The sequence below is a fragment of the Neovison vison genome, chromosome 13, assembly GCF_020171115.1.
Source record: "Neovison vison isolate M4711 chromosome 13, ASM_NN_V1, whole genome shotgun sequence".
NCBI classification, from domain to species: Eukaryota; Metazoa; Chordata; class Mammalia; order Carnivora; family Mustelidae; genus Neogale; species Neogale vison.
This window is the reverse complement of record NC_058103.1, coordinates 104749846-104821542: the sequence shown is the minus strand read 5'-3', so window position 1 is coordinate 104821542 and position 71697 is coordinate 104749846. Positions and strand designations below refer to the sequence as shown.

At 45.7% G+C, this 71697-nt stretch overlaps 1 protein-coding gene across 17 annotated transcripts; it reads right to left on the bottom strand.

Annotated features, from left to right (window-relative positions):
* Positions 1 to 14084: 14084 nt before the first annotated feature.
* TPM1 (tropomyosin 1) lies at positions 14085 to 42081 on the bottom strand. Of its 17 annotated transcripts, none has more exons than XM_044232474.1 (10): positions 41824 to 42065; positions 40956 to 41081; positions 40630 to 40755; positions 28569 to 28702; positions 25960 to 26077; positions 24522 to 24592; positions 23690 to 23765; positions 23165 to 23227; positions 22807 to 22876; positions 14085 to 14962 (listed from the first exon to the last, which is right to left on the bottom strand). In XM_044232474.1, exons 1-10 carry the CDS (start codon positions 41935 to 41937, stop codon positions 14880 to 14882), a joined length of 981 nt encoding a protein of 326 aa, XP_044088409.1. In that variant the 5' UTR covers positions 41938 to 42065; the 3' UTR covers positions 14085 to 14879. The 17 variants fall into 17 exon arrangements, with proteins under 17 accessions (XP_044088409.1, XP_044088396.1, XP_044088395.1 ...); XM_044232464.1 differs by lacking the exons at positions 14085 to 14962; positions 40956 to 41081 and adding exons at positions 19766 to 19961; positions 21309 to 21387 and having other exon boundaries at positions 41824 to 42077; XM_044232461.1 differs by lacking the exons at positions 23690 to 23765; positions 40630 to 40755 and adding an exon at positions 24195 to 24270 and having other exon boundaries at positions 41824 to 42063.
* Positions 42082 to 71697: the final 29616 nt, after the last annotated feature.

Sequence of the window (71697 nt, the reverse complement as noted above, 5' to 3'; positions counted from 1 at the left end):
TCCTGCACATCTGCTCATTCTTCGGCTTTAGCTTGTACCCAAACTGGTCACAAGGCTCAGTTCCTTCCCTGTTTCCTATAAAAGACCACCAAGAGGTACTTTTGGTGAAATCTGGATCAGGGCTGGTCACCAGGAAGACCAAGGACAATCGGGAGCTTAGAACTTTCAGCCTCAACCCCCTTTCTCTGGAGAGGACAGGGGGCTAGGAATGGTGTTAATAAACAACCATGCCCACATGATGAAGCCTCCATAACAATCCCAACAATACTGGGTTGGGGGCTTCTGTGTGGCTGAGCACACCTACGTGCTGGGATGGTGGCTGACTCCACCTGCACAGGCATGGCAGGTCCTGGGCTCCGGACGCTTCCGGATCTTGTCCTACGTAGCTCTTCATCTGCCTGTTCACTCATTACCTTTACTCTTTGTAATAAACTGGTACAAACTTTGTAATAAACTGGTAAGACCTAACTGTTTCCCTGATTTCTGTGAGCCATTCTAGGGAATTATTGACGCCAAGGAGGGGATCATGGGAACTCTGACTACAAGCCGGTTGGTGAGAAGTACCTGTGACAGCCTTGACGTGTGATTGGCTCCTGAAGTGGGGGCAGTCTCTCTTGTGGGATTGAGCCCTGAACCTGTGGGATCTGATGCCAACTCAGGTACACAGTGTCAGGACTGAACTGAACCGCAGGACGCCGGGGACGGTGAGGTGTGAGCGTTGGGGAAATGCCTGAAGTGTGCAAAAGCCACACATCTGGTGTCAGAAGTGTTACGAGTATGGTAGTACTTTGATTTCATGATTCTGGCTAAATTCAAAGTTTCTTCACATCAGGAAAAGATTGAGGATTCTTTGTTTAAAGGTATTTCATAACCTCTAACACATTACACTACGAAAACAGGGAGATGGAAAAACTCACCAGTGCAGGCGGAATGGAAGCCTGCTGTTTTCCATTAACTCCCTTTAGTTCATGTCCTGAAGGTGGAGCTGACTTTTAAATTGCTCCCCGGCAATCCAGAGTGTGGCTCCAACACTCCCATGCTGCTACCGCTCTGTGAATTCTCACAGTACTCGGCTGAGACACTCTAAGGGAAGAAGGGAAAATGGAGCTTCAAGGCTCATACTGGTGAGAACAACAGAATCCCTCCAGCAAATCCAGGAAAATGTAGAATTCCAGAAAGCCACGGGAAATCACAACTTTCAGACTGGAATCAAACTTCATCAACTCTCCTAACTGGGAGGTGATGTCTAGCTTGAAAATCCTTGTTCTGCCAGCTCAACCCAAGTCCACTTTCCTTGAAGCTGAGCAGCTGCAAAACTGGCAGTTGGGGAGAGAGCACTTGTGGGGATGTGGGGGACAAAGTACAATCCCTTCTTTACGGAGAAGCTTGAGGGTGGGGTGGAAAGACAATGGAAGAAATACTAATTCTGGAATTCCTGTCCTTGTTTTGTTCCTGTCCTGTCCTCCCCACATTTTGCTCCCTGCCCCCCATCCCAGCCTCCTAACACATACACACACACACTCTCTCTCCTTACAGAATGGAAACCATTTAGCCACAGACATGATTTCCCAGGCATATTGCTGGGAGTACCTGGAGTAAATCACTTCCTTTTCTACCCCCGGGAAAGGTCTCCCTCTTGCTTGAATCACAATTCAGACAGTCTGCCTCCAGTGAGCTGATACTGAGATGAAGTATGGGGTGCATCAGCACCAATGGCCTGAGCTCCAAGAATTAGGAGCAGAGAAAAGATAAGATAAAGAGAGAGTGCCTCTGGGAAAACACAGTGCCTGCTTCAGACAAACCTGACTGCCAAAACTCAGAACATTTTCATTTCTCTAAACCAAAATAATTATTTTAAGCAGAAATATAAGAAATATTCTCAAATATGATTCTAGGGGCACCTGGGTGGCTCAGTCATTAAGTGTCTGCCTTCGGCTCAAGTCATGATCTCCGGGTCCTGGGATGGAGCCTCCATCAGGCTCCCTGCTCAGTGGAGAGCCTGCTTTTCCCTCTCCCTCTGCCCCTCCCCCTGCTTATTCTCTCTCTCTCTAAAATAAATAAATGAAATCTTTAAAAAAAATAGTTTTATTCATAAGATTTCTATTTGTACACTACTTTCCGGGAATCTAAAATGAGTGTCACTTCCTCACTAGATTATATCTAGTGATTTTGTAAAAACTATTGGAACAGGCTGATGGGGTAAGTAGATGAGCCTCCCTTTAGAGTAGACAATCAGCAAAAAGCCAGTAAAAAGCCGTAAAAAGCCAGACAGTAAATATTTGAGACGTTTGGACCATACGTCTCTGTTATGACTACTCAGCTCCGCAGCTGTAGCACAAAAGCAGCCCTAGACATCACATAAATGAATGGATGTGAGTGTTCCAATAAAACTTTATAAACAATGGGGCGCCTGGGTGGCTCAGTGGGTTAAGCCGCTGCCTTCGGCTCAGGTCATGATCTCAGGGTCCTGGGATCGAGTCCCGCATCGGGCTCTCTGCTCAGCAGGGGGCCTGCTTCCCTTCCTCTCTATCTGCCTGCTTCTCTGCCTACTTGTGATCTCTGTCTGTCAAATAAATGAATAAAATCTTTAAAAAAAAAAACTTTATAAACAATGAAGTGTGAGCCTCATATACTTTTTACATATCATCAACTATAATTCTTCTTTTGAATTTTTTCCAAGCATTAAAAAAATTGAAAACCAAGCTTAGCTCTCAGGTTGTACAAAAACAGGTGGTGGGTTGAATTTGGCTCATAGATAATAGTCTGTCTAGTGTACAAAATTTCCAGGACAAAGACACGCGAAGGTAAAGTTTTGGTTTTGGTTAATGTAATCCTTCCCTTGCGGTTCTGGTATTTCATTTTACTTTATTATTTATTTATAAATGAGTTTATTTATTTATTAGAGAGAGAGAGCACACATGCGCACACAAGCACACAGTTGGGGGGAAGGGCAGAGGTAGAAAGAGAATCTCAAACCGACTCCCTGCTGAGCGTGGAGCCCAGTGGGGCCCCATCTCACAACCTGGAGATCACAACCTGAGCCTAAACTAAGAGTAGGACCCTTAACCAACTGAGCCACCCAGGCACCCCTGGTTCTAGTATTTTATTTTATTTTAAAGATTTTATTTATTTATTTATTTTAGAGAGAGAGGATTGGGGGGAGGGGCAGAGGGAGAAAGCATCTCAAGCAGACTCCCTGCTGAGTGCAGAGTCTGCCGCGTCATGATCTCCTGACCCCAAGATTACGACCTGAACTGAAACCAAGAGATCAGTCATCTAACTGACTGCACCACCCAGGCACCCTGGTTCTGGTATTTTAAAACAAGACAAGTGGGTAAGGAAAATGAAAGTCAAAGGAATACGTTATTAATACAGGAATTCAAGAAGAATAGAGAAATATTTTGGAGGTCTCTCATTTGACACGTTGCAAAACAAGTACGGACTGTACCTTCAGACAGAATGGGTTTCACCTCTATCAAAGTCACACTCTTACTGACCTCTGTTATTTTCTAGGAACACACTAAGTGCAAAGACCATGAGAAAACAGCCCCTGCCTTTTGACAGGGGCAACTGCTCATCAGAGGTCCTTTCCATTTAGTAACAGTATCCAATCATTCACAGAACACCAACTTCATGCTAGGTCCTGGGTTAGGTGTCACACCTTCCAAGATAAGTAAATTCCGAAGAAGTTTATGGTAAGTGACTTTCTTCCCTGCTTTCATTTAGTTTTTATCTTATTTTTTTGAGGGAAAACCAAAGGCACAGAGGGTCTAGCTGGCTGTCTCACATGGACTGTCAAAGTGGGAAACCAGAGCATGACTAGTCCTGGCCTTAGCAGGGCTGGCACTAGGGTGAGGTGAGCGAAGCCTCAAGGGCACAGAGGTCAGGGAGGCCTCACACACAAGTACTACAGGACCTCGAGAGTGAGCACGTCCTTAAATTTTTCACCTGGTGCCTCACTTGCCTCATGCTAGTCCTGGCTGGTGCCTTAGATTGCCAAAGGCCAGCTGTGGTCCTGGAAGGGCTAGAATGGGTTTGGATGAACCTCATGTTCATATCCCCATCCTGAGATGCCCTAACTTCCTGGTGAGAAATTCCTTCTTTCTCATGGTGTAGTCTTGTGGAACTCCTTGTTGGCCTCACGCCCAGACGTAGGCTAATGTGAGGCCCTGAGCACAGTGTGGACATCGTGTCTAGACTGTGACTTCTGAGCTGAATGAGTTGTTTTCTGTTTCTTCTCACGACCCACAGGACATCTACAGTCTCTCTGAGTAATGCCCATGTTATGTTCTAGGGCCCACCTGAGAGCTTTGCTCTTCCAACCGTGGTCTACAGACCAGCGGCACTGGCATTGTCTGGAGCCAGTGAGAAATACAGACTCTCCAGCCTGCCTCAGACCACAGCCAGAATCTGCATTTGGACTAGGTTCCAGGTGATTCCCGTGCTCATTTAGATGTGGGAAGTGCTAATGTACACTTTCCCCACACCGTCCCACCAGAGTCCCCTCGGGCTTCACAGCCACAGGGGCCTGGGGAAGGGCCTTCATGGGAAATGTATAATTTGCTGAAAGTCTAGAAGGTGCAGGGCTGGCCCTCCCTTTCCCAGATGGGCTTGCTACCTGAAGAATCCTCGGCCCAGGGCTCCTTAGACACACTCCTATGGTCTCCAGTTGATGGCTGACGCCAAAAGAAAAAAATAGGCACTGACCTCAGAAAATGGTGACAGCATCACCCTTTGAATAAGCCCCTCTCCAGGGAAGCTCCTCCCCTTTAAAAGTTTGGGGTGGTGGAAGCAGGAGATTCAGGAAACTATTTCAAAGGGTGACGTTTCCCTACAAAGTCCCTTAGGCTAACACAGGGTGGTGGGGGAGGGTGGTGGCCCTCTCAGAGAAGAGACCTGTTTTATCTACCTTTCAGGATGCGCCAGGAGTGAAGAAAGGGCATCAGCGGTCCTACGATGATTGACAGCCTGTCATGGGGCCAGGACACATTTTACCTTTTATTTTTTAACATAACCATAAAGGACAGGCTTTCACAGAGGAGAAACTGAAATTCAGAGAGGTCAAGTAACTTGCCTCAAGTTCCCCAGTTGTTTGCTGGGAAGAACCAGGGACAGAACCAGGTTTTGTCAGTGGTGCAGATTCACAAAAACACATGAAACATAACACCTAAGATGTAACCATGGTTGACGTTTGTCCCACGCGGGTAGCGGTGGCGGCAGTGATGACGGCTCAGATGTGGGCGTGTGTGAGCATACATTGGGTGATGGTGGGATGGAGTCCTTGGGAGAGTCAAGGGCACAAGTGAGAAGTGAGAAGCTGGCAGAGCTTCTCTGTGGTGGACGGCGATGAGATATGCGGTCCTCCACTTACGACACCATTTACACATTTATAATTCGAAATAAAGCATCATTATAGAATAAGTGGAAGTAGACAGAAGATATACAGATGTTTCCGATGATGACTTCATCAGTGCTCTTTTTTGGGGGGGATATAAAATATTAAATTCGGTCTCCTTTTCTTTTGGGTGCTCTTCTTTTGCTGATGCACTCAGGACCCATCCCTGTAGGCCCCATCTTAACAGCAGCACTGAGGCCAAGAGATGCTCACCCAGCATCTCACCTGGCTCTTCTGGAGGTGGTGCTGACATCCTCCTCTTGGAAGACCGGCAGCGTGCCTCATTGTTAGAGAGGTGGGGACACAGCAAACCTGAGTGAGTCACTGCTCTGAGGATTTCTGGAGTGCCTGCTCTTCCCATTCCTGGACTCTGAGTCAAGAATGTAACTGAAGCCCCCAGACAATAGGGTGTGAAAGAAAAGATGTTCCCAAGTGTCAGATACCCGGGCCAACCAGACCCAAAAGCACAGAGCAGGTGCTTGGCGTTCGTTTCTGGTGCTGGCTGGGTTCCTGCGCCCTGCCCCACACCCCACACCTCTCTAGACAAAAGCCACAGCTAAGAAGCTTGCACCCCTGCCTCCTCCCACATATCTAGGAACTGCTCCAATGAGAACAGCCTGCTTCCTCTGGCCAACCCCTTCTTTCAAGGCTAAAGATATAGAAGGCAGGAACTGCGTCCCAAGAGGGGAAGGCATGAAGCAGGGCCTTAGACATGAAGGATTTCACCAGAGGAGGATGAGGGTATTTTATTGTCTGAAGAACACTTTCAAGTGCTCTTCTAGTGTCTGAGAATAAGATCAACAACAGGTGGGCTGGGTTTTCTGAGTGTTACTGAGAAGTCCCCAGGAAACCAAACCCTGGAGGCAGACCCCCATCATTTCTGGTGGAGACATAGGACCTAGGCACGCTTTTCTGGAAGAGGGGACTCCCTGAGCGCTGGTCACCGAGGGTCTACTCAGGCCCCTCCCCTCCCCACTGCAGAGGGGCTGTTCTGCTCCCAACACTGGATTTGAGTCCTGAAGGGCCATGAAACCTTGCCACCTTGTGACTTCAGTGGGGAGAACCCACTGAACTTTCTGGTCCTGTACCGGCCCGATGGGCATTCGAGGCAGCCTCACAGGTGAGTAGGGAAGGGACAAGGGCAGCCTTTCCTTTGAAGCCTGGGGAGAGTGGCTATAAGAGTGGGTTGCAAGGAGACGAGACTCAGGGGTGTTTCAGGGATGATAGCACAACAGAAGGTGTCCGTCATGGAGTTTTGTATCAGGCACTGTACTAACAACTTCCCAGGCACTATCTTCTTTAGTCATGACCTTAGTGCAGGTATTATTAGTTACCTCCCTGTTTTACAGAGAGAAAAGTTAAGTAGCTTCCTCAAAGTCACCCAACCACAGGAGGCCTTCCAATTCTGCTCTAACTTCCGCACCTGGGATTGTAACCACCGTTCTAGGCCGTCTCTTCTGAATTCACTTTCATTGCTGCTGTTCCCCTCCATCACTGTTCATTATCCCTAAGGAAGGGGCTTCCTAAAACTAAAGCAAGAATGGCCAAAGATGCACCTCTGAGCCCACACACCGTTAATCACTTTTATCAGTTCTGGGTCTAGACATGGGGTAAGAGCAGGGAACTGCTATGAGAGTATTGCTCAAAGTTCAAGTTTCTGTGTTTTTGTTGGCAGGAGGAGATTGGGGAGAAACCGAGATCACATTTCTCAAAAGTCTCTATTGCAACCAGTTTGGGAAGTGTTTGTTTTGTTTCTTTTTTAAGAACCCAAAGCCTGGAACCCAAATGGGCTGTCTAGTTCTGGCTTGGGCGTTATATTTAGGGTAGGCCTGTACCTAAAAAGAAAAAGATTTTTTTTTCTTTTTTACTGTATGTTTTTATGTCCCATCAGTCAGGAAATATCCAAATTATAATGAATTCCTTATCAGTTCTAGTTATGAAAGCAAAAAAAAAAATCAGAAACATTCCAAATGATCAAAACTAGAGTAACGAATTATGGCACATTAACCAGATGGAAGAGCATATAGTAATACCAGGAAGGCTAGTGTAGCACCACAGAAGGTAGATACCTATGCAAAATTTTTTGGATAAAAAATAATGAAGTTTTGAATAAAAAGACTTAAATATACACACAGGCAAAACATCAAAATAATTATTTTTAAAATGGTGGTGAGGTTATGAATGACTTTTTCTTTACTGATTTTCTCTATAGTGTTAATAACATGTGACAAATGAAACAAAGTGTATAATTATATGATGGCGTGCACCTTATGTATACGTCCTGGCTTATTTACTGTAGAACCTTGTATCCAAATATGGCAGAGCTTTTCAGTTGAACTTGCAAATCACTGCATGAAATTTACATGTTCCTTTAAATACATAATACACATTCACCGCTATTATACAAATTGGGATTAATTCTTTGGGCTAGAGTCTTTGTCACCCAAATTTAATTATGCCATATTGATCCCTAGCACTTGCCTTTTTGAGTAGGATCCAAAATTAGAAACGCACAAAAAGCGCCCCCAAACCCCAGCAGTTCCTACCAATGAAGTAGCGAAACTCAGTTTTCTCTCACACACCACCTTGTTTTTCATCTTTCCATGAAAGCTGGAAAATGAATTATCTGGAGTCACCCAGGGCCCCTAATCTATTAGGAAGGTTAAAGTCTGAAGGTTGAAGACCAGCAGATCAGGTCATTGTCTTCTCTAAGGGCCACAAAAGGAGTGCTGCGGAATCTTTCCACAGAAGAAGGGAGTGTTCATGGCATCTCCCATCCATTTGGTTTTCCAGAAATCCCTGCAAATCTCCCTACTGGCATAGAATGCTGAGTTTATTGTCTCTAAAAAGTCTATGTAATAATTTATTTATACTCTACTGTTTGCTCGAAAGATTGAGAGATGCTCTCAGATAAAAGCAAAGGTATGGTAAGACCAAAACCAAAGATTTATTTAAAACAAGCTAAATAGCATAAAACGAAGACCAGGAAGGTGGGGAAGAAGGTAGAATTTTTCAGTTAGAGTCTGGTAGAAGAAAACTATAGTGAAGAACAAAACATCTGGTGGCCTGAGTAAAGAGTAAAACCAAGGTATTTGTAAATGAGCAGAGGTCTTGTTTCTAAGGTTTGAGAGGTCATGGTGAGTCGTGAACTGCCTGTGATGGGAGAACTTCTAGGAAAATGATCCATGAGGTCCAGGAGGGCCTCTTCCACTGGTTTTAGGTGGTTAACAATCTTCCAGGAGGAAAGAGGTATGATGCCTGATTTCAACACACTCCTATATCATTTACGCTCAATTTGCTATGTAATCACATCCTATTGTTTGTAAACATGTGTGCACTGCTTCTATACACTGTGAGGGCAAGAAGTCTATTTTATGCTTTTTCTATATTGTCCTATAACCCCTAACCTATAGTTCCTAAAATGATGTGTATGCTTCTTAAGTGAAAGTGGAATTTCTTAGTCCCATAGGCCAAGTCATGTATAATCTTAATTTACTAGAAGACAATATAGGAGTCCCTTCTGTGTTTAAGAGAAAGTGAGCACTACTGGATATTTACCCCAATGATACAAATGTAGTGACCCAAAAAGGCACATGCACCCAGTGTTTATAGTAACAATGTCCACAATAGCCAAACTATGGAAAGAGTCTAAATGTCCATCAACAGATGAATAAAGAAGATGTGGTATATATATATATACAATGGAATATTACACAGCCATCATAAAACTGAAATCTTGCCATTTGCAACAACATGGATGGAACTAGACGGTATTATACTAAGCGAAATAAGTCAATCGGAGAAAGACAATTATCATATGATCTCCCTGATATGAAGAATTTGAGAAATAAGAGAGGATCATAGGGGAAGGGAGGGAAAAATGAAACAAGACAAACAAGAGAGGGAGACAAACCATAAGAGACTCTTAATGTCAGGAAACAGACTGAGGGTTGCTGGGGGGGTGGGGAGGGTGGGAAGAATGGGGTGGCTGGGGGATGCATGGGGTGGATAGTGTTGTGTTGAGTGCTGTGAGTTGTGTAAGAGTGATGAACCAAGTATCTGAAACAAGTAATACATTATATGTTTAATTAAATAATTAAATTTATTAGGTTTATTAAAATAAACATGGGGGAAAAGTTAGCAGAACAAGAAATGATAGAGTAGTAAAAAAAAAAAAAATGGTAACTGGAGAGGGGAGATCACATGCCAGAAACTGACATGAGCTTTCAAGGATGGGATTAGTGACTGAAGAGATGTGATGGGGTTTGCCAGGATTTGAGTCTGGAAACACTTCATGGAGGCACATTTTCTTTACATTTATTATATTCACATTTATTATATTCTTATAACATAAGAATATAATATTCTTATATGATTTGTTCCTTTTTAATTTCTTGGCAAGGTACTAAGGCAGGTAATCCTGGAGTATTCTGGAAAGGAGTACTTTGTGAGAACACAGGAGGAAAACAAATCATGGGAACGGCCTTTCAAGCTGAATAAATCAGCAATTCATCACTTTCAGCCTGGGTTCTGAGATGTAATATGTAGCAGTCCCTTAAGAGCAAAAATGAAAAATCCTATTGCCCAGGGGGCTGGCTCATACTTCTAATATACTGTCTGAGCTTTTAGCACCAGTACTAAACCCTTTTGGGATAGTGACAGGGCTTGCTTCAGAGAACGGTGTCCTTGACCACAGCATGATACAAGTAGTTATTTGGCAAACTGTTTTAGTGTGAAAAATGGTTTTCATAGAGGAAGTTGGCTTGGGACAGAATGGAGGGCTGGGGATGCTGAGGCAGATTGTGGTCAGCCCATCAAAACCTAGCTTACTGGAAGGCCAAAAGGCTACACTATCCTACTGAGTGTACCTGGAAGTTTAATACCCCATCTGTGAGTCAAAGGAACAAGAATTCCAGTTCCTGAGCATCCAAAGTTGAAAACAGATCAGGACTCACCATCAGGACGTGTGCTTCCCTCTTACACCCTCCTCCCCCACCGTCCTTCGGCATCCTCCCAGGAGGCCCCCTGGGAGACAGAGCAATCCTGGGCCACACACAAAGGGCTTGTTTGGCCGTCACTATCTTTCCTCTGGAGATGTGGGTTCTGCATTGGTCCTGCCCAGTGGCTGCTCAAGAATGCACCAGGGCTGCCTGCCCTTGTTACGTCTGCTTCAGGGCCCCTGGGGTGTATTCATGCATTCCTACTGTCCTCTTCACTCCCTAGCATGTCCAAATGCAGTTTGAGAACCCAGCAACAGAAAACTTATTTCCAAAGGCCAGTGTTTTGCCTTAAAAAAGAAAATCTGAATCTATTGCTTCGAAAAATTCTTTACCTTCTGTGCGCTGTTGGTACCACTCCGGAAATGTTACTTGAGTGCGCTGTTGGTACCATTCCAGAATTGTTACTTGAGTGTTTGTGTCTGGGCCATTTGTCCCATTGACGACTGTACTGTGTGTGGTACAGAGGCCATGAGATGGATGGCCCTGAAGATCTGTCACTCCAAAAGTTAACAGAGTGACTATCAGTCTCCCTAAGGATTCCCAAGGAAGCGGGGGAGAAGGCTCAGGCTGAGGAGCAGGAAAAGGCCTGGAGGTGGTGGGGGCATCAACACACAGCACTTTGTTGAGATCCTGGGCTTGTGAGAATCGCAGGACATGCGAAGAGGCAAACCCTGTCCCTCAAGGCTGAAGAAACTGCTGCTCAAAATGGTACCATGAACTGAGGTCACACAGTGAGTGGTGGACAGGTTTCCAGCTTGCCGCTCTGCTTTCCAGGGGAGCTGAACTTCACCAGCAGAGTGACCTTGAGCAAGCCACTGAACCTCTCTAGGCCTGGATTAGAAGCCTCCTTCCAGCAGGGCTCTGAATCAGCATTTCGGTGAAGGCATCAGCCTTGGCAGGCTCTGATAAGGCCTTGACTTGACTCTGTTCTCCATGGCCTTGGAAACAGATGGAAATAAAGCTCTCACAGGCAGCAGGAACCAGTCTTATCCTCTAGGTCGATGCCCATTTGTCAAAAACTTGGCAAAAATTACATTCATATTACTGAACCCTCAACACAGCTTCATTCATTGTTTGACACACAAAATTTATGACATCTGTTGGAGGAATGTGGCTCTGAACACTCTCAATGTCAAAAAGTATATATAATGGAACACTCCTTGCACTGCCTAACATTTCTGATTTTTTCCCAAACCCCTGTCTCCAATTCTGGAAATGATGGCTCCCTGAGCACCCCAGAGCTTTTTTGTTTTGATTAGAGAATTCAGATTTTTTTTTCTTTCTGTTGTGTACATTTGACTGCAGATTTGAAAACAAAATCACATCCACAAATAGTGTTGACAAGTTGAAAAAATGGTTAACATACACTCAAATATTTGTTCAAGCAAAAAGACATTCCTACCCCCAACCCCGGAGGGGAAAAAAAATCAGGCCAAAAGTATTATGCCCTGGAGGATACATACCAGCATACACAAAAATTAGATTTTCTTTCTGCTAATGACCTCTCCAGGAACAATAAGGAGGGGAACTGCTCTACTCAATGCCAGTCTTAAAAAGTTAAGAATGTATCCAGAAAGTGCTTTTCTTTTTTTCCCTCAGCAACAGATCATCATAAATTTAAACATTTTTGGGAGATGCTGATTTCTTACTTGTACCCTTTCTCCGCAGAGAGCCACAGTGTTTTACTCTGAACATGACAACTTCTCCAGTTCCTCATCCTGAAATCCAGGCCTGCTAATGGAATTTAGGGTATGAATCTTGAACTACTTCTCTGTACTTCATGGTTTTCTAAATGGTAACCGTTATCAGCTTCCAACCTTGGTCTCCCAATTGAAGCGCCCTTATCTTCCTCCTGACCTCACAGGGGCAGCCTGTTCAGAGATTATCACATTGGAACAGAACCAAGGTGTGTGCGGAGACTGGCTGTTCCCTCCTATCTATCAGAAAGATCAGGGAAGAATTCTTGGAATTGCCCTGATGCTTCATAAATTGGGGATTTCACCAGACCCCTGGAAGTTAGGCGGTAAAGCACTCACTAGTGGTCATGGCAGCCCCGAAGCTGACTCCACCTACATCTTCCCTGTCTCCTCCCCCAACTGTGTTTCTGGCTTCATCGGTTTCTAGCTATGTCCAGCAGTGGCTTTTCTTCTGCTGCACAACACCTGAAACAAGTGAGAGGATCCGCTCAGGTCTTTGGAGTCACATGGCCTAAAACCTGAAGCCCGACCCCATTTCCTGGGAGCCGTGAGACTGAGTAGTTTCAAGGACTGTCTGAGCCTTGGGGTCTGTGTTAATGAAACAGGGACTGATGGGAAGCGGAAAGAACCCTCGTGAGGTACTTCTGACAGGTTCTGGCATATGATATCTGAGCACAGTATTGATAACCATCGTCACGTGGGGTGAGGTCAGTGTTGTCCCAGTTTGACCGAGTCAGGTAGTCAATCCCCTCCAGGGTGGTTGCTGGAGCACTTGTGGCACGAGGAGGAAAAGGCAGGTGCTGGTTATCAAGCATATCCCAGGTGCTGTGCTGTGTACTTGATGACAAGGGTGCTACATTCCAGTCCCCACAGAAATACCCCGGGAGCTACGTGCTACTTTTGTCCCATTTCACAAATGAAGAATCTCCGATTCAGGGACTTGACCGGCTAGGCAGCTAGTAAAGAGGAGGCCAGACCTGGCTCCTAAAGTGAACGGGTACTGGGTTCAGGAAAGGCCTCTGTGACTACAGTGAGCAGCGTTCCTGGTCTAGCTGAGGACGGGCAGCGGGGAGCCTAGGGGTGGTGAAGATGAGGCAAGACCCAGAGCATTTCCTTGCTTTGAGCAAGGGGACAGTTCTGAAGAAGCAGGAACCCGCAGCCCAGCCTCCAGGCTTCTTGCTGGGTTCTTTGCCTTATGTGCCCTTCCTTTCTGTGGAGAGAAAATACCTGATCAAAGGGCTTAGAGGAATAGCTACAGATATGTTTTCTTTCTTTCTTTTTTTTTATTATGTTAGTCACCATATAGTACATCATTAGTTATTTAATACTTTTCAGTGAAAACATGATCTGTCATCCAAATGAGTTTTCGTTCATTTTCATTCTACTGAGTTCGCTTTTCAAGAGAACATCCTTTTCTGCCCCGCAGCCCAAATTTGGCCAAATTATATTGTTTGTAATCTCCTTTTGTTTGCCTGAAGTTTCAAGAGTGACCTATGATATTTTCAGTTTTCGTGTTGGAGAAAATGAAGATGTATTGGAATTTAGAACTCAGCATGAGTGAGAAAGCAGAAAATCACAAAGACCCCTTAGTGTGATACTTTTAAGTAGAGTCCCATGGCTGGGGGATGAGAGCTCCGTTGGTACATTCATTCACGACCTGATGTGCGTGTGCTGCCGCTAAAGACTTAACTGAGACTTGAGAAAAAATCCCCCAAACTGTACGACCATGGCAAAAGCCTTTATGTATGTGCAGACACGTGCCCGTAACACAGAGAAAGGCTCTTGGAGGGGGTCTTTCCTGCTGGGTTATAACTGTATCACACCAAAGAGATGCTACCTTGAGTAGCATCCTTGGGGGAGGATGATGCACAAAATGTAGCTTCCCCCGATCTCGGAATTACTGTTCTAAGAAACCATTCATGAGTGAAGGTAGGTCAACCACACCATCTGAAGTTCACCAAAGAAAAATGTACAAATGACAGGACCACCAAGTTTAGAAAATGTCCTACAGTGTGCATTTTATTCCATACCATTATACAATGTTTACATATAGTTAAAACTCTTAAATGTTTTCCTTTACCAATTGTACGTAGTGCCTAAATCTTTCATTTTAACATGGAGAAATGGAGAGTGGAAAACCACATTGAATGCTATCCTACAAGTTGTAATGAGCCGCAAGTGTGCCAATGAGGAGGAGACAGAAGTCTTACAAGAGCAGCGTGCCTTACACATCCCTGGCTTTAGTGAATTCAGGCATACAGGACCCACAACCTCACCTCGTAGTAAAACTCAAGACAAAATAAATTAGTGTTGGACAGAATTCTAAATTGTACAATATTGAACGAAAGACCACAGTGGGGCTTTTTGTTTAAAGTAGCACCAATCCACACCTGATTGTGTTTTCAACATTAATCTGCCTGTTGAATACATCGTTGGCACTTTTGAGTGGAAATCTTTCTGCTTTCGTGAGGATTCCTGGGCTGGCTGAGTACCCTGTGTTGCAAAACTCTCTATGAAGTGTGGCAATGGCAACCTGGGAAATGGCACATTTAAGTCACTATGGCCCTGCCACCAGCTCGCCTGTGTGTGTGTGTGTGTGTGTGTGTGTGTGTGTTTTCCCCATCCCCTGATCTAGCTGGTATTTCGTGGATGTTTACTGTGACAGTGTAAAAGTAAATAAAAATGCATTTAAGGGGTTTCATGGTAAGCATGGTGTTTCGAAACAAAACAAAACAAAACAAAACAACAGAGCAACATGAAAGAATGTGGTCGCAGCTAAGGAGGTTTTCACATGTTGTTTAACTCCAGTAAAGTCTGATCCAGCATCTGATGCATACTAAGGTTTTCTTCTTTGGCATGAGCCACTTTCTCTGCGGTGGGATTAGAAAATTAAGTCATGAATAGCTGCACTTCGGACACAGCGGCGGTTTGCTCGTTTACGCAGGCAAACATCAGTCACAAACAAAGATGAGAGGATTAGGACAAGGCATGCTGGTAAGATATTACTCAATTCCAGACAAGGACCTACAAAGGGGGAAGACGGCTTTGACCCAAAGGAACCACAGGCACAATAGGCTCTCAGAGAGCGGAGCGGACAGGGGAGCCTTCGCCAAGGGTCCACTCAGAATACAGTGCAGGTGGGGCTTGGCGGAGGTCCACGGGCCGTGCGCCGTGGGGCCGGGCAGGGGTGCTTGCCGCGCTGAAGTTAATACAGCAGACATTTCTGAGTTACAGGCAGTTAAAGGTCTGGGAGCTGTGTTGTAACACAATCTCACAGAAGACAAGGATGACGTAAGTGGGTTTTCTGACAACTTTTAGAATGATTTATTTCTCTTGCTCATTAAAAGAAAAAAAAAGAGTATCAACATATTTCATGCACACTTCAGTAGAACATTCTCTTACTATTCTTATAGTGTTCTATTTATTAATAGCATGACATTCTCACCAGATTCCAACAACACCATTAGACGGAATAAAAGCATACCTTTCAGACAATCAGGGACTGCTGACATGAGCTCCTGTTTTCAAAAGCTATTTTGCCCAAGCATAGGTACATTTAATCAAACACTATACCAGATATTACGAAATTAGGAATATGAGTATGTAATAGCTATATATATATATATATTATATATATTGTACCCTAATTTATATATAATATATATATATATATATATATATATGTATATGTGTGTATAGTTACTCCTCTGCTTTGGCTTTCTAATTAAAAGCAGGACTCAGTTCTCTGTAGGAAACAGAAAACAATTTTTGGTCCTCTTTATGTATCAGTTCAAATAAGAGGACTGGCAATTGCTGAATTGTTATAAATATTTAATCCATATACATAATTTTACGACAAGAGCGGTTTCGGGGTTTAGAGAGAACTTAGTTATTCCAGATATAAGAGGAAAATGCAGGTGAAGCCAGCTTTTTAGCTAATTCCTTCCATGTACAATTCTGCGGAAAGCAAGTGTTGTCAGCCCTATCAGTTGAAGGTACGGCAGTCTTAGATTTCCTGCCCATGGGCTCCATTCCTAGAAATCAGCCCAAGCTCTTTCCCACTTAGAGTCTAATCCTCATTCAGAGCCAGCTTTAGTTGGTTAGTTAGGCGGCGGTTTTGCTCAAGTTGCTGGTAGAGTTGATCTGTACAGGTCAGCAAGCAGGTTAGCAGAAGAGAGGAAGGAGGCAGAAGGAAGAGAGAGGTTAGCCAGACTTGGTGAAGAAGTTAACAGACAGCACACAGAGATACCTCGGTCACCGGCCAGGCAGCTCACCCTTCCCCGGTGGTCATCTGTCCCATGCCCAGGAAGGGGAGGCGGTAAAGGCCTGGCAGATTGAGAAGGAGCCAGGATTTCTCACTTGGTGGCCAGGGAGGAAAAGGGAGCAATAGGGGTGAGGGAGTGAGGGAGGGAGAGAGGGAGAGAGAGAGGGAGAGAGAGAGAGGGGAGATATTCCTCTTGCACCTTATTAAAACCCCTGTGTGAACGAGCCACCTGCAGCTCCTGGCAACCGCCCGAGGAACTACGGCAGAGCGACAGATTGGAGATTTTACAGTGAAACCTCAACCAGACCATTTTGCCCACCTCTTCCCAGAACCCCTTTCACCTGCACTCCTGGGGCTGGCTCTCCTTTCAGGAAGTACCAAGACGGGCCCCAGGGGCTGCTGCATTCACAGTTTCTGAAACGCAGAGCGAAGTTCCCTGTCCCACCCCCCGTCACCACCATACAGGGTGCTACCCTACTCAAATAACAAAACCAACCAGCACTCATCTCCATGCCAGACTTAAATTTCATTTGCTTACTTCTTGAAGAGAACGGCATTCATGTGTGGTGCGGGATGGAGGCGCAGAGACAAATTCCCACAGGAGTGCAATGTCAATTTTACACAAGGGCCTATAATCTGCTCACACGGCAGAGACGCCAACCACAGCTGTCAGGCTGCATGATGACCCAGGGGATGCCGCCAAAATGACAAGAACCTGGCACTCACCATAAAATGCTGGAGGATACACAACTGGTTCAAATGACGGTAACAACCTGGACCCAGAAATTCTACTTACTGATCTTGAAAAGCTGACAATCCTACCCCTGGGAGAATGCAACCATCCAGCCTCTGGCTCCCAGCTATGCTGGGAAATTAACCAGTCTTATTTCAACTTCCTCTCCTAAGTGGTAGGAGATGGGGGAAAGAGGTCCTGTGCACTAGGCTTTTTAGCTTAAAGTATCTGCTACCCTGTCCTCTTTGCTCATCCCCACTCTCTGGCTATTCAAAACCCTAGTCAAACATCTCCATGTAGCTCCAAATGTACACCATCTAGGAGTTCAGACACACTTCACTCCTCTGCCTTTCAGCAAAATGGCCAGCTCATCAGGCCAAAGAACATTTCAGGCTCATCTCTTCACACCTCTTCCGCCTTCCACAATGTCTTAGGTAAGGGACGTGGCTCTTAGTTTGCAAATCTAAACCCCACCTGCACATTCACATGAACACATGCCGGTAGGCAGATATGATATCTCAGTTTGCTGAGCCCATGTCTGGCCAAACAGGAATGAAAGAACTTTAGAGAAACCCTAGAGAGCCCCAAGAGTCAATGAGAACTCAGCTTAAATGACAGCTGTCCCTACCACATCCCCTTGTGGACCTGTTCCACTGCAGCTGTCATGGAGCTGTCTGGCCAGGTGGGCTGAGGGCAGGGACCAGAAACAGTTACACATTTGGAAGGGTTTCCCCCTCCTGTCCTACCTCCCAGATGTCTGGAGCCTCTAGTGCTCAGAGTCAGCAATGCTTTCTGTTTGGTCCTACCAGGCTCTTGCAGCAGCAGCAGCTATGATCTGGCCCTGTGAACTGGAAACCTGGGCCCTGACAATTTCTGGACAGAATCAAGTTGCTACTTAGCCTCCTGTGAACCTGTACGTTCGTGGGCTATTGTAGATCTGCCTTCCTGAACCATCAGTTTCCCATTTCCCCTTGCAGAATGTACTCACAGATAGTGTGAAACTCTCTGGAAGGGTTTCCAAAGAAAAAAAGAAAAAAGAAAAAAAAGACGTGCCTCCAGAATTAACAGTACATCTGCTCAGCAGAATGTTAAGACTCTTCATTTTGTCTATAAGCAGGAAGCAGGGTTCACTCAGAGAAGGGCCCACTTCTATCACAAGGAGTTAAAAAGAAAAGAAAAAAAGGCAGGAGTCATAGTCAAAAGCAGACCCAAGGAGGCTTGGGAAAAAATCCATGAAATTGTAGAAGTCTGCACTCCCAAGGGACAGACAAAGACTCTAGATTCTAAATTTTAGACGTCTACTATACCGCTATTAAAATGCCTTAATATGTGGTCCTCTTAAAGAGTATTTTTCTTCTGCTCTAAAGTCTTTGGAGAGTGATTGACATTATCTTCAATTTGTCTAAATTTATTTGAGTATAGTGGTATATAGCAACCCTCTTAGGCTAACAAAAACACATGAAAATCACCCACATTTAAAACACAGGAGAAGTAGAGCCAGACTGTTGAGGATACAGAAATGTTGGGAATTAAGAAACAAAAGTCCACACCATTTGAAAGTTCTAATTTTGCAATGTGATCCTCTTTGAAAATCACTTCACTGCTGTTTTTGAAGTGAACTAGTAAAGCTTAAATATAACTGTATTCTGAATAATTTCTAATGCTTTTAGGAAAAAAAAAATCAACTCTAATGGCTATACTTAAAAAATGTCTACAAATGAAAGAAAAACGACAAATATCATATACATACAAACCCTCCTAAAAAAAAATACATGATGTCCTTGAGGGCACAAAAAGGAACCTTGACTTAAATCTTACCATACTTAGAAAACTTAAGGGGCGCCCGGGTGGATCAGTCAGTTAAGTGTCTGCCTTTGGCTCAGGCCATGATCCTGGGGTCCTGAGATTAAGTCCTACGTCAGGCTCCCTGCTCAGTGGGGAGTCTGCTTCTCCCTCTGCCCCTCCCCACAGCTTGTGCTCTTGCTCTCTCTCAAATAAATAAAATCTTAAAAAACAAAAACACCAAAAAAAACCCCTTATGGAGCCATGTCATGATCAAAATGAAGGTGGCCGAGTAATCAATCAGAGCTTTAACTGTTCTTTGGGCTGTGAAAGGATCATCAACAATAACCTCAACTACGACTGCCTGGATCTAAGTTCTTGTCCAAGATGCTGGTACATGAATTCCTGGCAGCATGGGCTGCTAGTCAGCCACGTCCCTGCAAGCAGGGCCACCTCAGCATCCACGCAAGGGGCTCACCACATCCCACACCAAACCTCTGGCAGAACGACACTCTGCTCAAGGCACGTCTTCTCACTCCTGCAAGCAACGTCCCCTGTGTGGACGTTCTCAATGAGGACTACATACCAGAACCATCACCTTCTCAAAAACACAGGACAAACATTCCCCCACCACTACCCCGCGGATGCCCAGGCCTCACTCTAACCCCTGCAAACTACAACTCTCAGGGGGACCCACACAGGAGTATTTTTTAAAAGTTCCATAAGGAACTACCACTTTAGAAACTTAATATTAATGTACAGCATGGGAAAAAAAAAAAAAAAAGGGAGCAGCCAAAAACTAACCCTCATATACGTGAAGTAGACTTGTAGTTTCATTCAGTGTTGAAATGAAAAAATGTCAATAAATAAGGAGTAAAAAGAAGAGCAAACAGAAACAGCTTGCACAGTGTTTATTTGACACTGAAACGAGGAGCTTCTGTACAATGGAAAGCAGTGAGCCTGGCCCTTAGGCCGGAGGCTAAAGGAACGAGCCAGGTCAGCTGGAGAAGAGACAGACTGCAGAGCTCAGAGAGGTGGGACAGCCAGCTTGATGAAGGGGTCTCGGGAGAAGTGAAGCAAAGAAACTTATCTGCATGAGGAGAAAAGGTGGGAGAAAAAGAAAACAAGTGGCACAATGGTAAAAGGAAAACCAAACTAACAGAGGCAAGCAGCACTTGACACACACGCCAGAAGCAGACATGCAAACCCGCTGCCAGCCGCACCTGCAGGAGGGATGTCCATCCTCACCCACCAGCGTCGGGACCCAAGGCCAGCACGCGCCCCTCCGCTTCAGGGGCTGGTGCCGAGAAGGCCCAAGAACAGAGTTTAAGGCTTTAAGCTAACCCACCTTTCAAAATAGTTAATCATATGCCGTGATTCCCCTCTAGAATCACATTTTAGCATTGGAAGAGACCTTATAGACAGAGGTTCTGACTCACTCCCACATTTATAAATGAGGGAAGGGAGGATGGAATTCTCTCTACTTTCCACAGGGACAGTTAATCTCCCTCATGGTGATGTGGAGGTTCTAAAACCTGTGAGGTGGCAGGCATGGGCCATACCCTTCAGGCGACCATTTTCCTGCATGGGTGGGTCTGGAAATTTCCAGGTTAGATGGAATTCAGTGCCATATTATTAGAATGAAGGGAACCTTCTATGGAAAGCTCCAGGTTAGAGTTTAAAGAGGCAGAAGTATGATGCTTGGGTTTGGTTAGCAATATGCGGATTAGTTGTGTGTGCTCAGAGTTCTCATGAGAACACGGGATCTACTTCAACTCTCACTGCCTCACACAGTTAAGTTGGGTCATGAACTCCCAACTCATACCAGGCAATCAGGGTTTTATTTCCCAATTCTTTGACACCAGCTGTGGTGCTCATTGTGAATACTTCAATTCCTTTTATCTAAACATGGAAAATTAAAGGCTCTGGTATTCAGCAGATGAACCATTTCTCTCCAGAATCCTTAAAATTGAGGAAGAGATGATCTCTCACAGCACCATTCCTTAGGCTGTACCAGATCAATTTCCTCTCAGTTCATCAGTAACCGGACACTTTTGGGTTCCTTTTTGATATCTCTGGGAGGTTCCTCACAATTATACGTTTGGCCTTCTAATTTTACTTGAGCCTAGTTTAATTTCCTAAAATGGCAGCCCTTGAGTCCCTCCTATTTTAGTTCACTGCTTGGTGGGAACCATCTAGCTCAGAGATTGTGAAAGAAACAGATTCTGAAAGGAAAATGATTTGTACAGACAGACTGAATCTGCTTGGCTTTTCTATTAGTAGAATGTAAGCAAAACCCAACTATCCTAGGTGATGCAGAGAGTAAACAGAAAGGCATGAAGACAGAGCTTCTGGAAGTAGAGAAGGGAGCAGCGGTGAGTTTATCGTATTAGCATGAGGGCACGGATGTGAGCAGGCAGGGTGGATGAACATTTACATGGAAGTCATATCGTTGAGAGCGTGGTCCAGCTCCTCGCTGATGGCTTTGTACTTCAGTTTCTGAGCGTACAGCTCGTCTATGACCACGAAGTGGAAGGCAGAGGTGCAAGGGCATGGAGAGTGATCAAAAGATGGAGGGTGAGCGGGGGTGGCGTGGAGGCCATCCCGACACAGCAGCAAGAAAGGGGCAGTGCATGAAGGAAGTGGTATCGCAGCAGGTGGCCAATGCAGGAGGCGTGCGTTTTGATTTTAAATGAATTGAAACAAAAACAAAAAGAACAAAAGCCATTAGAAAATAAAACAAGAGAGACCCAATATGAAAATCATCACAAATATGGTTTGGTCTAGCAGTAAACCAGGTTAAACCCTAAATGAAACTGCAGAAGGCTATCTGCTGGGTGGGTGACCGGACACCTCTCCCGTCTACAACCCTGTTTTCATGGCGCTGGAGCAGGGAGCCACCTGTGACTATAAACAGTGGGGAAAATATCCAAGGGCAGTGTTTTGGAAGAACAATTTGTGACTCTGGTCTGTCATCCGGGTCTGGCTCCGCCCTCCAACCACTGATTTCCTGACCAAACTAGACTCCTGTGATATCGGTTTCTGAGGACCCTGGGATATGCTCCTGGGTGTCTTGCTAAGCTACCCAGCTCCCGGTCCAGGGGAGCAAGGGGAGCCACACATTGGAGGGTGGTACTGGGCCAAGTCTGCAGTGCAGTCTCTGTAATGATGAGGACTTCATTCTTTGCTGCACTCTGGCAGGCTGTTTTGCAACCATCTGTCACCCTCTCTTCCCCACCAGCTTGGTTCTCATCGGCACCAACATCCGGTGCCTTTGCCAGCCCCTTCTGCCTTTCTTGTCCATTTTAAATATTTCCCTTTCTATTCTTTTTCACAGTTGACCCTCAACAAGCCTCAGAGTTCAACATTCAGGATTTCTGTGAGACAAAGGTGGGTGTTAAACAAAACCTACATACCTTAGGGTAAAAGGGCTTAAATATAATCTCAAAAAACAATGTCCTATTATCCCCACACCCCTTCCAGAATGTGAAGCATCTGCCAAGATATGAAGGACTTAAACCCCACCCTTACATTGGATTCTTACTTGGAAGACGAGTTGTGTCTAAAAACAAATCCATGCCGCTCTGACAAATAGGAGGGATCACTAAGCAGAAAATACGCTAGTTGCTCTCACCTACAATCACCTTACCCACAGTGACAAATAAACCTGCCACACTTCTCAGAGTGTGAAGTCAAAGCTGGATGGCAGCTGCCGTTACAGAGGGACGGACCTCATCTGCTGGCTAGCAGTCATCTGGTGAGCAGAGGACTCAGGTCCAAGAGTTTAAGAGCCACAGAATGAAAACCCCAGAGGGCAGACAGGAAGAATGTGCAAAAGCAAGGAAGTGTATCAATGAGGGTGCACTTGGATTGGAAAACTGCTTTGCGAGTTCAGTAGTCAACGGTAAGAACGGAATTAAAACTCAAGATCTTACCTTCTAAGTCATCAATGCTTTTCTCCAATTTAGTTACTGACCTCTCTGCAAACTCAGCCCGAGTCTCGGCCTGTAATGATTTCATTTATTTCAGTCAAACTTGGGAAGTTTTACATTGCTAGTAGCTACACATACAGGGAGAACTAGAGAATGAAAATCAAGGACAGCACCCATGAAATGGGTCTGGAACGGCCTGTCAGTCAGTCACGAGCACGGCACATTAACCCTGGGACCACCTCTAAATATCCCTGACTGGGCTTCCCCATACTTTTGAGATGGAGGAGCCCTGACCAGATCCATTAAAAACGGGACTCAGTTAAAATCCAGTTGGCGTCATCTGAAACACTCATAGAATTACCTCCTTCAGCTTGTCGGAAAGGACCTTGATCTCTTCCTCATATTTGTCTTCCTTTTGCGAGTACTGTAATTAGAAAGAGCATTCCAGATGTCAGGCCCCCGTTCACTCTAGACTCAGGTCTTCTAAAACAAAGAAAGTGCCAGCCCATCCAACAGATGTTGAGGATCTCTTAGGAGGTAATGGAGCCTCGGGTATCAAATGGCACGCTACAATACATACTGTTTTCCTGCCTATTGTTTTACATGGGGTAAGAATGAGATAACTCGGCCATGTGGCGCTTGGTTTAAATTAAATTGTTACAGACGACTCACATGCTCAACATAAAATACGTTCTCTACTAAAGAAAAAAAAAAAAGACTGTTATCCAATACCCATCAGGAAATCACCTCAAAATGATGTCATTTGCTAAGGAAAATGCCTAAGGGAGAGTTGCTTTCATCGGTGGGGCCTCAGACGAGGAAGAGCGAGCCTGTGCAGAGCAACTCTGAGGAGACGCCTTTCCCCCACACCGTGCTCCTGGCCTACCTTCTCAGCCTGAGCCTCCAGTGACTTCAGGTTGTTCGTCACAGTTTTCAATTCTTCTTCAAGCTCGGCACATTTGCTAACGTTTTCGATCAGAGGCAGAAAGGGTGGGAGACAAGCCCAAGGAGGGAGGAGAGAAAAAGGAGAGGGATGGGAAAAAGTGAGAACTGAGTCCTAGAGAACAAAGGGCTGCCTTAAAGTAGCCAAATCGTCAGGTATTAAAACACTCCATTTTGCCAAGGACACTGTCCCCAACCTCGCAACAGTACAAAGGCAGGGTGACAAAATCCAACAACTCTGAAGGGTGATAATTTGGCTTCTTTTTTGGCTGCACCGAAGAGCATTTATGAAGGAAAAACAAAGAAGTATAAAGGGCCCAAAGAAAGCACTTAAAGCAGGACAGAAGACAGCAGCGGGTGTCGTTATACCAAACGAACCAGGAGACACTGGAAGCTGAAAGACGTCTGGGTTGCAGTTAAACCTAAAACCACACATGAGCCATCAGTACCTTATCCTCTGCAGCCATTAATGCTTTCAAGGTCTGATCCATTATTCTTAATTGTTCTTCCAGCTGTCGGACTTGGCTGTTAGTGGACACAGGAAATGCACAAGGCCATTCTCAACATCAGTGTGCAGGTAAGGCATGCAGTGACACACGCATTCACACAGACGCCCCACGCGAGTCCTCCATGTTCCGTACCGGCATCCCCGGCAGATGAGTGCCAGAGGACCCCAGAGCCGGAACAGGGCAATGTGCAGCTGCCAGCAGGTCATGCCGTTTAGTCACCGCTCCGGAGTACGCCACGTACAGCAGGCTGGCACCGGGCCCGCTTACCTTTCCGAGAGTTCGGCCCGCTCCTCCGCGCGTTCCAGGTCACTCTCAATGATGACCAGCTTACGGGCCACCTGCAGCACGAGAGACACAACATGCACACATACACACCATGGGACTGACAAGCTCTGAGGAAGAGGGCAGGCCACGGAAGCGAGTCCTGGATCCCCCAGCCCCTAGGTGTTCCTACAGACCAATAAGATGACCCTCTTTCCCCTGGACTGGAGAGAAGCCACCCTCTACCAGAAGAACCAATGGAAGGTAGACCAGAGGCTTCCGCCCACAAAGACCCAGATGGTTGGTTTTGAGTAGGCAGTGTCATTTTAAGTCTGACCCAGGTGAAGTCCATATAATTACACAGCAGCCAGCCAAAGTGTGGAAGGAGGGAGAGAGAAAATTCACCATCTCAAAAATAGCCACATGATGAGACAGGATGCGTTTGATGCTGTCAAGGTAGGGACGGACAAAAAACACTGAAAATAATCCTGAGAACCCTATCAATTTAGAGCTCTGTACCTCAACCTCCTCTTTGTGGAGGAGGTTAAAAATGACAACAGAAGAGCAACAGAAGCTAACAAGAGATGAGCTGGTAAGATGACTAATGAAGTCAACTCGGTGTTCAGTGGAGGAAAGAAACTGAGAGGACGGATCCTCTGAAGCATTTCTGGAAGTAGCAGTAATAATAATAATAATGGTGGTCATAATAATACAGTGGTCTTAATAATAATATAGTGATAATAATATTACTGGAAGTAGTAGGAATAATAATAATAATGGTGGTGGTAATAATAATAATTATAATGGAAAAAAAGGAATGTAGTACCATTTCAAGATAGCTATGATACATTAAGGGAAAACAAACACAAGTCATATTAGTTTTGTTACCACAGGAGGCTGTTCTCATGGGGACATGACCAGAAGCTGATCCACCTGTGAACCTCTCTTGACAGTGGAATTCTACCATCTTGAAAAGGGAGGAAAGATTGAAAAGGGCCTCTTGAATCTACATGGCCTTCAGTGCATGGACTTGTCTTTATGCTGCCTGAATGGGATGGTGCTAGGCAAATCACACCAGGAAGAGCGGCCTACGTGGTGACAACACGAGAGGCTTTTTCCACAAGGACAAGAGGCCCAACTCTCCCTTCTCCTGGCCAAAGTTCTCTTGTCCTGGTCTGGGGGTTGCAAAGGTAGGGGATCATGAGGAAAGCCTCAGTCCTTCTCAGTGCTATGGACTGGCTTCATGATAAAGCCTGTGATCCCCTAGGAGGATCAAATCACAACTGTTTTCTGGAGACAAAGGAACTCTGCTTCTCAAAACCATCCATTTGCACCAACAAAGCAGACTGTTTCCCTAAAGAGCACAACGCTGTAAGCACTGTTCCTGGCCCCCACCGAGGCCACTGCTAGGGAGTCCACGAGGCTTTGGGCCCCAAGATCTGACCTCTTCATACTTGCGGTCGGCATCTTCAGCGATGTGCTTGGCCTCTTTCAGTTGGATCTCCTGAATTTCCATTTTTTCCTCATCTTTTTGGGCTCGACTTTCAATGACTTTCATGCCTCTGAAAACGAAGACAAGCAGGAAGACCCAAGGTTTACAGACGACCAACATAAACCCACACTGCACTGCATGTGTTTGTGTGGCCTGGTGTAACTGGCAGACCAAAACAGAGCACAGAGCCACTTTTACTTTCCAAACCATGAGGCAAAAGTTTCCAGAGCTGAAGGCAGAAAAAGCCATACACTTCTCTGTTTATTGTGAATGAAGCCTCACTTTCAATACTGGTGAAACTGTCCAGGGATCTAATGCTAAATGAAAGGTACCACGTCAGGATCCTGTTAGAAACTAGGAGGCATGGAAACAAGAAAAGCCAACATACTTGACTTGCTATACAAATAATGGGATTTCTTCCTTTTACTGGTGGGAAGCTTCAGCCTGAAAGTGGACCAAAGTTATAACAAAAACATACTTGTCTTCATGTACTTCTTCCTACAAAGAAGGTAGCTGTTCTCATCCCATTAGCTACAAATGTAAATACCAGATTGAACCTTATGAGACTGGTGATACTTGAGGATGTTAGACCTATAAAAATGGCAATTTCATATGGGTCAACCTATACTTTAGGTAAGAAACTATGAATTTTGCCTTTAATAGAATTCTTTCATAATAGACATTTTGAGAAACAAACTGATACCAATGTCTACGCTGATATGTAAGTTTGAATCCCACAGTGTTAAGTTTTGGAAAATGTTAATTGTTCTGTGATATACTACAGTTTTATGGAATAAGTCATGTTAAAATGGGATTCATTTAGCAAAATCTAAGCAGGGAGTTCAGATAAATAAATCACTATTTCTTTGATGAAGCACTATGGTATATATTAGAAAACTGAGATTCAAGCCTTGGCTTGGCCATAAATTCACTGTCAGATTTGGGAAGGCTGTATCAACTGCTAAGCCCTTGTTTCTCATTTATAAAATGAGGGGGCTGGGGTAAACAACCCCTAAATTCCTTTTTACTAAAAAGTCTAACATTGCCAGATTGCCTTTTAGGTTCACTAACAAGTATAGTTCAGGAAGAATCAGCCACAGAACCACTGGGATGTGTGCACTGTAAGAGATGATGAGTCATCCTAAGGAATTCCAAAACTCTTGGTCTGGGAAGAAACAGTAAGCAGCAGTGAATAATGAGCTGGGAACTTCAACTTAAAAGCTTCTTGAATCTTCAAGTCTGAAATCACTCCTTATCTCTGGCAGCAGGGAGGAGAAACTCACTTTTATCGAAGAGAGAAGAGAAATGCAAAGAATGGCTGAGTGCATTCACCTGCCCAGATCCCAGCACAGAGCCACTCGCCCAGGGTTCTGAGCTACCACACTACTCTCGGGTCCCTGCAGCTGGGAGAACTCTCATCTCGTGGAGCTGTGCTGGGACTGCTTCTGGGCAACATGACTACATGAGCCCCAGCAGCTGCGCGGAGGAGAAAAATGCCTTTTAGCGCGCACGGAGCTGTGCTGGTCTCTATGGCTCTTTCCTACCCCAAAGCTGAATCTTGGAGCAGTCAGGCAGAACCAGGTTACAGGGAGCGGGCTCAGAATCCACAGGTAGCTGACTGTCTACGTGTGCACGAGTGTCTTACCAGCATTACTAAGTCCAAAATAATTTACTGTCGCTGATCATATTTCTGTTTTATTGATGCTTCCTCTTCTGCTTATCTGTTGCGTTAGTTGACCACTGAGAGTCCCCGGTTCATTTATCCAGGCACAGTCTCTTTTGAGTATTTTAAAATAAAGTATATCGGGGCGCCTGGGTGGCTCAGTGGGTTAGAGCCTCTGCCTTCGGCTCAGGTCATGATCCCAGGGTCCTGGGATCGAGCCCCACATCGGGCGCTCTGCTCAGCAGGGAGCCTGCTTCCTCCTCTCTCCCTGCCTGCCTCTCTGCCTACTTGTGATCTCTGTCTGTTAAATAAATAAAATCTTAAAAAAAAAAAAATTTAAATCTTTAAAACAAAAGGGGGGGGGCGCCTGGGTGGCTCAGTGGGTTAGAGCCTCTGCCTTCGGCTCAGGTCATGATCCCAGGGTCCTGGGATCGAGCCCCACATTGGGCTCTCTGCTCTTCGGGGAGCCTGCTTCCTCCTCTCTCTCTCTGCCTGCCTCTCTGCCTACTTGTGATCTCTGTCTGTCAAATAAAAAAAATAAAATAAAATAAAAATAAAGTGTATCTTTTCAAAAATGCCTAACTTCTCTGTGGTCAGCAGGAATGAAAGAACCAGCAGGCATCCCTGGAATATCTCATTTAAATGTTCATGTCCCTCACTGGACAGTGAGCTATAGGAGGGCAGGAATAGGGTCTTTTTCTTCCTTGTAAGCTCAGGGTTTAAAACAGTACTTGGCACACAGGCGCCCCACTAACATTAAACGAACAAACCCAATAAAATTATACCTCCGTCGATACTGAGGAAACGATCCCACCAGGGGACTGTAAAACTCTTAAGCCCTGTCGGGGAAGCCCTCCTGTCACACCTGGGAAAGGTGGGCTGGGAGAGGCGAGCTCACCTCTCGCTCTCGTCCGCTGCCTTCTCAGCCTCCTCCAGCTTCTGCAAAGCTGTTGCCAGTCGCTCTTGGGCACGATCCAACTCTTCCTCAACCAGCTGGATGCGTCTGTTCAGAGAAGCTACATCGGCTTCAGCCTAGGCAGAGAGAGGGAAAGGCCTCTCAGACCCGGAGAGAAGGCAAGCGCGGTGCCTTCAGGAAGTGGCGGAGCCCAAAACACCTGGCCCTGTGGGGAGCCACCTTCAAGTGCAGCCGGTGCCCGGGGCCACTCTGGAGCTCGAGGAGGCGGGGCTGCGTTGATCCAATACCGTGAACACACACACTGGTGTGTTTACACACGCACCATCAGAGGGACTGTAAGCAATTGCGCTCTCGCTGGGTTCCCTCCACAGAACTCCACACTGGCCCTACCTGACGGCCACCTCACTCATGGGGGCCCAAAGGCAGGCTCGGAGGACAGAGGAGGACAGTCAGAAACCAGACTCAGGGGTCTGCATTCTCCTTTCTCCTGACCACTTGCTCCAAGGGTTCTCATAAAGGAACTAAAATGTTTGAGAATTCAGCCGTTCTAAAATATACACCATAAAGACACCACAAAATCCAGTAACTGCCCCTCCCCCACCCTCTTCTCAGTAACCCCTGCAGGACTGGGTCAGCTGGAACAGGGCCAAGACAAATTTCCCATGTGTTTCTGAGATAAGCTTACTGGCATTTCTTATGAGGCTGCTACAAGAAAAGTTTCAAACTCCTTAAAAGAAAAGCAGTATAGAGACAATTTTTATTGGTATCTGTATCTGAATTAAGATGCAATGATTACCTACTATTGCAGGCGCTTGCTACTGGGAGCCTCAGAACACTTGGAAGGCTGTGATGGTCCCTCATACACACTGGCATTGGGGTCTGTTTAAATACCACACATGGAAGTCAAAGCCAGCACTTACCAATCAGGTACCATTTTCTTGTTTGCACCCACTTTTATGTGCTTATCACGGGGTGACAAGGTTTTTAGGACACTTGAGAGTTTTCTAAATATTACAATACATACTTCGGCACCCATGCGAGTTCTATCTACATTCCTATCTTCTTTACTCAACAGGAAGCTTCTTACATGTAGGGAGTCACAGCTCTCTGCACAGGATTCAGGCTCAGTGAATGTCTACTGAACAAAACAAGTAAAATCAACCTAATTTAAACAAAACCAACTTTCTTAGCTCATGGACCCATGATGTACACCATCTGAAAGGCACATGTAGTTAGAGAGAGGCTGTGATTATGGCCTTGAATGAAATGAATGTGAGAACATCCAGCTCTTTGCTCATCAGGATTTATAAAATTTTAAATACCAAGTTTTGTCTGGGAAAGAGGTGATTAGGGCATCTCCAACTGTGGTGAAGGACTCCCTCCATAAAACACTGAAATACACTTTCATCTTGTCAAAAATTAACTATGTAGTAAAAATCAGCTAACAGAGATAGGGAGTAGGGCAAAAGGGAAACAGAATCTGAGGGCAGTTTACAACCACACTGGCTACAAGGTAAATCCTTACTGGGTTCTGCTAAGTCTGACCAGCTGGTGAGTATGTTTTCCAAAGGAGGGGTGAGGGCAATAGGGACAATACATTTCTTATGTACAAGAAACTGTCTTTTAGCTCTATTTTTTAAAAAACTGGAAGGAAGTATATATGATGGGTATACTTTGGGTCAGGTCCGCTTTGTTCACTTTTCTGCATTTCCATTTCTAGTAAAATTCTAATCCCTTTATGAAGGTGGGGGAGGGGAGAGATAAGCAAGCAAGTTGCAAAGTTGAAAACAAAAATGAAGAACAAAAACAAAAATACTGTAGTACAATGTCTACGTCAGGTATTCAAAAGTATTTCTCTCCCCCACCTTCTTTCATTATTATTTCTTTTAATATGAAGGCAAGTATCTTTGTTACAGGTGCTGGGGCCAGAGAAATGTCAGCAAGATTTTCCAAATGTTTTCTTGTAGCCATTACATGCTAAGTTTCTGCTTTGTGTTTCATCTGGGCCCCAAACTTGAGAACTTTGTAGTCACAGAAAAAGACGACTATTTCTGCTCTAGGGAAAGGACCTTCTGGGTGACAGGGCAATCTAGGTCCTCAGCTCCTCATGTGGCTGAGGCACAAGAGAATAAGGAAACCGTATCCCATGCTTGTTCCTGCCTCTATACGCAAGATCTCCCTGAGAAGTCCCCCCAACTTCCTCCTTATTGCCTCCCACTCTAACATTCCCTCCTTTAGTTCTGGACCCAGTTTTATAAATGTCACTAACTCTTTCCCTGGGAGCATGTTGTAAAAACGGACTTCGAGTCGTGTCCTATAGGAACACCAACCCATATAGCTTCACATAGGCAATTGTTGCTTCACCCAAGCAACAATTGGGAATGGAAGTCCGTTCTCAGAGCTAGGACTGTACGCACACAGAGAACACACCTGTGGGTGGCTCACAAAATGGGGTCTCAACCGATTAGCTGAGAGAGTCCCTAGGCATCATTCAGCAGTTCCCACAGCTGGCTGAGTGTCAGAATCCACAAGAGGTGTGCATTAATAATGCAAAGCTCCAGGCCCCATTCCTAGAGATTCTGATTCAGCAGATCAAAGGGGAGGGCAGGATCTGCAATATAAATAAGCAACCAGTTCCATTCCTGCACCTTCTCCATCCCACCACCCACAGAAGCTGGCTAATCCTGTGCAAACCACTCTCTGAGGTCTCTGTTCAATAGAGAGGAGAGGGATCTTTGATTCAGAGGGATGACTATGCTAGGGCCATCAGGGCGAGACAAGACTAAAACCCCAGTGGCCTGGGTCCTCATGTGTGGGCTCTGTCACTTCTCATGGTCTCCAGGGATGTCACAGCAGCCCTGGAACTAGACGTTCTCACTCCTGGCACTTTCTCTCTTCCTATATCACAGTGGGAGGTCCTCCACAGCTTCCCCTACCCCAACTCCCCTTTAGAAGAAAGGCTTCTGTGACAGAGGCCAGCCAGGACTAGAGAGTTCTGTACTGAATACCATCCACTAAACAAGTCTTCTCAGTCCTTTCTGAAATAAGATATATGGTATTACATTAAAAAACTTCAACACACTGCACCCATGCGTGACACCTCCCTTACGGACACAGAGCATTTGCTCTCAAGCCAGGAAGCCGATGCCTGCTGCCCCTGAGGTGTCCCAGGATAGGCACAGGTGCTTGTAGGCTACCACTGGGACCGGAGAGCAGTGTCTGGGGTAAGTCTATCCCCACGAAAGCCTTCCCTGGGAAAAACCTGGATTCTCACTGGCTTCTCAGGTCCTACCATACTGGTATGATTCAGTGCTGTCTGGGTCCCCAGAATTCAAATTAAGTTTAATTCCACAAATGAATTAAGAGCACTTCCTTATTTTTACTTGCACGTGCGTTGTCTGTGTGCATGCATGCACACGTGTATGTATTTGGGATTATGCCTTGTGTTCAAAGGCCCCTATCTCTCACCTTCACTAGCTTTTATTTCTGGTGTTTTCTAAATTCTGAGGTTTATTGAGGTATTCTCTAAGGCTCCGTTCATCACAGTACCTGGGCAGTCTACTTAAGATCTAACCTGAGATTACATTTGCCAGTCCAAGCCCATAGCCACATGAGTATCTGCTACTTTAAAAGCACATACAAATAACAAGGCGTTTGGGAAGGGGCAAGACCCCCGAAGCAGATTATTTCCAGGCATGATAGTCACCCTGAGTGTGCTGGGTTAGCTTCTTCTAACAACGGGCCCATGTTTTTCCCACTGCTGGTGGAGTCTTTCAGTTTGGGATGCTGGTTTCTTTTATTTCAAAAGTGCTATTGTGTCTCAACATGTAATGAGCTCCTCAGAAAAGAGACTGCTATATTAGCAAAGGCTACCAATTATCTTCCTGCAAGATCTGTTGTTAACCACCAGACACTTTGCAGTTATGCCTGCCCTGTCCCCTCACCCAACCCAAAGGTACGAGCTACCTACACAGAAACCAAGGGCAGGTATACCACTCCCCCTACCCAACACAGTACCACATGGAAATCAAAGGTATGGCCCCCTCAATACAGCAAAATATTACTCCAAATCAGATTTGAAAGAAAACTTTTACAAGGCCTAGATTTTCGTGAAATCCAGATGTTTTAGCAAACAAAAAACAACAACAAAAAAACCTCCAAAAAACCCCCAAAAGTAATGATTTTTACTTTTTAAAAAAAGTATTATAGTTAAGATTATTAAGAAAAAAATATCTGTAGGAAAATAACACGATATCCTAAAAAGTGATCCTCCAGAATACATCTTCAAAGTCCTGCCTGAACCAGAGTGGAACATGAGATGATCAAAGGTCAGGCATTTTTATTTCACGCAAACTGTAGTTATACAGAGAAGGTTTCACTCAACTTGCTGTGTAAGACCAAGTGACTACGGCCAAGTTAAACTTCTGCCCTTATATGGTAAGCAGAGGGGAAAAAAAAAAAAAAAAACCACTGATGACATTAAGGGGCACTCCCATGGATAACAGATAAACACAACCTCCTCTATCTGTGCCAAAGCCTATAATTTATGAGGCATATTTGTATAATGAGGCAGAATGGACATGAACAGGGCATTGTAGTGCCCTTGCCTTGCCTACATATGAAAACAGAAATCATGAGTGTATATTCCAGTTACTGCCAGTAACTGGGGGTGCCAATGTGAGCACGAAGCACACCCTCGAGCTTCCTGGTCTCAGAGATATTTACCAACTCAAAAGTGAGAGATGGCAGGAGATTTCTGTAAATTGGCTACTTCCCAAGATTTAATAAAATAACCAGTTAAGAACCTATAGGCTACAACTTTAAGTCTCCTTGTTTGCTGGATACTAGAAAGGAGAAAAGACTGGCTCCTTCCTGCTACTTTTTCCTTTGATAATGACAAAAAAACATACAAAACCCTAGTGGGTCACAAGATCCAGAGTCAATCATTATATCAAGCAAAGTATCCTCATTCCAACAGTTTGAAGGGCCCACACACCTTGGAAAAACAAACCAGTAGGAAATAAGCGATAGCCAATTTTTCCAAGGTAAGTGCTGGCATAACAGGGCCAATTAACTACAGCATGTCCGAACTCTCGAGAATCAGAATTCAGGGCCAACTCTGAAAACATTTTTTGCAGTGGCTCATGATTCTGTCACTAAACCTGTATCTTTACTGCCAAGAGAAACTGACTAAGCTTAACTCACAGCTCTGACCACTACCAAGAGACTGCCGTCAATAAGCTACCTCTAAGGTTCTAGATGCAGAAGTCAGGAGCAACTCTCAATCTGAAATGGTCTCTTCAATGGTCGGATTCAGCCCTCAAATTGCTACCTTTAAAGGTTCTGTGTCCAGTCACCTGGATAGAGTGTTTTCCAAATTACTTACAAAAAACAGAACCAATTAAACCACTTTAGGGACACCTGGGTGGCTCAGTTGGTTAAGCGCCTGCCTTGGGCTCAGGTCCTGATCCCAGGGTCCTGGGCTAGAGTCTCCCGTTGGGCTCCTTGCTCAGCAGGGTGCCTGCTTCTGCCTCTGCCTGCTGTTCTCCCTACTTGTGCTCACTCTCTTGATCTCTATCACATAAATAAATAAAATCTTTAAAAAAAAAAACACTTTAAATACAAAACTCTGAAAAGAACAAAAGCATCTTTAGCCAACAGGCAAAAGTAGGAAGACTACTGTTACGTAAACGATGCATAAAAGAGAAGATGCATGGAAGAGTAACAACGTGCCCCTCATGAAGTTAATCTGCTTCAAACGTCAGTCGCTGGGGTAGGAGTCGATACAAGGCGCTGCTGGATAGGGCCACACATTCCCTTTCTCAGGAGGGTGAGGGGAGTTCTACCGACTTCCACCAATGATACCATTTCAACCAAACATCTTCCCCAGTCTGCCCATGTCCTCTCTCCAAGTTCCAAAAGAAAAAAAATTATTGATTAAAAGCATGTATATGGAGTGTTTTCAGATGTAATGAAATGAGCAGGCCATTTTTAAAGACCCTCTGATAGGTGGTGAACCAAAGGCAAAGCGGCAACGAGCAAAGCCAAGTGCTGTGCAGTTTTAACACCAGCTAACACTTAACACTTACTCTGCTGTGCCCAACAGCGCTGTAACTTCTTTAAGTAAACTAAATCCCTTCGCCACCTCAACAGGCAAGAACTACTAGGATTATGCACATTTTAAAGTTAGGGATCTGAGAGACTGAAAAGTTTATTTGCCCAGTGTCTCACAGGTAGTAAGTAGCAGAAACCAGAATTCAAATTCTGCCAGTCTGGGTCGAGTTCTCATTCTTATCCATCATGTTCTATTAAAGGTTCAAGGACAGCCGTTAGCCAATAAGAGAGGAAACTGGAATCAGTTTATTGCCCTGTCAAATTCAGACACATCTATGCGGTCTCTGCTGACTCGGTCTCAAGAAAATTATCTTTTGCTTATTAACTTCCTGACTCCTGTCTGCATTTTATCTGAAATTTCCTCTAGTTAGGGCTTCCTAAGTGAACCATTTGCTTCTATGTATTTTATGCAAAACAGGTCTTGAAGTTCCCGCAGCCATATTGCCATTACCAACACATAACCAATAGGATTTGCTCAACTCAGAATGGGTCCATATTAAGCACAGCTGGACACCATATTACGCTTGCCATAAAATTCCGAAGGTGTTTGAGTACGCTGATTTGAAACACACACTCAAAAACCAACAAATAGCAAATGCCTGGACTACCTCTGAAATCCTGTTCCTGTCTGTTGGATACATTTATTTGCCTTAGAAGAGAGGAAGGAAGCCACCAGGTGTTACACTCAGCATGGGGGAGGGGGAAGCCGGCAAGAGAATACACCCAATAATTGTTGGCATTTAGCCTACTTTTTTCAATACTCGGTAACAAAGGAATGGCTGTATAAGACCGCTAGGAAGGAGAGATGGTTAATACAAAGGGAAAGGTGAACAGGTCTTATACTGTGTAAGTCAGAATCTGGCGCTGTCAATGTCTCAACCACCACAAAGAAATAGGCTTCCAGAAAACCGATGATCAACGAGGATGGTGGAGTTTAGCATCCCCAGGCTCTAAAGTGTGGCAGTACCCCAGACTTGCCCTGTCAACGTCCCTTTCCAAAGGAACGGATTTCCAAAAGGATTTCCCTCTTCCCTCCCCACCCTTCGAGTAAATACGGCTAACAGCGCAAAGTGCACATCCCGGGGGACCCAAGACACCCGGACCGAAAGCAAATAACCCCCAAAATAGAGCCCTTTCTGGGAAACTGGTGCTTCCAGAACCTTCTCAACACCACTCCTGCTCCCCCTCCGGGCTTTTACTTTAAACCAGCGAAGATGGAAAAAAAGGGCCGAGAAGAACAGGCAAGGCCGCTTCCTAGAACCAGACACCAGCTGCCCCAGGTGCGCCAGGTGCATTCCCGGAGGCGATGAGGGCAGGGGCAGGTAGGCTATGGAGGGCCCTGGACCTCGCAGTGGGCCCGACTGCGGGGGAGGCCCTCTGGGTGGGGGTGGGTGGGCGATGGGTGGGTCCCTTACGGTCTCCCTCAGCTTTCTCTCGTAGTCCAGCTCGCGCTGCAGACTGCCCGCGCGCTCCTCCGCGGCGTCCGCCTGCTCCTGCAAGCTCCGGATTTTCCTCCGCACCGCCTCCAGCGAGCTGCTCCCGGCCATCGCTCCGGGCGGCGGCGGCGGGCTGGTGGGCAGGCTGCGGTGCGAGAGGCCGGCTGCCGCGCTCCAGCCGCCGCTGCCGCACTCCTGAGCGTCCGGCCGCCCCGCCCAGGCCGCGCCGCGCAACGGCGGCGCCCCCAGCGGCCCAGGACTAGCCCGGAAGTGGCGGTCTCCCAGGCGGCGCAGGCGAACCGCAGGCGGGTGCGCGAGCGCCGGGGGCGGGCACAGCAGCCGGGGCGGGGCACGCGCCACGGACCCCGAGAATTTGCAAACCTCGGGAGATACTGCGCATGCTCGCGGTAACCGGGCGGGCGGAGGCGGTGGGCACGCTGGGGGACGCCTGGAGAGCAAGCACCGCGCGGGAGACCGCCAGCGAGCCAGGAATTTTACTTGGATTCTCAGCGGCCTTCCCTGGTTCCCCGGTGACCCGGGGTAACGGACCTGGCTGCTAAGGGCGACGGTGCCGCCTACTGGCGGCGGGAGCATCGCACTCGGGAGTTACAGATTTCCAAGCCAAGAGGGAGAGAAGCTGAGAGAAGGGTTTGGGGCCTGAATGTGTCCCCAGAGGGACAGTTCCTCGCTGCAGAAAACCCCAGCACGCAAGATCCTAAGCACAACAACCTTCCTCCCTCACCAAACTTGCGATGTGAAAGCCACTAACATACTGCATTGTGATTAAACCTTTTTCTAAATACATCCTTTCTAGGTTAGAATCCGGCTCCTAGACCTCTCCAGGCTGTTGACTTTGGCCAAATAACTTGACTTTTCTAGGCTTCATCTATAAAAGTGGGGTTAATAGTAGTACTTTCCTCACAGGGCTGTGGCGAGGATTCTGAAATCATGCAAAGCATTCAGCACCACACATTGTGCATAAACGATCGCTTTCGCGATAAAGATGCAGGCACTGTCTTAAGGTTCAGGCGGGGGCGCATAACCAGCTGTGTTCTCAGAGCCCTGAGCCTCTTGGGGACTCACTTTCCTTTCCATAAAGACAATCATCTGGAGGGTCTCTTACACTTCCAAACGTCTTTGGTTTGAGTTCAGCCTCAGATCTTCTGGAATCTGACCAATTCTGGGTTGGACTGGGATGCCTTTAAAAGGCACAGCCGTGAAGGCTACAGAACCCTGTGAGAGCCTCTGACTACAGCTGGATGAAAACCCAATCTCTGGGAACGGTCCTCTGCCAATCCTCCATCTGGGGTGCATTTTTAGATGCCTTCTAGATCTCACGGCTTTCTTCCTCACCTTTCTCACAGGAGGTCCTTCATGTCAGTTTCTGATTAAGTGTGGGAATAATGAAGAAAAAAAAATACAATCCCCCCTCAAAGCCCTAACAACAACCCTCCTCTTTTGCTCCACCCCCCCCGCCCCCCATTTTCTTCGGACTCTGTCACAGTCTCCCTGGAGACTCTCACAAACCTCAGCATGTGCCCTCACGTCCTGTAGGTGGAGCCTCTCGCTTTGTTTCCATACAGTTCATCTGGTCAGGCAGGAGTTACTACTCCTCCCCTAGAGGAGTACCAGACCGTGAGTGGGCCTCCAACTTTGAAGGTGGAGGAAGGGGGTGTCTCGGGGCCTCCAGGAGAAGCCAGGGAAACTGCTGGACATTTGCAAGTGCTCTTGGCAGCCAACTAATGACTTAATGTCCTGCTTTTCAAACACCTGGGAAAGACAGTTTCAGGTGAGTTCATTTTCATGCTGATGTCATTATACAAGAGTTTAGGACAGTTCTCAACCTTGGCTGCACATTTAAAAAATACTAATGCGTGGGTTCCACTCCCAGAGATTCTGATTTAATTGACCTGGTTTGCAGCCTGGATTCGGGGTTTTAAAACCACCCTAGGAAAATTCTGTTTACATAAGGTTGAGAATTACTGATTTAGGAAGCAAAAACCTACAGGGAATAAAGACTCACATACTGCAAATATTAGATACATCACAATTATTGGGGAAGGGTTGAGGGGCTGGCGAGAAAATGGAGTCCTGGATCCCCTTTAGGCTCATTTAGGCGGAACACCAAAAATTTCAAACCGCCGGGGTGCTACCTTGTGAATTACAATTGTTTACGCCAGGAAGCCCCCTCCTTGTGGAATAAGATTTGAAAAGTATGTTGGCAAATAAGCAGAAAAATATTTTTAATAGTAGGAAAAAAATGAAAATGTTTTTACACTGGTGAGTAATGACAGTGAAGTATCCCAATTCCAAATGTAGTATGATTCTACCTCAGGAAGCTGACCTGCTACCTCCCTCTTTCTCCAGTGTTATCAATCTCTTCCTCCTGAAGTCTTGTCTATTTTTACTAGTTAGGAATCACTTTAAATATAGGTTTTCTGGGGTGCCTGGGTGGCTCAGTGGGTTAAAGCCTCTGCCTTCGGCTCAGGTCATGATCCCAGGGTCCTAGGATAGAGCCCCGCATCGGGCTCTCTGCTCAGCTAGGAGCCTGCTCCCTCCTCTCTCTCTGCCTGCCTCTCAGCCTACTTGTAATCTCTGCCTGTCAAATAAATAAAATCTTTATAAAAAAAAATATATATATAGCTTTTCTTCGCAAATGTCCTTCAACATCCCTACAGGTTCCAGACAACCTAAAATGTCTTAAAAGGGAAGACAATCAATATATTACCAAAAGAAAGAAAGAAAGAAAAGTACCATATTAGGGATAGTTTTCCGGTAGGGAAAAAAAAGAGAAAACTGTTTCAGAAATGTCCCTCCCCTGCTAACCACGCCTCCCCCAGGTGGCTTTAAATACCCTCATTTCCACTGCAGCCCCACCTCATTCCAGCATTCCCTGAAACAAGACTTTTCCATAAAGACATGATAGCACCACATAGTTAAAATAATTATGATCTTTTTTCCCTTTAAGAATTGTAGTAGCTTTTTTCTCTTTCTCTTGCCTTCAGTCTTACTGGGCTATTTTCAAATTCTCTGCATTCTTTTCCTTATAAGGAATATCTCTCCTTGATCTATCAGCGGCTCTTTTGAAAAAAGCTAAATAAACGTCCTGCTGGAGAATTTGGGGGAGACAGACATCCTCCATTTAACCTTATACGGAGCAGACATCTGATCTATATTATACAGAGCAGGCGCAGAGTTATGTGTATTTTTTGGCTCGGTTTCTGAAGCCAGGTAGTTTGTAACTTTAATGTTTTAGCTAAGTCGGTGCTTCTGTGAACCCCCTTTCCAGTAATCTTGATGGTCATTGAAATATTTTTGTAGATTCTCAAGGTTTTATGTCTGGATTTCTCATTTACAAAGCATGCTTGGAGATCACACTTTAAGCCTTTCAAGCCACAAAAAGCTCTTACTGGTTTCAAGACCCAAGACCCTTGAGCAATTTGCATTTCACACTCATACAAGAAATTCTGCCATTGTGCTTGGTAGTTCAGCTTCTGGGCACAGCTTTCCCTGGTGCTCATACATTCTTGGAATTGTTACTAACTTCCCAAGGAATTCTTTCCTAATTGGGCCTCTAGCCTTAATGAGCTTCTACAATGGAATCCAACAGTGTGAAAAGAAGTCTTTCCTTTGGAAGTCTAATGCTTGGCCTGACTTATGGGGCAGAAGAGGGAGGCTCTTCAGCGAAAAAAGATTCCAAAGAGCAGTGGGCAAAGAGCTGGTAGTTTTTGCAGTGTGTGTATCACCCCTGAAACTATGTGGTGGTTGTCAGAAGGCTGACAGGTGGGGGTGGGGCAAGCAGGAGGGGCAGGGGGCAGTTAGCTCACTATACCATATAAAGCACTGAGCTATATATAACTCTCGGGGTACTTTCAGGATCCAGCGCTGTCAGACTGCAGACCCAAGCAAGTATCATCTTCCCAGGCAGATCTTAAGGGCTGGATTAAGGCTTCCCTAGTAAGAAAGGAGGACTCAAGGGCCGCTGCACCCCAACATTGAGCTCAGCCTTCTAAGTCAAAGTAGCACCATGCCATTCCTTCCCTTTAGAGCCAGGCTCTCTGTATCCTGACTAGACTCACCATGAAAAACCAGGCATTCCCACCCACCAGATACAGCAAAGGAAAGAAGGCAAAGAAAACCAGGCATTCTGTTTGCACCAACCTTGGTGATGACACCTCAGAGGTTTTCTGCCACGGGGGAGGCAAGGTTCACCTCCAGCATCCAATTTCAGCCACTCCACTGCCCAGCCTGTCACCCACCCACCTCCACCCCCAGGAGTGGGAAAGAAGGAGAAAAAGAGGAGAGGATGAAATATAAATGAATGTGTGCAACAGAAGTCTGAGGCAGCATCCAGTGCTCTGAGCCATGTCAGGGCTGTGTGCGTGTGTCCAGCAGGAGGAGGTGACCCTCTTCCATTGCTCTTTGGCTACTGTGGTGACCATAGGGTAGCCACTAGGCAGGAGGGGAGGGAGGTAGTGTGTGCATGCACTTACGTCCGTGGCCTTTTTTTCTGCCAGCTCCAACTTCTCCTGGGCATCTTTGAGAGCCTCGGAGTATTTGTCCAGTTCATCTTCAGTGGCCTTGAGTTTCTTTTGCAGCGACACCAGCTCATCTTCCAGCTGGGAGTTGGCCGTGGGGGACGGGGAGGGGTGGGGGTGGGGTGCAGCAGGCAGCGTGATCCCGCAGGGGAGGGGTGTGGGTGCACAGAACCAGAAGGACAGGGACAGCGGGAGAGAGAGGGAAGGACAGGGAGGGAGAGAGAAAGAGAAAGACAGAGTTAGCCATTCGTGCGCCGCGCCACGCCGCGCGCCCTCTGTACCTTGGCGGCGGCCTCATCCGCGGCCAGGAGGCTGTCCTCCGCCTTGTGCAGCTCCTCCAGCACCCGGTCCCGCTCGTCCTCCGACGCCCGCAGCAGCTTCTCCTTCGCCGCGATGTCCTCCTCGAGCTGGGGGGCAGCGGCGGGCGGGCGCGGGTGGCCGGCACGGACCGGGTGTTAGACACACACACACAACACACGGGCACCTGGTTGGCTGGGGCCCCTGGCTTGGGGCGCCGCCGACTTGGAGTTCAAGGGGCTCTAGGTAACCTCTTCTCTCCCGAAGCTGGAACCGCACGGTGGCCCACCCTGCACCCCCACCTCCCGCGGGACGAGTCTCCCGCCGAGGTCTCAGCGGGCTCAAGTCGACAAGTGGGGTGCAGAAAAACGCCCCTGCGTCCCTGGCCTTCGGGCCGTACTCTCTATTCTGTCCCATCTTTGTTCCCAAGAAAAAACTTCATGACTCCCCCCACCCCCGCCCCCCGCCCAGTCTCTATCCCTGTTGAAGCTTTCATTCTTTCTAGTCCAAAGTCCAGAATAATGTCTAACACCTTCTGGACTCGATTTCCCGCACCCCCCCCCAATCCAACAGTGATCCCCAACCCTGAGAATCAAGTGCCTCTAGGACTTGAGTTGACTTCGCGGGCTCTGGAAAGCAGAGGAGGGAAATAAATGTCCCCAGACGAGACCAAAAAGTTAGAATTAGCCCGAGTCTTGCTCTTCCCCTCCCCCTTCTCAGCTGCGCGCCCCTGGCCGCCCAGGAGTAGAGGGGGTGGCTCCCCCCGTCCTCGAGGTGAGCGGCCTGGAAGGGGTGTCAGGCGCCCAGGGCTCGGGGGCACCCGGGCGGGCGCAGGGCTGGGGACGCGCAGACCTGCTTGCTCCTGTCCTCCGCCGCCTTCTTATCGGCTTCGGCTTGCTCGGCTCGATCCAAGGCGTTCTCCTTGTCGAGCTTGAGCATCTGCATCTTTTTCTTGATGGCGTCCATGGTGGCGGTGGCGAGGGGCCCTGGGGCTGCGGCGGGAGCGGCGAGGCGAGTGCGCGGTGGGGCGGCCGAGCCGGAGTGCGAGCGCGGAGCCGCCTGCTGCTCCCAGATATGTACTTTCCCAAGGGGGCGACCGCATTCCTCGAGACAGCCAATACTTTTTTGGAAAAGCTTTTTTCTCCTGCCCCCTTCCCCCCTCTCCTCCCTCCGCCCCCTGCCCCCTCCCCGCTCCTTCCCGCGGGGGCCGCGCGCCCATTCGCTGCCGCCTGCCGGCCTCCCAGTTGACGGTGGATATGACTATATATGGGGACCGGAGGCGCCGAGGCGGCCGCCGGGCGAGGCCGCCCTGTTTCCAAACCTGCGCGCCAGGGAGAGGTTGCCGAAGCCTCGCTGGGGCTGAGCGGGGCCGAGGCGCTGACCTCTGCCATGTGCTCTCCGCGCCCCTTCCTCCCGGGGCCCACGCCCCGCCATCTGGATCCCCAGCCGGGCCTTCCCGAGACCCCCCCCCCGCCCCGGGAGGCCGGGGGAGTGGAGCAGGTAGTGGGTGCGCGTCGCCCTGGGGGGTCGCCGGACCCCGGCGCTCTCAGCATCCCGCCCAGGGGGCTCCCAGCGGCCGCCGCGCCCGGCCCCAGGCCTGCGCTTTCCCCGCCCCCGCCCCCAGCTTGCCCCCTACGCGGCTCTCAGCTTGCCAGGTGTCATCTGGGAGATCCCTCTCTAGTGGAGGGAAGGGAGAGTTGAGAGGAAGACCTGGGGGAAGGCCTCCTGAGACTTTCCTGCTGGTGAGGGTCAGGATGTCTGGGAATCTGTCTTCTGTGGGCTGTTCTCCCCAGAGGAGAGACAGTCAAAGAATTTAGGGACAGGGGACCCAGTTGGCTTAGTTGTGCATGTTCATGTGCGTGTGTGGGGTGGTACAGCAAAGGGTAGGCTGTGTGTGTCTGTGTGTAGGTGGGTGGGTGGGAATTTAAGGGGAAAGAACTTTGAGTTTAGACTTAGGCACCCTGGTCTTCAGTCTCTTATCACCAACAGCGGTGTGACCTTGACAAGTAACTTAGGTTCAGTATCTTTAAATCCAGGGGGTGGATGATCCCTGAGGTGCTTCCAGATCTAACTTTGTCATTATTCCTGCACTGATTTTAGGGAGTCAGCCTCTTTCCATGTTTAGATGTTCAGATACTAGGTTGCTGCAATGCTGGCCAAGCGTTATCCCAGCTAAGTCATTGTATCCACAGCCATAGCCCGGAGGAGGGATCAGGTCCAGCTGTGTATAGTGAGCTCTGTTTGGAGGCAGGAGGAGTTCCCCTCCATCTCTCACTCTTTCCCAAGGGGGAAAAGCCCATTCTTTTTAGAGCTTTGGTGGGAGGGGAAGAAAGGGGGCTTCCCTAGGACCCTGGCTGACACTGCCTGACACAGAGTTGGTGAGGGTCTTGTTAACAGTCCCTACAAAGTAATTCACAACCTGTACTACATGGATACTGAATATTCCCCAGACGGTGTCTTAGTGGATTAGGCAGGCCAAACAACTTGTAAGTCCTTCAGAGAATGATCAAGTTCCTTTCCAGGATTTTATCAGGTTTCTTCCACTAACCCAACTGCCCAGGCAGGAAAAAAATACCCTGACCTAATGGTCAGAACATTAGACCTGTGTGCATAGGAGCTGCCTGGCACAGAAATTCACCAGGACCCTTTAATCACCATATGTCCACCCAGTGACTGGAGCACAGAAAAGGTTCAAGGCCTCTGGGCTGTAGACAGATGAATGGACCACAGGGAGCTGACTCCCTAGCTTGGAGCTCAGCAGAGAGGCAAGAGTAGGGACTCAGGAGATAGACTACAGATTCCAAAGCTGGCCTGGCTACCTCCTTGCAATGCAAAGGGGCTCTTTAAGCCCCTGTTTTCTCTTCTGTAAAAGTAGGTGTTTAAAAGTCTTCCTTCTTAGGGTTGTCACAAGGATGAAAATGAGACCAAGAGTGAAAAGCATTTGTCTAGCACATAGCAAAGTGCTCCGTTGATAGTGACTCTTCGGGTGGCAGACAGCATTTCTCCTCTCTGGGACTCAATTTTCTCATCTATGAAACTAGACAGCTGAACTAGAGAAACTCCTAGAGAGATCATATATATTACTGACTTTCCTCCATTGTACCTAATAGAGCAGAGAAACTCGTTAAAGTTTCCTTAAATGTCTGGTGCTACAGATAATTCATCGAACACACTGTTGGTGAGTGCCTTCTATGTACTAGGCAGGCACTAAGCTCTGGGAATCCAAAGTGAGTAAGACATGTTCATGCTCTCCAGGTGTTCAGCATGAACAGGGATAGAAGAATTCAGAGGAAGACCTAGAAATCACCAGGGGTCATAGCAGACAGAAAAAAACTTCTGAAAAGTGGTGACTTTTAAACCCATTTTAGAGGGGCACATGGGTGGCTCAGCTTGTTAAGCTTCTGCCTTTGGCTTCAGGTCATGATCTCAGGGTCCTGAGATCCAGGACCTGCTCAACAGGGAGCTTCTCCCTCTCCATTTGCTGCTCCCCCTGCTTGTGCTTTCTTGCTCTCTCTCTCTCTCAAATAAATAAAAATTTTTTTTAACTGATTTTAGAGGAAGGGTAGCAGTTAGGGAGAAGAGTATTGTATGAGCCAAGAGAAAAGGAATGTTTGATGGTGGCTGGACAGTAGGTTTATTTGGGGGGTGAACTGGGACATGAGACTGGAAAGATCATTGGGGGGGGCATATGGGACTTGAATCTCAAAGTTCACATGTTCAACTCTTCTTGTGTGGGTTGAAGCCATCTACTTCTGTTCCCCTTCCTTCACCTCCCACCTAAATCTGTGTTCGGAGGAGGAAAACCGTGGTGTCCAAGTGTGGAAATAGAGCTGCATAGAGCCAATTTTTTAAAAATCCCATACTACCGTGTCATTGACCAATAGACTGATGGGTAAACTTAGCAGGTCCCTGGACTCCATAATTTCCATTTCACCACTGTTGAGAGTTTCCTCCATAAATAGCCTGACAGCCAAACCCCTCCCAGCTTGATGGACTGCACATCCGTGACCTGTCATGCAGAGCCAGGACAAGCAAACATCATGACTTAACTCAAACAATTTCTTCCATATGGGACAGGTCTTCTGGTGGTTGGAGAGGATCAAGAGGGCTGGGCTGGACAGCAGCATGCTACAGTGTCTATCCCTGTTCCCAGCAGACTGGCCATGACTCAGGGACAGACTATAGGCTAAGCAGGGGCCTAGGTTGCAGCCTCTCAGACAGAAGGACTAGGCTACTCAGCTTTTCTCTCACTGCACTTTGAATGAAGAAACATGGAAAATATGAATCATTAGCCATGGCTGCTGAAACAAAAGGGGTTTGCAGTCTTGGGCTGGAGATGTCTTGAATGAGGGTAATTAAGACCATTCATGCATATTTGGGCTTTCTCTCCAATCACGGTCTTGGTAGGATTGCTCATCCCCACCCAGCTAAGTTAGTTGTGGTCAATGACTTGTTTTGGCTCAGGAAATGTGAGCAGAAGTGACATATGGTGGACACGTTAAGAGCACATGCCTCCTCCTGTTTCTTTTTCTAGACAGTCGCTGCTCTGTCATTGGGGTTCCCAAGTAGCTATAATAAGAAGAATTCCCCTTCTCCCCCAACTAACTCTTGGTGGACATGTAGCCAGAGCGAGATATAAACTTTAGCTATTTTAGGCCACTGAGATTGGGGGTTACTTCTCTTGACTAATACACTAGAATAGGCCGTGTATCCTCCAAGTTATGAGGAAGCAGAGAAATTCGGTTATGGAGAAAGAATGGAACAGACTTACCAAGATAAACACAAAGACCATGGAGAGAAAGAGATTGGGAGAATCTGATCATATTTCAGTTCCAAAGGTCCTTATAATAACTCTCTTTCTTTCCTGGGGTAACATGAGAGAGTCCGTGTTCTTTGAAAGTAAAAAGCCAACCAAATCATGCTGGTGGAGAAGCCTGCACAACACACTTGGCCCCGAGCTTCTGTGTGGACACTAAAAGCGTCTGTGGAATTTCCAGATTACTCCAGGTCTTGGTATCAGTCATTTCTCAATAAATGTTTGTTGAATGACGATTTATTGGCTATTAGTCATACGAGTAAGTAGGAGAAACAATACCCGGAAGGAAAGATAACAAAGCGAGGTGCAAAAGTTTCATCTCCATTGAAAATAAGGACTCCATGGTTTATTTTCTGAAGAATAAATATAAGTATTGTGCTAGGGTAGCACAAACGTCCCTCAAATATTTATAGAACACCTTTGGTGTGCAAGGGGTTTAACTAGAGTTTGTGAGGCTAGGGAAGGTGGATAAGAAACATGGATCTTTTCTTCCAGGAAAATATGTATGTTGCTGATAAAACCCTCTCTCTGGGGGTCATTAAATGTGTATTTCCCACAGTGTTATGACCATTGTCCCAAATGCTGTCTGGGCCCCCTCTAGCTATGAGGATCACATATCTCAGGTTTTCTTGGAGAGCTTTAATTTTAAATATACTGTCCCTTTACCCCCATAAGAGCACCCATATGTGCCACACAACATTTCCCAATATTTGGTTAGAAAAGAGAGTTAACATGAGCAAAGCTTGCTACCAGGACACCATTAATAGGAACACTTACTTGAATATGTCCATGAGGGATTGTTTGTCTAAAAACATAAAACAAAAACAAAACTTCATTACCTGATAGTTACACCTTCTTTCACAGCAATGGCTTTGTGTACGGGGACTGCCCCAGAGTCAACAGTGCTGACTCAAGCAATTGAGGGAAAGTGAAGAATCTATAATTAAATCGAGAGACAATTGCTTCTTCTACTGGGTTTTGGAATGCAGAGTGTTATTATGCTCATGGCTCATTGTCTCACGGAACAAGATATGGCATGTTCTCTTCATCCACAGGGAGTTTTCTTTCTCATGGGCTTGGGATGCCACCACCACAAAGGACCCAAGAATAATGGGCTCTGCTTCCAGGAAGAGTTCAGAGCTCTGAGAAAAGTCTTCAGGCCCTGTGGCTGGCCCCGACTCTGCGGAGAGGCCCCCGAGTGCAGGCACTACCTGGATGGTTCACATAGGCAATGTGGTTCTCCCAGTACAAAGAAAACAAAACAAAACAAAACAAAACAAAAAAAGGGCTTTTCCTGCCCTATATCTTCTCTTCTTACAGCAGCAACTGTGTAAAGGATTGTGTAAAGGATTGATCAAGACTGACTTGCAGGATTTAGCAGCCTCAAGAATGGCAATATTCCATATATATGCAGTTTATTCTTGTTTATTATCTCCTCCTTGCCGGTTATGACAGCATCAGGATGAGGACTATTATTCTCACTCTACAGATTGGAATATCAAGGGCAGTGGAGGTCACCGAGCTGGGAGGTCGCAGTGCAGGGACACGAACGTGGGTGTCCTGGCTTCCAGCAATGGTGCTCTTTCCACTAACTCTGCCCCAGCCTGTGTTTATATTAATATTTGATCTCATATTTAAAAGCAACACATGACAAGGTGAAGAAGAGAGAACAGAGGGCCACCAGAGGTCATTTCTACATACAAATGTGGTTGACAGTAGTGAGGCTGGGACTGAAAGTGTGTGTTATCTTGTATGGGCCCAGTTCTGTACTGCAACCCTGGGCTCCTAGACCCCGCCCTCAGCTGTTGGGAGAACCTGGGCCAAGGAGACCTTTCCCTCCTCTCACATAGATGGCTCAAGATGGGACAGGAAGGACATCTTCATGAAGAAAGGCAGGTGCATTAATTTTGTTCCTAGTACTTTCAAGGGAGAGTTCAAAGTAATTGCTAGAAATCTACACCTGCTTCTCTCAAAACCTATGGGTTGGGAAAGGAAGAGCCACCGGTCAATCCAGGTAGTGCGTTTGCGGGGGGAAACAAAGACATAATATGTGGTCAGCATAGCAGCTAATGGCTCTTCAAGACTCCAGCTGTGCCGAATGAAAGCATCCACAGACTCTGCAGTCCAGAGACTCGAGCCAGCCTCGGGGGGCCATGTTCCAGCTTTGGAATGGTTTTAATCATCACTTCCCAGCAAACCCCACATTCTTTTCATATTGGATGCCACCTGTTCATTTTTATATTTTTATACTTGGTTCTCAAATTTCCACTGATGTCCTTAACAGGAACATATGTGAGAGTGACCTTTTCTGGCGGGCAGAACTCCACTCTCGCTCTGTAGACTATGAAATTGGATGCAAAAGGGACCGTGGAAGTGGGGACGCTGGAGCCCCTAGCTCTAGCTGACATCTAGCTACTGCTCGCCCAGGCTCTCGGAGGGCTGCTGCGTTAGGTGGGCTCCAACTTGGGATTTCCAAAATTTTTGTTCTTGCGACTCTGCCATAGCCACGGCCAACAGCTTAATTTTCAGTTGAGATTATTTGGTTTAGAGGCCTATGGGTAAGCCCAGATGCCTGAAAAGAAGCAGTGGACTTTGGTGTTTTTGTAAAGACCCTTTCTTGGCTGACTAGCAAAACCCTTCTCCCCAAGCACTTTCTGCTGGGACTCTGGCTTCTCCTTAAGAGAGCCCGTTTCCTTGACTAAACAGAAATCGCTATTCTTCAGTAGAAATGCTTCCTTGAGTGTGTGTTCTCCCGAGGACCATTTCCACCTCAATAACTTCAGTGGAGGAAAGAGCCAGACCTTTCTGACTTCTCTAGGTGGAGGAGACTCTGTTCTTTTTCTGAGGTGCTGCTGCTTGAGGATGGAGTTCCCAGCTGGAGGCAGGGTTCCAGAAGAGGCTGGTTATTTTTAGCATGGCCTTCTTTCCTTCCCAGCACCTGCTGTGATCTGTAACCCAAGGGGCTACTTAAATGCTAGTGAGATGACTGAGGACAAGGCAGCCTGAGCTAATGTCCTAAAATACCACCCAAGGGAGGCTTTTCTTACAAGAGCCAGATCATTTCTAGCTCTGTTCCTCTTCTTGTCCCTCCCCCAAACTGTGGGGCTGTTGCAGATCCTGGCTGAGATGTGTGGCTTCTGCCTTGGGAAGGGGTTGGAGAAAACCATTGGATCTGTCAACCTTGATGGCAGCTAGTTTAGTTATAATGATTCTACTCTTGGCTCCCATCTTCAGTTTTTCTCTCTACCATTTATGTCAGACAGACACAAGAAGAGGCTCTCAACACATATTTCCCTGAAGTAAAACCCTCTTTTGATATCCATGAAAATATGTGAAGAGGAGAGACAAAGTCCAGTCAATGCTCTAGATCAACAATGATCATGGGGATGCAAACATCTTTCTCACTGCAGATAGAACTCGTTGAATTCGTTATCCCCTAAAAAGGGTGCAAGCCGGAAATAGAAATATGTTCTCAAGGAGCCTGATACATTTGTGGAGGACAGATGCTTCATGGGTCATGAGGGACAATGAGAGAGTCTTAGGAGGTCTCTAATCCTGGAGTCTGACGTCAGCCCATGTTATCTACCACATTCCTCAGGGCCTGTCACGTGTGCAGGACTGTGCTGATAAATTCTAGGGCTAGCCCATGAGGAAATTCTTACGTGCATCTGCTGACGTCTTGGGCTCCTCTAAGTTCTCCCAAATGCTGTGGAAGGCCTGGTTATGAAGTCAGGAGCTTATTTCCAAAGGAAGTGAACCAGAACTTAAATATTTAAATGGGTTTTGTCCCTTGTAAAGTGGTCAGTTTTAATTTACTTGGCTGAAAAATGTAAGCAGCGAATCATACAGAGAGTGCTACAATTTAGTAAAAAATGATAGGTATACTTAAGATCATATATAAACACACAAACACAGAATAATTGGAAAGTTGCCTATCAATATCTTAGCTGAATTCATTTCTTCTGAGGAGCTGGGGGGTGGATGGGATTGAAAATGGTGGTCAAAAATATAGCCATGTATTTAATGTTTCATTTTTATAAGTGGAATATTTTTATGACTTATATAATTAATGTGTTAACAATCTCTTATTTTCCCTTTACCGTTCTTTCAAAATATATATATTTGTGACTATATTATGGAACCTTCTGAAGGGTTTATAATTGCCTGAGACTCTTAGAGGAAGGACTGGTAGCCAAAGCCACACAGCAATTAAAAATCAATTAAAAAATAAAGGGGCCCATCTCCATCAGGGCACCCAACTGTTTTTAAGTGCCTGTTATTTGTCAGGGATAACACTGGGCACCGGAAATTAAAAATGAACAACCCAGCATTGTGACCTTCCTTGAGATCTCTTATTTTTAAGTCGCTCCTTGTGGCCAGTTCAAATTTCAAGCTTTTCACTGAAACTCTTGTTAGTATTATTTTACAAGGCCCGCAATAAAATTAGTTTCATTACTCTATCATTTTGTGTTTGGACCCAAAGCAATGTGCCCTTGGCTTGATCATGTCAAATTTGCCGCACCTGGTTTCTGATGACTTACGAATGTTCGAGAAATGCAGCCTCCCTACAAAGGATCAGGGTCTCACTAGGCAAAGTCGGAAGAATGTGCTACAGAGTCTAAGGGGACAGAGGCGCCGAATGTGGAGTTCAGGAATACTTCTGGAAAAGATGCAAATAAAAGAACATATGCACACTATTGACTATAGTTTCTTGGATGATGGGATTATGAGACATTTCTGAAATACTTCACGTACTTTCTAAAGTTTAAAAAATGCATATGGGGACGCTAGCCTGGCTCAGTTGGTAGAGCATGGGACTCGAAATCTGGGTTGTGAAGTCAAACCCCACGTTGGGGTAGAGATTACTTAAAAAAAAAAAAAAAAGGAAAAAATGTGTTTTACTCTTATAATAATAATAAATCAATAAATGTTAAAAAGTTCCTTTAACCATCCGCAACAGTGTTTTATATGTAAATATATGGCCTCCCCAAGGAACAGTTTTCAAAGAGAGTGCTTATGATGCTAAGTAGCCTATTAGGTTACTCCTCATGGTCTGCATGTTTCCTATTTCACAATCGTGGGCTATTTGTGTACTTGTCTTAATGCCTCTCCTAGCAGGAACGCCTTCAGTACTATCCCTCTCCCCACCGGCCACCCAGCTTAGGACTTCCACTGAGTAATAAGATGAGTAATTATAGCAGCAGACTCCCCCTAGACCAGGTCTGAACAAGGCTAGGACTCGAACCCATTTCAGACAGGCCCCAGAATTCCCTTCCTTGACTGCTAGCCGGCGTCACGCCTCCTAATGTTTACCAGAAATAGGCCCACAACGCATATTTTTCTTATGTTTATCAAGTGAACGAATGTTCCACATGTGCGTTAAAAAAGTGCAGTCCCAAGATCTTGCGGTTACACATCATGAAGAGCAACAGGAAAGCCCACAGCCAGTATCCTGTCAGCTAAGAGAAGAGAGAAAGTGAAGCTCACCGTAGTTTGTTTTCACCTCCGCTCACTGTCCACTTTGACATCCGAGTGAGGGTGTTGAGCTCATGGCTGGGAACAATGTGCTTCTCCCAGGTGAGTGGTTAGGAGGGAAGCTGTTACCCGTGTCCTTCTCTTCTCAGTCATCTACCAAATTCTTCCAAGGCATGAGTGCTGGTGGTGGCTCTCTGGGTCCCTCCATTCCAGGGAACCCATGGTGGGTTTGTTCCTTGGAGTGATCATTCCTTCTGGGTGCTTGCTGAGCCAGTGGGTCTAGGAACCCTGGTTTTGCTGGAGACAAATAGAAGCCAAGAAAAACCCAGTCACTGAGCGTACCTGATTTAGTGCAAGGCTAGGCCAGACACAAGGCGTCCTGTCCAACCCAACAGCCTGGAGAGTCCAGTTAAGAGGTCAACACTCAAGGACGTAGACTGCCATGTTTGGGGAAAAAAACACCTTCTTGGGCTTTGGAGTCACCCAGGTAAGAGTCTGAATAGGGATGAAGGTCCTTAATCTCTCCCAGCCTCAGTTTCTCCTGCAAACCAGAGGCAAAAATACCCATCTCATAAATTGCCAGGAGGAGTAAGTGTGAGAACAGAACTACTGTGTTTGTTGTTTGCCTTCCAACTTTCACATATGGAAGAATGACCAGCCAATTAATAATGTCCTATTTACCCCTTGAAATTTACCGTGTGAAAAAAGCCCACTGGTCTTGCTATCAGATGTGCCTTCAGTATAAACCATTGATGAAGGAAACTGAGTATATTATTTTATTTTATTTTATTTATGTGATAGAGAGAGAAAGGGGGAAAGCATGGGGAGCAGCAAAGGGGAGTGGCAAAGGGGAGGGGCAGGCAGAGGGAGAGGGAGAAGCAGGCTCCCAGCATGATGTGGGTCTCCGTGTCAGGACCCCAGGACCACAACCCAGGCCCGGGGCAGACGCTTAACCTACTGAGACACCCAGGCACCCGCAAAACTGAGTATTTCTTATATTTACATGGCGGAGTCAAGCATACAAACCTCTGTTTATACTTTTTAGGAGCTGGGAATTATTCTCTTAAAAATACAGGTTTTGGAATTAAGACTAACCTGATTTTGCCATTTATTAGCTTTTGACATTAATTAAGTCACTAAAACCTCTCTGTGCCTCAGTCTCCTCATCTGAGAAACAAGAATAAATAATGTTACTCACTTCATTGGACTGTTGTGATGATCGAGCTAATTAACAAATGTAAACCACAAATGCCTGCCATGTAGAAAGATTCAGTAAGTACTACTTTTATAATTATTTTGAATTTATCAACATGTCCAAAACTGTGAACATATATGCTCACACACCTATGTGTTTCTTGGTCTTTGTATAAAGCATTACCCCAAACACAGTTATTATACCATCTGGGGTTGACTTCTTAGCAACAGCTCTTCTCCACCCCAAACTCTTTTCAGAGAAAGGCTGCCCTTCCATGACTTGGCCTTCTGATTCCTATGCTCTTCCAGACCACTTAAGTTAGTCACTTTAACCAGATACCACTTGTATGAAAGGCTAGGGAGGTGGATCCTTGAAGGCCTGCCAGAACTGTATCAGGTAGTCTCTGGAAGCAAGTCAAGACCTGACCCTTATTTGTTTTATTTTTAAAAATTTTAATGAAATGTAACATACATACCGAGATATACATATATCATAAACATACAGCTCCCTGAGTTCTCACAAACTCAACAGACCCGTGTAACCAGCATCCAGACTGGGAATCAGAATATTCCAGAAGCCCCTGTGCTCCTTCTATATACCACTATCTCTCTGAGGATAACCACTATCCTGATGAGTTGTACCCTGGCTTTGAACTTCATATAAATCTGGCTGCTGATTTTGAGCAGCTCAGTGCCTGTTTCTCCCCCCAGTCTATACTGTGATTAGGTTTCCACCTGTTTTTGATGATTAGTTCAAGGGTCAACAAGCTTTTATACAGCAGCAACTACATGCAAGACCCGTGTTAATTAACTAAAGCCATGAGGCAAAAGCAGCTTGGTGTCTTTGGCGAGTGATTTTTGCAATCCTCCTCCCACAGGGCCACCTCTCTGAGCTGTTTCTCTCTAGAATGAGTTTCAAGTTCTCCCTACTCTGCTCTCTTGTCTGGTTTCCACTCTGTGTTCTATCGGTGGAAACGAGTCTTCCTTGGTAAAGGTCCCAACGGAAACCAACAGTGTGTCTGATTTTCAACTCCAGGATTCCAGGATGAGTATCTGACTGGCTTGACCTGGCCCACTCCTGGTCATGTCAACTATGGCTAGAGGGTTAGGGATGGGGGGTTGCTAAAGGGCTGTGGACTGCCCCTCCCCCACCCGCCAGAGGAGCGAGTGCTGCTGAGGAAGGGGGAGATTCTTGACTTTGAGGTTCTCAGCAAGGACCCTGGTCTAAACTGGCTCCTTCCAGCCTTGACAGTCTATGATCTCTTGTCCTTCTCATATACAGATCTCCAAACTCCCATTTGAGGGAGACTTTCTGGCTCTGACGCAGTGGCCAGCCCCTCAGGATGGTGGCCCTTTCATCTTGCTCTGAGGATCAGCTGTGGTTTTACAGACACACATGCTCCCCAGTCTCTCCATGGTTTGGGGCAGGGTGGGGGTGGGTAAGGGGAGGCGTGTTCTATCACAGCCAGAACTGGCCCCTAAAAACTAATTTCCTAGACGGAGAGACCACCAACTGTTTATGATGATGATGATGACTGCAGAGCATTGGAATTCCTGCCCAGATGCCAAAAGTCACCCATGTGGAGGAGAGCTTGCAAAGGCATCCTGAATCCTGCCTAACCTCGTGGTCAGAGTGAAGAGCATAAAGCTGGGTCTGGGGTTCCAGCTCCACTCATATCATGTGTGGAACAGACGGGGAGGCAGGGAACTGTGCTCAGTGTGCTTTGCAGATGTGAGCCCATCTAATCCTTGCTGCAAATCCAAGAGGGAGACACAATTCCTACTCCTCATTTTTATGAATGTGCAAGCTGGGGAGTAGTTAAGCATAACACCAGTAAAGCCTATTATTGTTTACAAAATGCTTTCTTCCTGATCGTTGCAGTTCCTCCTCAAGAAACCCAATTTTACAGATGAACTTCTTCTGGCTCAGTTTCCCAGTTTTGCACAGGTCATATGTGGCATAGGTAGGATGCAGATTCAGAGCTCTGACTTTGATCCCCTACGGCAGATCCACAAATGAGTAGAGTATAAGAAGCAGCAGATGCTGAAGCACGCCTGCAAATGACCCCAGTGAAACTCCGGTGTTTTAGCAACTGGTGAGCTCATATACAGATGGAGGAAACTGAGGAAGGATTGAAGGAGACGGTAATATCTAGACTGAGTTCTTGCCAGTGGGCAGTACTGGATAAGCATAATTTGAAGGAAGGGCACTCCGGGAGGGAAGGGCATGAGCTGGAGCCTGGGGAGGGAGAGAAATAGTGGAATATTCTCTCTGACAGGAGGGAGCAGGTGGGAGAGTGTGTCGTCAACCTATAGGGGGAGGTCTGGGATCTCAGAAGACCCTGACCATGTTTCTTCAGCTTCCCTGGTGTGTCTGCAGTTAGGGACGGGGTGGAAGCAGGGGTGCAGTGCTGTATTATTTACAGGGGCTGGGGAGATCCAGCCACTTTCTAAAAGAAGGAACAATAAAACTTTTATAGACTGCTGCAGAGTCAATTGCACCATACAATAGAGGCAGGTTGTGTGTGTGTATGTGCTGGGAAATTTGCAAGTCAGGGCAGCCGGATGGGGAGCAAGGTGGCGAGTAGTGGGCTTGGTGGCGGCTGTAACAGCTTGTCTGGTCCCATGTTAGTTTCCACCGCTAGAAGCGTGGTTTATGAGAGGACAGGATCCCTTTTCTGAGTCTCCGTTTCCCATCTACAAAATTGGGGGTCATGACACCACTCAGGATTGCTGCAGGAAACCAATGGGATTGGTCCATTTGTCTTGTGACCTTACTTTCATTGTTACTTTATACAGTTACTAAGTTTCATCCTTCTCATGGGTGCCTACTTTCCCAGTTAGAAAATCGCAGTGTTTGGGGTCAGGACCATGTCATCTTTTAATCTTCCACAATGCCTGACAAACACACAACAAGTTGTTTCAACAAACAAAATAGACAAATTCTTAGTGAGGTATATTTACATATAGCACAAGCCAGTCCCTAGTTTGTTTGTTTGTTTTGGAGTCTTACCTTAGTTCCTGAAATCAGGACGAGCCAGGTCTCCGTGAGCTGAAAAAGGCAAGGTGGGTTTCACACAATCTTTCAGTCCTCATAGGTAAAGCTGCACTGAGCCCTCTGTTGTGTGCCTGGCCATGAGTGAGTCCTATTACACTGAATCTTCTGCTCTAAAGAAAGAGATTATTTTAGAATCAAGAACATAAAATGTGTTTAGGTGATGATAAATTAACCATCAATTTACTGAAAAATGAGGGTCTTGTCCTTTCTGCTGCTACAGGCGCATTGGCAGCAGAACAGAGTTAACCCCCCCTCTCCAACACCACCGCCTGCCACCAACCCTTGAGTCTCACTGTGTAGGGCACCAGCCTTTCTGTTCTTAAGTCCTGTACAACTTGCCCTGAGGTATGGGGTGGAGGGCTGGTAATGGCCAGATTTTTGCGGGTGTGATCGAAAGATCAAGAGGAAAAGCATCAAGCATCAGGGCTTTTTTGGAAGGTTTAGGTCCAGCTAGGATGAAGGCATGATTGTCCTAGAGGAGAAGGGATCAGGTTTGGGGCTTGGGTGGGGAAGAGGATGGGAGACCTCCATTCCGGAGCGTGGCAGGAATGGGCTGGTGGATGCTTAAGGACCATAGCCCAAGCACCATGTCTATGGAGCTCTGGCTTCTGTCCCATGGTGGAGTTGGGTATGGTGGTCGTGGATATTTTTATGGAGCAGCAGTCCTCCTTTGAATGGATCCTACAGGCTTGGACCAGGGATCCTAACTGACCATGATAGGCTACAACTAGAGAACTTGCTTCTATTTTCTCATGGGTCAAGAAAACCCTGGGGAAGGGGCAAGGGAGCCACAAAATATGACCAACATGGGACTTTGCACCGAGGTGGGTTTATTCAGGAATTGGAGCCTGATTTGATTGAATTTAGAAACACTTCAATAGTAACAATTCTTACAGCTCAAGCAAGGAACAAAATTCATGTCAGTAAAGCTAAGTGGTGAATGTTGTGTAGAGAAATTGCTATTAAAAACTCTTCTGGGCCAGAACACTGTGAGTTGGGGATGGAGGAGGGAAGAGGTTGACATGGAAGAGCTCAGCATCAATCTGCATAATCTTTGGGTGACAAACCTTTTTTTTGAAAAGCTTACCACTTGGGATGAATGCCTGGAAAATTTGTGTCTTTGACATATTTGAAAAACAAGGGTATGCAACAAAACCACAGGTAGTCTCCACGGTGTTAGGAGGGATTTTGGATTTGGGTTTGTCATCCCACATTATGTTACACTTCTGTGGTTAGTCTCCAGCTTTAGGAGAAAGCAAGGATATTTTGGGAAGTGACGGCCTTACTATGTCTACTCTGTATTTTGTTTCCATTTGTTATCTCCAGAGCTCCTGGACTAAGTCCTTCTTTTATCAGTGAAGTTTCCTGCCTTGGTTCCCCGCCAGAGTCTCACAATCTGGTGTCACCACTAGATTTTCATTGTTTGGGGGACATTGTCTATTGCTCCAGAAGTCCAGGGCCTATGAAAGGGAAAACCGTGAAGGTATAGTTAAAGAGAGACAGCTTCCCCTTTGATTTTGATATGGAAGGACTGTATTATACCCCCCATCCCAAATCAAGGTGAATTCAGACTTAGGAGCCAGTTTTGATGGGGGAATCAGAGGATGAAATAAGCAAAGTGAATATGGTGGGAGCTCTACTAGCAGGAGGGCAAGATGGTCTGGCTAAGAAGGTCCAAGTGGCAGGTAAGGGGGGAGGGGTGTTGTTTAGAGGAAGCGGCTCAAGGATGTTTTGTCAGGTTGAGGATGAAGAATTACAGTGGGAGGAAGTCAACGCCAAAACCAAGAGTACCATAACAGGTGTTAAATACAAAATGAGACAGGTGAGGGGGATTTAGGGGAGGAAGCTGGGTTGAAGTCGGGACGAGATCTGTGAAGGGAGATGGTGTGCTAGCGTGCCTATGACACTCAGTAGCTGGTTCGTTCCCCAGAGGAGAGTGCTGATTCTCAGGGGCCAGAAGCTGAACATTCCCTCTAGTTCCTTGAGAATCTATGGAACTCAGCTTCATGCCTATGTGCTTTTCTGAGCCAGCTTGAGTGTTTGAATCCATCTGTCTACCTGACCCTCCATCCCAAAGTGACCAGAAAGAAGGAAGCACAGAGAAAGCACAAAGGCCACTTGGCCATCGACCAGTAACAACAACAACAACAACAACAACAAAAACCAGTTTTGACAGAGGACCAGAGGTTGAAACAGCATTTCAACTCATGGCTTGCTTTGTGTCTCCATGGCTGTCTCTACTCTGAGGAAAGAGATCTAGAAATACACACCAGCCAGAGCCCTCTCTCAAACAGCCGATGAATCTGATGTCTGCCCACTCTTCTCTCTTCACTTCACCTGACAGGAGCATCTGTAACGGTCTCCTCTGAACACTGTACTATGTTCCGGGCTCGGGGATCAAGACAGATCTTAGGGAGAATGGCAGATCTGGAGCTGCAGCTCTGTGGAGAGCTACTGCGTCAGCTTCGTAGCTGTTCCTCTCATAACCTTGCTGCACCCTTTAGCTCTACTTGGGCCTGAGCTCCAGGTTTGGGCTTCTGACTTTCTTACTCTTTCTATCTTGATTCCCTAAGTCTCTGAGACTGGTTTCCTCTATCTAGCCCCCCATACTCCACCTCAAAATCTTGGTCTGAGGTCTTTTGCTCTTCCTTCAAATTATACGTGTCCAATACTTTCCTCCCTCTCATCCAGACCCTCCAGCCTCAATCTGCCTGAATGTTTTGATCTGACAGGCTACTGGGATGTCCACTGGAACCTCAGACTACCCTGAGGCCAGTCCACCTCTCTGGACTTCCAGGATTACTTGTCACTGAGACCATCCTTGAACATCTTCCCTCCTTTGGTGGGTCTGCCTTGGCCAGTCATCTCTCTTGTGTGACCCATCCCCTGCCCTACAAGCCACAGCTTATAATTCAGCAGCCAACAAATAATTCTTTATGGGACACAGGCTCAGGCTACATGGTTAGTGCTATGGGAACAAGTTTCTCAAATGAGTGACAATTGAGAGGCAAAAGATATCAGTTGGTAGTGATACGAGGTCAAATGTGGAATTAGCTTCATTTAAACTTTTGGAAGAATTATTTGTTGAATATTAGTTAGATATTGCTCATAACAAATTACCTCAAAATATAATGGCTTAAAACAAGAATAAATATTTATCTGTCACAGTTTCTAAGGCTCAGATATTAAGAAGTGGTCTAGTTGGGCAACTATGGCTTGGAGATTCTCATCAGTTTATAGTTAAGATGTCAACGGGACTGCAGTTATCTGAACACGTCTCTGGTACTAAAGGATTTACTTCCTAAGTAGGGCACACCTGGCAATTTGGTGCTAGATTCTGAGAGAACACCACATTTATTCCCACAAGCCTCTCCATGGCTTCACAAATGTCCCCATAACATGGTGGCTGGCTTCCTCCAGAGCAAGTCATCTAAGAGACCAAGGAGGAAGCAGTAATGTATTTTATGACCTTACCTTGGAAGTCACAGACTGTCCCTTCTACCATATTCCATTGGTCACATAGGTCAGATTCAATGTGGTAGGGACAACATCCCATAACAGAGGTGAGCGTCACTGGGGGCCATCTTGGAGAATGATCATCACATCAAAGAACCATTCAGCTTAAAGACCAGAGCAAGAATCAATTTTATATTAAAAAGATAATAGTATGTAGTTTAATGCTTTATCTCTGGTACCGGAGTAGTGCCTAAGCATATAGGAAGTACTTGGGGCACCTGGGTGGCTCAGTGGGTTAAAGCCTCTGTCTTCAGCTCAGGTCATGATCCCAGGGTCCTGGGATGGAGCCCCACATCAGGCTTTCTGCTCAGTGGGGAGCCTGCTTCCCCCTCTCTCTCTCTGCCTGCCTCTCTGCCTACTTATGATATCTGTCTGTCAAATAAATAAATAATCTTTAAAAAAAAGTATATAGGAGGTACTCAATAAACATTTAGTGAGCGGGTCCTCTAAGCAAAGAGAGAGCCTACAAGTGGTAGATCAGTAAGGAAGAAAGACAATATACAGTAACAGTCACCTTACAGGCAATACAATGGCACTAAATTCATATCTCTCAATAGTTACCCTGAATGTTAATGGGCTAAATGCCCCAATCAAAAGACACAGGGTATCAGAATGGATAAAAAAACAAAACCCATCTATATGTTGCCTCTAAGAAACTCATTTTAAGCCCGAAGACACCTCCAGATTTAAAGTGAGAGGGTGGAAAAGAATTAACCATGCTAATGGACATCAGAAGAAAGCAGCAGTGGCAATCCTTATATCAGATCAATTAGATTTTAAGCCAAAGACTATAATAAGAGATGAGGAAGGACACTATATCATACTCAAAGGGTCTGTCCAACAAGAAGATCTAACAATTTTAAATATCTATGCCCCCAACGTGGGAGCAACCAACTATATAAACCAATTAATAACAAAATCAAAGAAACACATCAACAATAATACAATAATAGTAGGGGACTTTAACACTCCCCTCACTGAAATGGACAGATCATCCAAGCAAAAGATCAGCAAAGAAATAAAGGCCTTAAATGACACACTGGACCAGATGGACATCACAGATATATTTAGAACATTTCATCCCAAAGCAACAGAATACACATTCTTCTCTAGTGCACTTGGAACATTCTCCAGAATAGATCACATCCTCGGTCCTAAATCAGGACTCAACCGGTATCAAAAGATTGGGATCATTCCCTGCATATTTTCAGACCACAATGCTCTGAAGCTAGAACTCAACCATAAGAGGAAGTTTGGAAAGAACCCAAATAAATGGAGACTAAACAGCATCCTTCTAAAGAATGAATGGGTCAACTGGGAAATTAAAGAAGAATTGAAAAAAATCATGGAAACAAATGATAATGAAAATACAACGGTTCAAAATCTGTGGGACACAACAAAAGCAGTCCTGAGAGGAAAATATATAGCGGTACAAGCCTTTCTCAGGAAACAAGAAAGGTCTCAGGTACACAACCTAACCCTACACCTAAAGGAGCTGGAGAAAGAACAAGAAAGAAACCCTAAGCCCAGCAGGAGAAGAGAAATCATAAAGATCAGAGCAGAAATCAATGCAATAGAAACCAAAAAAACAATAGAGCAAATCAACGAAACTAGGAGCTGGTTCTTTGAAAGAATTAATAAAATTGATAAACCCCTGGCCAGACTTATCAAAAAGAAAAGAGAAAGGACCCAAATAAATAAAATCATGAATGAAAGAGGAGAGATCACAACTAACACCAAAGAAATACAAACTATTATAAGAACATACTATGAGCAACTCTACTCCAACAAATTTGACAATCTGGAAGGAATGGATGCATTCCTAGAAACATATAAACTACCACAACTGAATCAGGAAGAAATAGAAAGCCTGAACAGACCCATAACCAGTAAGGAGATTGAAACAGTCATTAAAAATCTCCAAACAAACAAAAGCCCAGGGCCAGACAGCTTCCCGGGGGAATTCTACCAAACATTTAAAGAAGAACTAATTCCTATTCTCCTGAAACTGTTCCAAAAAATAGAAATGGAAGGAAAACTTCCAAACTCATTTTATGAGGCCAGCATCACCTTGATCCCAAAACCAGACAAGGATCCCATCCAAAAAGAGAGCTATAGACCAATATCCTTGATGAACACAGATGCAAAAATTCTCACCAAAATACTAGCCAATAGGATTCAACAGTACATTAAAAGGATTATTCACCACGACCAAGTGGGATTTATTCCAGGGCTGCAAGGTTGGTTCAACATCCGCAAATCAGTCAATGTGATACAACACATCAATAAAAGAAAGAACAAGAACCATATGATACTCTCAATAGATGCTGAAAAAGCATTTGACAAAGTACAGCATCCCTTCCTGATCAAAACTCTTCAAAGTGTAGGGATAGAGGGTGCATACCTCAATATCATCAAAGCCATCTATGAAAAACCCACCGCAAATATCATCCTCAATGGAGAAAAACTGAAAGCTTTTCCGCTAAGGTCAGGAACATGGCAGGGATGTCCATTATCACCACTGCTATTCAACATAGTACTAGAAGTCCTAGCCTCAGCAATCAGACAACAAAAGGAAATTAAAGGCATCCAAATCGGCAAAGAAGAAGTCAAATTATCACTCTTCGCAGATGATATGATACTATATGTGGAAAACCCTAAAGACTCCACTCCAAAACTGCTAGAACTTGTACAGGAATTCAGTAAAGTGTCAGGATATAAAATCAATGCACAGAAATCAGTTGCATTTCTCTACACCAACAACAAGACAGAAGAAAGAGAAATTAAGGAGTCAATCCCATTTACAATTGCACCCCAAACCATAAGATACCTAGGAATAAACCTAACCAAAGAGGCTAAGAATCTATACTCAGAAAACTATAAAGTACTCATGAAAGAAATTGAGGAAGACACAAAGAAATGGAAAAATGTTCCATGCTCCTGGATTGGAAGAATAAATATTGTGAAAACGTCTATGCTACCTAAAGCAATCTACACATTTAATGCAATTCCTATCAAAGTACCATCCATCTTTTTCAAAGAAATGGAACAAATAATTCTAAAATTTATATGGAACCAGAAAAGACCTTGAATAGCCAAAGGGATATTGAAAAAGAAAGCCAAAGTTGGTAGCATCACAATTCCGGACTTCAAGCTCTATTACAAAGCTGTCATCATCAAGACAGCATGGTACTGGCACAAAAAGACACATAGATCAATAGAACAGAATAGAGAGCCCAGAAATATACCCTCAACTCTATGGTCAACTAATCTTTGACAAAGCAGGAAAGAATGTCCAATGGAAAAAAGACAGCCTCTTCAATAAATGGTGTTGGGAAAATTGGACAGCCACATGCAGAAAAATGAAATTGGACCATTTCCTTACATCACACACAGAAATAGACTCAAAATGGATGAAGGACCTCAATGTGAGAAAGGAATCCATCAAAATCCTTGAGGAGAACACAGGCAGCAACCTCTTCGACCTCAGCCGCAGCAACATCTTCCTAGGAACATCGCCAAAGGCAAGGGAAACAAGGGCAAAAATGAACTATTGGGATTTCATCAAGATCAAAAGCTTTTGCACAGCAAAGGAAACAGTTAACAAAATCAAAAGACAACTGACAGAATGGGAGAAGATATTTGCAAATGACATATCAGATAAAGGACTAGTGTCCAAAATCTATAAAGAACTTAGCAAACTCAACACCCAAAGAACAAATAATCCAATCAAGAAATGGGCAGAGGACATGAACAGACATTTCTGCAAAGAAGACATCCAGATGGCCAATAGACACATGAAAAAGTGCTCCATATCACTCGGCATCAGGGAAATACAAATCAAAACCACAAGGAGATATCACCTCACACCAGTCAGAATGGCTAAAATCAACAAGTCAGGAAATGACAGATGCTGGCGAGGATGCTGAGAAAGGGGAACCCTCCTACACTGTTGGTGGGAATGCAAGCTGGTGCAACTACTCTGGAAAACAGCATGGAGGTTCCTCAAAATGTTGAAAATAGAACTGCTCTATGACTCAGCAATTGCACTACTGGGTATTTACCCTAAAGATACAAAGTAGTGATCCAAAGGGGCACGTGCACCCGAATGTTTATAGCAGCAGTGTCCACAATAGCCAAACTATGGAAAGAACCTAGATGTCCATCAACAGATGAATGGATAAAGAAGATGTGGTATATATACACAATGGAATACTATGCAGCCATCAAAAGAAATGAAATCTTGCCATTTGCGACAACATGGATGGAACTAGAGCGTATCATGCTTAGCAAAATAAGTCAAGCAGAGAAAGACAACTGTCATATGATCTCCCTGATATGAGGAAGTGGTGATGCAACATGGGGGCTTAAGTGGGTAGGAGAAGAATAAATGAAACAAGATGGGGCTGGGAGGGAGACAAACCATAAGTGACTCTTAATCTCACAAAACAAACTGAGGGTTGCTGGGGCAAGGGGGGTTGGGAGAAGGGGGGTGGGGTTATGGACATTGGGGAGGGTATGTGCTTTGGTGAGTGCTGTGAAGTGTGTAAACCTGGCGATTCACAAACCTGTACCCCTGGGGATAAAAATATATGTATATAAAAAATAAAAAATTATTAAAAAAAAACATTTAGTGAGCACATGATTGCATGAACAATATACATTGCTTTCAGGAAGTGCTTTGTAGTTTATAAAGTACTTTTCCAGATCTTATACAATTTGATCCTTACCACTGAGAGGTAGGTAAGGCTAGTATTATTAATACTATTTTGTAGAAGTATTTATAGTATTATTAATACACTTTTATTTTAGATTTATAAAGTATCATTCAATCAGATGGGATGTGGTCCTGAATCTGTTGCTCTTCCCCGGTCATATACACCATCAGGATGTGACATCCTTTACCAGACTCTGCACATACACATGGGCTGTGAGGTCGGTATTTTGAAGCAGAGGTGAAATGACCCTTGGGAGGCTGGGCCAACCCCCTTTTCTGGCTGACAGGGAGGATTTACTGTGAAGCAAGTAACACTTAGGCTGACTTGCACGGGCTCTTCCAGGTCAATTCTAAACATTTTGGCAAGTGAAAACCATCTCTGTGACACAAATTCTAGAAGATGGTCACCTCCTCCTAACTATGTTCGCAGTCACCATGAGAGTGCAGCTACAAACAGGCTGTAAGAGCATTAAGGGCTCCCAGAATAGGTGCCAGGTCTAGCTGATTTCCTCTGTCTCACAGGAGAAATCTCTCTTCCATGATACCTGAAGTTATTGATATTTTCAGTGTTTCCCAAGAGCTACATTTTTTCTTTTCAGGTTTGTCTCATTGATGGGATATTTAAAATATAGATACTAAGACCGGGATGTTTTTTCCTTAAAGAAACTAGTTTTTCTATAGCTAAATAACAGAAAAAAAAATCAGATAAAAAATTAATAGTTCATGAAGTCAATGAGATGGACATAAATTATTCTGATATCAAGAAATACCTTGTAGCAACTGAAATTTCAGTGTCAAAGGCAGTTTTTTTAATAAAGAAGAAGTACATTTTGAAGATAAGTAACAAATGGAGTCTTAGACTGGTGACAATCCCATCTTCAGGGAGGGGCTCATCTGGGTGGAGGGAGGTTTCCCTTGGAAGTTAGACTTCCTCTCAGCCACAATCTATGTGGCACAGCTCCTAACAGTCTCGGCCAGCCAAAGGACCCCAGTGAGCCTGGGCTCCTGCAGGCTTATGACCGCCTAGCTCCTCCGGTGACCTACACGACCCAGCCTGTCTCTAATGAGCTAGTTAGGGGTTCTTGGGCATGAGCAAATAAAAAGAAATCCAGAGGAAACATTCTGTGTATAGTTAAAGTAAATATTTGCTTCCCCTCACTCCCCTATCCTTCTCCAGTTTCAGAAGAATCTTTGTCTCTGGATTAGTTCAGCTGAAGTTATTTTTCTTGCCATCTGTAAGGAGGATTTTCCATTTTTTCCAACAAGAAAATAACCCGTGAGCCAAAGGAACTGTGAAAATGTTTAGTCTCCAGGCAGGCATGCCGACTCTCAGGGTGTCAGAATCCCTGCAACTCAACTCTGGAGACTGCCATTATGTCATTTACGAAATGACCTCTCTTGGTTTTCCTCTGTGCACTCACCATCAAATTCCTGGCTCCCACAATTCACAATAACTGTCCTTTGGGATGTCATGTGGGAGATTTATTGGGGTGGGGTGGTGTGCTGTTGGAATGCCACAGACTTGTCCAAAAAGGTGGTGTGGAACAAGAGAATGGGTGTCAGGATCAGAGACTGGAGAACGGCCTTTAGTTTCAGTTTCCTGCTGTGTGATCATGGGGCAAGTCATTTCTTTCCTTTGAGCCTCAGTTTCCCCAATTATAAAAAGAGTATGATGAACTGGCTGCTCTCCTTTTTAGGTTCAGTGATTTATATGACTCACCCTGAAAGAGGGGCAAAGTGAGACAAGAATCAGGATTGTTTGTAAAATGATTTACATGAAGTGAGTGATGAAGAAGCCGTGAGTGATGAAGAAGCCCATTCTCCAAAATTCTTGGGGGCGGGAAGAGGCCTTATCTTTAAAGCATGTATTTGTATTAGTGAACTGTATCAGGTCAGGCCAGTGTATGTCAGGGAGCTGGGACTTTGATGACCAAAGCAGATAGATGAGGACTTGGCTCAGGAGGACAGTGGCTGAAGCCATTGATAGAGGTAGACCAGGAAGCCAGGTGAATAATTAGGTATCAGGAGACAGTTGTAAGGTCAAGGTCAAAGCAAGACAGAGTGAGAGACTGAGTAGTATATACAGCAGCAACCAAACTAGCTTGCAAATGAAGCCTCTCCTGCCTTAGTCAGGGAACCTTTAACATGCTTCCTGCTGAACCAGGGCTGATGGTGAGACCACACTGGCCAACTCACTGTTTGCTGGTCCAGGAAGGGCCCCATGGGAGACAAGAGAGTGTGGCTGGAATGGGGAGTGAACCCATCTAATGTTTTCAAGTGACTAAATATTTATGCAAATAAATATGCAAAATAATCTATTGAAATTAAAAGACAGGGTATAATTGATACTAAATTCATGTCAACTTAAAAACTCAACATTTAGATAAAAATTGTTATGTAACCTTTTGAAAATGTAGTTAAATCTTTAAAAATATTTTTATAAAAACAAAACTCTATAATTTTATCTTTCAGTGTCTGCCTGCATTCAACATAAGGAATTAGTATCATGCTTTCTGTATGTTATGGGTAGGCCTGCAAATACACAAATTTAAAGTATGATTTATTCACTATTGCAAAATACTCTCTAGCCATCATGTGTAACTGTTGTGAATACTGCATTAACTTTTGAGTGTCTTCAGAACCACACATTAGAACACAGAAGAAATAGACACTCAACACTATTAGGAGAAGATACTTTACCACTTGAAACTGATGTGTTCATATCAGAGAGGAGGAATATAGTAAGTTCATTGGCCTTTACTCTTATCTAGGCATCCACTGCTCAAAGCTTGCCCACCCCCCATAATGAAAGTTCCATTTTTTGGAATGTCCTTTGGTGAAGCTTTCCATGATCTCTCCTTTTTCCATATAGACAGGATTAGTTACCAGCCTTTGAACCACTCCTGTATGTATTTTTGTATAATTACAAATATCACATTGTAATAAAAAATTTAAGAATATGCTAATATGCTAATATTTGTTTCCCTGGCTAGGCTGAAAACTTGGGGATCACATTGACATCTTAATTGTCCCTATGTCTCCTGAGTGTAGCACAGCCCCCGACTTATCACAGGCGTGTGGGCGGAAGTGCACGGTGAGTGTCAAGGGCTCATGCTTTGGTGCCGGACACTCTTGAATTTGAGTCCTGGTCTCACCACTTCCCAGCTGGGTGACTTCAGAAGTTTCTTAATCCCCTCAACCTCAGTTTACTCATCCAAAAATGGGGATAAGTGGCATTCCCACTTCATATGGCTGTTCTGAGACTTACTTAATGGTATTTGTCAAATGTTTAGCTGTTGTAGCTGTTCCCATTCTTAATCTTAATCTTAAACCATCTCTGTGTCCTGTCTCCCAGTGCTGGCACGCAGACACACCCAGCAGTGCCTCCAAGGGCCCGTGCTTTGTAAGGATACTGCAAGGAGGCATTACTGTCAGGTCAGTTTCTCATCTCAAAAGGGACATGGAGAGAATGGAAAGTCTGCAGGTCTTTGAGCCACGTGGGAAGGAAGGAGGATTAAGGAATCTATCGAAGCTAAGACAGTCCTGGAACAAACGAAATGTAGATCTTCAGTTGTCATTCTCCTCCTGGATGGTGACGTTCTCTGGCAAATATTTCCTGCACTAATGGGGTGGTGGTGACAGCCCCGTCCTTAGGCAGCTCCCATCCAAAGCTGAGGAGCTGGAGTGGGAGGTGTAACCTGAGACCTCACTCCAGCAGGCCTGCAATGGCAGGCCGGCTAGCACCAGCTTTCTGAGCGGCAGATTTGCTGGTGTCTCAGCTCTGTTTCGGGGATGGTCGTGGCCTGCGGGTCAGGCACAGGACATGTCCTCTCTCTGTCACCTGGAAAAACGCACAGGCTGCGCTGGACTGGCTAGTTGCTATCTATTGGCTGACTTGTCCCGAGAGAGTCCTCGGCCTCCCATCGCCCCACTCACCCAATATTTATTCTTTTGGGCCAAGGGAGGCAAGGTCTGCAGCCTGAACTCTATGCCCTCAGTGCAGCAGCCACTGATACATTTCTAAGCTCTGATTCATCCCCAGGCACCATGCCAGGTGTGCAGGGGACAGGAAGAAAGGAAGAAGGCTCTCTGTTCCCAGCAACTTGTACTCTAGTTGGGGAAAGATAATGGGGTGCTAGTCAGCTGTCAATGTAGTAAATATATGTCCTAAGTGTCAAATTAATGCTTTGGAGGGCAGAGCAGGGGTCCCATAGAGTTGCCTGGGATGTTCTAGCCACGTTGGGATGACTCCCTGGCCCTATAGTTGCCCATTAATCTTTGGCGCCCACATAGCCAGCCTAGGTGGCTCCAGCCAATTGCCAGGACTTGGGGCAGGGGGCAGAGGAGAGGAGTCAGACTCTGGCTCAGACCGCTGTGAGGCTGGAATTCTTAGAACGGCCTGGGATAAGACTCACACACCCCGGGCGCCTGGGTGGCTCAGTGGGTTAAGCCGCTGCCTTCGGCTCAGGTCATGATCTCAGGGTCCTGGGATCGAGTCCCGCATCGGGCTTTCTGCTCCGCAGGGAGCCTGCTTCCCTCTCTCTCTCTCTCTCTGCCTGCCTCTCCGTCTACTTGTGATTTCTCTCTGTCAAATAAATAAATAAAATCTTAAAAAAAAAAAACAACACTCAATTTAAAAAAAAAAAGACTCACACACCCCTTCTCATAACACCCTAGGCTTGGGATAACCCTTGGGAGAGGTGACACACCGTGTCTTAGCTTGAAAAAGGGATGTGAAAGGAAAGCACCGCTGTTCGAGCACAGCAACTCCGAGTGTGGCTTTCCATCTAGTATGTTTCTCTAGCTGCCACGAGGTGATACAGCAGGCAGGGGCCCAGGCCAAAGTTTTGGTCGACCTGGGAACACACTGCAAGGACCGCAGCGGGGTGTGAAGTAGCTCATCTTGGATGCTGTAGGATCCCAGGACAGCCACAGAGAGTCCCATCTGCAAAGCACTGCAGATGGGGGTGGGGGAGTGGGAGGAGGTTGTCTCTTGATCATGCTCTGGATTAGTCTCTGGGTGGGGGGGGAGGGGCTTTAGCAAGTTCCTGGGTAGACGAGTCTATTCAACTTCACAAGTAGGGCCAGCTTCAAACCTTCTAGAGAGCAATTATTACTGAGAAACCAGGCCATTGAAGGTAGCTTAAAAGACCTGTCATCAGATGGGAGTAACTTTGACTCTTCACGAAACCCTAAAATGGGCCACATAGGGAGGGGCCACTGCCCATGTCCAACCTGTCGTCATCCTTAGCATTGTCATTTGTCATATAAGAGCATTCATTAAGTACCAGCGGGGTGTCAGGCACTGTGCTATGGTTCTATCCTCATGGCAGTCTTGCAAGCTAAAAGTTACTCTCGTCATCTTACAGAAGCAACTCCAGTTCAGAGATGTTAAATAGCTTGCTGGAAACTACCTTACCGCAGAAGGTGGCAGAACTGGGGCTGGAACCTAGGCCTGTATGACTCTGAAGCAGGTGTTCTACCCTGGCCACTGTTTCCACAACAACAACAGAGACCTACCGGCTTTGGTCCCAAGGGAGTGTCCTCTGAGTGTAGCTAATTTAAACAGCGAAGGGATTTACTGGCGAGTCATAGGGTAAATCAGGTACTGACAGAAAGGCTGAAGAACCAGGCAGGAGACTGCCCCGGTGAAAACTCCCACCTAAGAAATTCCTCTGGGAAAGTAACTGGATGCCAGAAATCCAAAACAGAAAGATAAACATTTACTGCACACCCCTAGAAATGGCACATCCAGGATGGTGGTATTGGAACCCCAAGGAAAATGTGCAGTCCAATGTAGCTAAAACCCACAACCACTGGTACCTGAGCCTTGGTGCCTCAAGACAGGGCCTAAAAATACAAGTCACTTATACATACACATATACATACACATACACATATTACGCATATTTATACATCCTTACACATATTCGTGTCCCTTCTGTTTGCCCCCCCCACTCACACAACAATCAAATGTAAGTGGGTGGCTTTCGTCGTGACCACCCCCAGGGTGGTGTTAACCTCAGGACCCACTCCGTCTACCCGGCCTCCAAGATGGCCCCTAATGATCCTTGCCTCCTGGTATCCTTACTCGTTTATAGTCTCTCCCACATTGAATCAGGGCTGACTCGTGGGAACAAGAGAATACAGTAGATAGGACAACATGTGACTTCCAGAGCTCGGTCACAGAGGCACTGTGGCTTCTTCCTTGGTCTCTGAGATAGGGGACTTTGGGGTAAGACAGCTGCCATGTTGTGAGGACACTCAAGCAGCCTCATGCTCACCACATGAGTGAGCCATTGAGTTTTGGAGTAATTTGCTACACAATAATAATTAGGGGTGAAAAAGAAAGGAGGCAATATGTATGAAAGCAATAACCAATGATGGCACATGGTGTTTACTGGGGCTGAGAGGGACCTTCCAGCAAGTATGGACACTTTCTCAGTAATAGCCATGACAGTCTCAGCAAACCTAGAGCTCCCTTATCTGTTTTTCATATGTAGCTGTGTTTGTAAGAGATGCCAAATATTTTGGCCTCCTGGGACAGGGGTGAGGCATTCGTGGGTCCCAGGGTAAGGCAGTTGAGGAATAGCCTTCCCTCTATGGGTAGTGTCCTTCTGGCCCCTTAAGTCTGTCTGACCAAAGACCTCCATGTATTGTGTTTTCCCTCTGTGGAAATCAGGGATTGCATACTATGGCCCTTGGATCACTATTTTATAAATAAAGCTTTATTAGTAAATGCCTGATTCTTTGTGTATTGTCTAGTGCTGCTTCTGTGCTATAATGGCAGAGTTGAGGAGTTGTAGCAAACATCTTCTGTGGCCTGCAAGGTCTAAAATACTTTCTCTCTGGCCTTCCAAGGAATGCTTTGCTGACTCCTAGTAGAGATGGCCAAAGCATTGCTGGTTAGCAGAGCTGAGGGCCAGAGAGGCAGCTGTGGTTGTCTAGTCCCTGTTCCCACCTCTGCAGAGGGGAGGGAAGCACCAGGGCTGCTGTCCACCTCCCTCAAAGCAAAGGACTTTCCAACACAGAGAGTAGAAATGTCAAGGAGAATCTCACCAAATCCTGACACATGAGCCAATTCAGGTCTGCCCTCCCCTGTTAGCTACCTGTTGCTGTTTAACAATTACCCCAAAATGTGATGCCTCAAAGCAGTAAACAATTATTATCTCTCACAGTTTCTGTAGGGCAGGAATGTAGGAATGGCTTCGCTTGGTTCTGTGGGCTATTCTAGGCTGTTTCACTGTAAGCCACATCATTTTCGCTTTAAAACTTCTTGGTGGTAAGGCAACTTTGCTGTAAAAGAAAAAAAAACAAAAACTGGTTGACAGTTTGTTTTGACAGTTGGTAGGTTTCATCACCAGTGGACAGTTTGGTTTCATTTCCCCAGTGACGACAGTACTCCTGTTTTATATTATGTAAATCTCAGCCCTCATCATGGTTTATACAGTGGCCCAGAATTTTGAATCTACATTTCCCATGGAACTTCAGGATGTCTTTCTGTGGACAGGGACAGGCCTGAACAGACAAGTTCACCAGAGTAGAAGGCTTTCACGAGCAGTTCAAAGTTCAGGGACAAATATACATCCTAGTATTTGCAAATCCATACCTCTCTTAATGAAGACAGAAATTTTAGCCAAAAAAAAAAAAAAAAAGAAAAGGAAAAGTGTGTCCTGAACAAAGAGATGAATCAACAAGCAAACAAAATGTATTTTTGATATTATGAATGAAAAACAATGAAGACAAATGCTTAGATAAAATCTACAATATAAAACCTTTTTTGGGTACAGAATTGCTGTGAATCTATACACATTTTATTTAATTAATTTATTTATTTTTAAAATTCCATTTATTTATTTTGACCAGAGAGAGATCACAAGTAGTCAGAGAGGCAGGCAGAGAGAGAAGGGGAAGCAGGCTCCCTGCTGAGCAGACAGCCCCATGCGGGGC

Coding starts and splice junctions, on each gene's coding strand:
- TPM1 (XM_044232474.1), bottom strand. CDS start 41,937: ATGGACGCCATCAAGAAAAAGATGCAGATGCTCAAGCTCGACAAGGAG. Junction 40,756..40,955: donor CGGATGAGGCCGCCGCCAAG/GTACAGAGGGCG, acceptor GCCAACTCCCAG/CTGGAAGATGAGCTGGTGTC. Junction 23,228..23,689: donor TGGAGGCTCAGGCTGAGAAG/GTAGGCCAGGAG, acceptor TTCTAATTACAG/TACTCGCAAAAGGAAGACAA.